The following is a 72089-nucleotide window of genomic DNA, read 5'->3' as shown; positions in this document are numbered from 1 at the left end:
CAGTCAAGATAGGGCTATTTCCCCTATCCCAAATAGTTTACTCACATCCCATTTCAGTCACTTCCTACCCTCTTCAGAAACTACTGTTCTGATTGTTTTAGCTCTAAAGTATTCTCACCTATCCCTCAATTCTTAAATTTATTTTTCAATGTGCTCTGTATCTGAGTTCATTTTTTGGATAAATATATATCTTTTTAAGATTCATTTTTATGTCATAGGCAGTTTAGTCTTTTTCTTTTCTTTTTTGTCCACACCATGGGGCATGTGGGATCTTAGTTCCCTGACCAGGGATCAAACATTTGTCCCCAGCACTGAGAGCACAGAGTCTTAACCACTGGACTGCAAGGGAAGGCCCCTCTTTTTCTACTTTAAATAAACTTCACTGACATAAAGTTATATATCATAAAATTTACCAATTTTAAGCATACTATTAGATGAATTTGGAAAATATGTATAGTTGTATAATTACTACAAACATAATCATGATAACTTATTTTGAAAATGCGGTGAAATAAAACTTAATCCAGTATAAGGCCAAATGTTCGTTTCCAAGGCAAACCATTCAATATCACAGTAATCCAAGTCTATGCCCCAACCAGTAACCCTGAAGAAGCTGAAGTTGAATGGTTCTATGAAGACTTACAAGACCTTTTAGAACTAACACCCAAAAAAGATGTCCTTTTCATTAAGGGGACTGGAATGCAAAAGTAGGAAGTCAAGAAACACCTGGAGTAAAAGGAAAATTTGGCCTTGGAATACGGAACGAAGCAGGGCAAAGACTAATAGAGTTTTGCCAAGAAAATGCACTGATCATAACAAACACCCTCTTCCAACAACACAAGAGAAGACTCTACACATGGACATCACCAGATGGTCAACACCAAAATCTGATTGATTATATTCTTTGCAGCCAAAGATGGAGAAGCTCTATACAGTCAGCAAAAACAAGACCAGGAGGTGACTGTGGCTCAGACCATGAACTCCTTATTGCCAAATTCAGACTGAAATTGAAGAACGTAGGGAAAACCACTAGACCATACAAGTATGACCTAAATCAAATCCCTTATGATTTTACAGTGGAAGTGAGAAGTAGATTTAAGGGCCTAGATCTGATAGATAGTGTCTGATGAACTATGGAATGAGGTTCATGACATTGTACAGGAGACAGGGATCAAGACCATTCCCGTGGAAAAGAAACGCAAAAAAGCAAAATGGCTGTCTGGGGAGGCCTTACAATTCACTGTGAAAAGAAGAGAAGTGAAAAGCAAAGGAGCAAAGGAAAGATATAAGCATATAAATGCAGAGTTCCAAAGAATAGCAAGAAGAGATAGGAAAGCCTTCTTCAGTGATCAATGCAAAGAAATAGAGGAAAACAACAGAATGGGAAAGACTAAAGATATCTTCAAGAAAATTAGAGATACCAAAGGAACATTTCATGCAAATATGGGCTCGATAAAGGACAGAAATGGTATGGACCTAACAGAAGCAGAAGATATTAATAAGAGGTGGCAAGAATACACAGAAGAACTATACAAAAAAGATCTTCATGACCCAGATAATCACGATGGTATAATCACTGACCTAGAGCCAGACATCCTGGAATGTGAAGTCAAGTGGGCCTTAGAAAGCATCACTAGGAACAAAGCTAGTGGAGGTGGTGGAATTCCAGTTGAGTTCTTTCAAATCCTGGAAGATGATGCTGTGAAAGTGCTGCACTCAATATGCCAGCAAATTTGGAAAATTCATCAGTGGCCACAGGACTGGAAAAGGTCAGTTTTCATTCCAATCCCAAAGAAAGGCAATGCTAAAGAATGCTCAAACTACCGCACAATTGCACTCATCTCACACGCTAGTAAAGTAATGCTCAAAATTCTCCAAGCCAGGCTTCAGCAATACGTGAACCGTGAACTTCCTGATGTTCAAGCTGGTTTTAGAAAAGGCAGAGGAACCAGAGATCAAATTGCCAACATCTGCTGGATCATGGAAAAAGCAAGAGAGTTCCAGAAAAACATGTATTTCTGCTTTATTGACTATGCCAAAGCCTTTGACTGTATGGATCACAATAAACTGTGGAGAATTCTAAAAGAGATGGGAATACCAGATCACCTGATCTGCCTTTTGAGAAATCTATATACAGGTCAGGAAGCAACAGTTAGAACTGGAGATGGAACAACAGAGTGGTTCCAAATAGGAAAAGGAGTCTGTCAAGGCTGTATATTGTCACCCTGTTTATTTAACTTATATGCAGAGTACATCATGAGAAACGCTGGACTGGAAGAAACACAAGCTGGAATCAAGATTGCCGGGAGAAATATCAATAACCTCAGATATGCAGATGACACCACCTTTATGGCAGAAAGTGAAGAGGAACTAAAAAGCCTCTTGATGATAGTGAAAGTGGAAAGTGAAAAAGTTGGCTTAAAGCTCAACATTCAGAAAGCGAAGATCATGGCATCTGGTCCCATCACTTCATGGGAAATAGATGGGGAAACAGTGTCAGACTTTATTTTTCTGGGCTCCAAAATCACTACAGATGGTGACTGCAGCCAGGAAATTAAAAGACACTTACTCCTTGGAAGGAAAGTTCTGACCAACCTAGATAGCATATTGAAAAGCAGAGACATTACTTTGCCAACAAAGGTTCGTCTAGTCAAGGCTATGGTTTTTCTTGTGGTCATGTACGGATGTGAAAGTTGGACTGTGAAGAAGGCTGAGCATTGAAGAATGCTTTTGAACTGTGGTGTTGGAGAAGACTCTTGAGAGTCCCTTGGACTGCAAGGAGATCCAACCAGTCCATTCTGAAGGAGATCAGCCCTGGGATTTCTTTGGAAGGAATGATGCTAAAGCTGAAACTCCAGTCCTTGGGCCACCTCATGCGAAGAGTTGACTCATTGGAAAAGACTGATGCTGGGAGGGATTGGGGGCAGGAGGAGAAGGGGACGACAGAGGATGAGATGGCTGGATGGCATCACTGACTCGATGGACGTGAGTCTGGGTGAACTCCGGGAGTTGGTGATGGACAGGGAGGCCTGGCATGCTGCAATTCATGGGATCACAAAGAGTCAGACACAACTGAGCTACTGAACTGAAGGCCAAATGATTCATGGAAACTGATAAAATATAGTGATTTTGTAAACTATAAACAAGAGTGAGCATTTTTCTATCATAAAGTAATTTGACTAAATTTAAATTTTATAATAAAAGTGTTCAAACAAAAAACAAGATGTGCCAATTGCTTGGGTTTTTAATTTTATTTTCTAATCTTTAATATGGGCATGACAAAGCAATGTTGGACAGTGAAGAAATATAAGGGAAAAAAATATACTGAGATCAATGATAATTTGGGGGGTTAGGAGGTATCTGCAATTACTGTAGCCAAACATTTATTTGAAAAGATACAGGAATGAAGAGTTTGAAAACAACAACAATAAAATTAGATCAAACTGTCAAAAGGATAATGGTATCAGAATCAGCACAGAAAGCCCAAATCGATTGAGAATAATTTCCTGTTTTTTGTTTTATGGTGTCTGTATTTAAAAGAATTTTACTCTGTTTAAGAAACCAATATGAACAGTTAAGGTATGATAGAGGGCCCATTAAAATACACATTTTTAAAAATTATTTCAAGTTGCTATAATAATATGGATTTTTTTCTCTTTTATATCAAATTTAAAAAACTTATTAAAAAGCAATTTGTCATAAATTCAAATCTAGGAAACTAGCATATATTCTCTGCAAGCTTGGCATACACTATTTTTTAGTCTTTGTGGGATACATGAGTGTCTGAAATACCATAGTCTTGACAATTTGTGGCAAGTCATGATCAGACACACTATTAATGTCTATTTTAGTGGCAACCGATATGTACAGTTATTGCTTGTATCATGGTGTATGAGAAAAAGGGTTTAAGACTACAGTGGATGAACAGAAACAGGGTACAACATTGCTGAGAAATACAGGAATAGATCTTGTGTTATAATTATGATGGGCTTTTTAAAAGATAATATGAATCAAGGCAAATTGGAAGTAGTGAAACAAGAGATGGCAAGAGTGAACATCGACAGTCTAGGAATCAGTGAACTAAGATGGACTGGAATAGGTGAATTTAACTCAGATGACTATCTACTACTGTGCACAGGAATCCATTAGAAGAAATGGAGTAGTCATCATAGTCAATGAAAGAGTCCGAAATGCAGTACTTGGATGCAATCTCAAAAACGACAGAATGATCTTTGTTCGTTTCCAAGGCAAACCATTCAATATCACGGTAATAATCCAAGTCTATGCCCACACCAGTAAAGCTGAAGAAGCTAAAGTTGAACGGTTCTATGAAGACCTACAAGACCTTCTAGAACTAACACCCCAAAAGATGTCCTTTTCCTTATAGCATACTGGAATGCAAAAGTAGGAAGTCAAGAAACACCTGGAGTAACAGGCAAATTTGGCCTTGGAGTACAGAATGAAGCAGGGCAAAGGCTAATAGAGTTCTGCAAAGAGAACACACTGGTCAGAGCAAACACCCTCTTCCAACAACACAAAAGAAGACTCTACATATCCATATCACCAGATGGTCAAACCGAAATCAGATTGAGTATATTTGCTGCCAAAGATGGAGAAGCTCTATACAGTCAAAAAAAAACAAGACTGGGAGCTGACTGTGGCTCAGATCATGAACTCCTTATTGCCAAATTCAGACTTAAATTGAAGAAAGGAAGGAAAACCACTAGTCCATTCAGGTATAACCTAGATCAAATACCTTATGACTGTACAGTGGAAGTTCAAAATAGATTTAAGGGACCAGATGTGATAGACATAGTGCCTGATGAACTATGGACGGAGGTTTGTGACATTGTACAAGAGACAAAAATCAAAACCATCCCCAAGAAAAAGAAATGCAAAAAAGCAAAATGGCTGTCTGAGGAGGCCTTACAAATAGCTGTGGAAGAAGAGAAGTGAAAAGCAAAGGAGAAAAGGAAAGATACCCATTTGAATGCAGAGTTCCAAAGAATAGTAAAAAGAGATAAGAAAGCCTTCCTTAGCAATCAATGTCAAGAAATAGAGGAAAACAACAGAATGAGAAAGAATAGAGAACTCTTCAAGAAAATTAGAGATACCAAGGGGATATTTCGTGCAAAGATGGGCTAAACAAAGGACAGAAGTAGTATGGACCTAACAGAAGCAGAAGATATTAAGAAGAGGTGGCAAGAATACACAGATGAACTATGCAAAAAAGATCTTCACTACCGAGATAATCATGATGGTGTGATCACTCACATTCACCTAGAGCTAGACATCCTGGAATGCAAAATCAAGTGGGCCTTAGGAAGCATCACTATGAACAAAGCTAGTGGAGGTGATGGAATTCCAGTTGAGCTATTTCAAATCCTGAACGATGATGCTGTGAAAGTGCTACACTCAATATGCCAGCATATTTGGAAAACTCAGCAGTGGCCACAGAACTGGAAAAGGTCAGTTTTCATTTCAATCCCAAAGAAAGGCAATGCCAGAGAATGCTCAAACTACTGCACAATTGTACTTATCTCACACACTAGTAAAATAATGCTAAAAGTTCTCCAAGCCAGGCTTCAGTAATACATGAACCATGAACTTCCAGATATTCAAGCTGGTTTTAGAAAAGGAAGAGGAACCAGAGATCAAATTGCAAACATCAGTGGATCATTGAAAAAGCAAGAAGTTCCAGAAAAACATGTATTTCTGCTTTATTTACTATGCCAAAGCCTTTGACTATGTGGATCACAATAAACTGTGGAAAATTCTGAAAGAGATGGGAATACCAGACCACCTGACCTGCCTCTTGAGAAATCTGTATGCAGATCAGGAAGCAACAGTTAGAACTGGACATGGAAGAACAGACTGGTTCCAAACAGGGAAAGAATTACATCAAGGCTGTATATTGTCACCCTGCTTATTTAACTTATATGCAGAGTACATCATGAAAAATGCTGGGCTGGAGGAAGCACAAGCTGGGATTAAAGTTGCCAAGAGAAATATTAATAACCTCAGATATACCGATGATACCACCCTTTTGGCAGAAAGTGAAGAAGAACCAAAGAGCCTCCTGATGAAAGTGAAACAGGAGAGTGAAAAAATTGACTTAAAGCTCAACATTCAGAAAACTTAAATCATGGCATCTGTTCTCATCACTTCATAGCAAATAGATGGGAAAACAGTGGAAACAGTGTCAGACTTTATTTTGGGGGGCTCCAAAATCACTGCAGATGGTGATTGCAGCCATGAAATTAAAAAATGCTTACTCCTTGGAAGGAAAGTTATGACTAACCCAGATAGCATATTGAAAATCAGAGACATTACTTTGCCAACAAAGGTCCGTCTAGTCAAGGCTATGGTTTTTCCAGTGGTCATGTATGAATGTGAGAGTTGGACTGTGAAGAAAGCTGAACGCCGAAGAATTGATGCTTTTGAACTGTGGTATTGGAGAATACTCTTGAGGGTCCTTTGGACTACAAGGAGATCCAACCAGTCCACCCTAAAGTAGATCAGTCCTGGGTGTTCATTGGATGGAGTGATGTTGAAGCTGAAACTCCAATACTTTGGCCACCTGATGTGAAGAGCTGACTCATTTGAAAAGACCCAGATGCTGGGAAAGATTGAGGGCATGAGGAGAAGGGGATGACAGAGGATGAGATGGTTGGACAGCATCACCAACTCAGTGGACATGTGTTTGAGTGGACTCCGGGAGTTGGTGATGGACAGGGAGGCCTGGCTTGCTGCGATTCATGGAGTCGCAAAGAGTCTGACACAGCTGAGTGAATGAACTGATAAGGGTTTTGTAAACAGCCTAAAAGTTTTAAAAATGTTATTTTGAAAAATGGCTATAAAAAGTGTTAAACCTATGTATCAGCAGATACTGAAGAGAGAGAAATAGTGAAAAAAAAAAAAAATCATAGTAAAAGCTCAGCCAGCTGATCCATTAGATAGGTTTTTATCAGAATTGCATGAGTAAGGGTTCTCTGCCTGACTGAAATCAGGTTAGTGATTCTTTGTTATCTACCCACAGGAAATAGTTTCAAGAAAACTACCGAGATGTTAAATTGCCACATTCTCCAAGTTATTAAACATTTTAATTATGATTGGATTTTTAATAAAGACAAAGACACATAAGGACAGAGGAAAAGAAGAGAAAGCAGAGTGGAAAGAAGGGAGAGAAAGAAACTTCTTTAGATATTTTGCCTAAAGGCCCTTGACATCAGCAAAACTCCACTTTTTAACTTACTGTTTCCAGACCCAATTGCACTATTTTTATAGCTTTATTTCTGAACTTATTTAGCAGAAAAGCAGAGGTGGCAGAGGATTCAGTTAGGAGAGTTACTCTCCAGGGCATATCTGCCAGTATTTTCTGTTCTCAATACATCTTATTTTAAGCTCTTGTAGCAGTAAGAATCGAAGCCCTATTCAGCAAAATGAAGGTTCTTTCAGTATGTTTCTCTGTCCCAGTGTTCACTTCAACACTGGAATATAATCACTTTTGCTTCAGTGACCCATACAGTGGTTACTGCAAAAAGCCTAACTTCTTCCTTCCTGATTTTCAGGTAAAAGAAATGATACCATGGGTGGAACTATAACTAAAAGATTTTTAGCATAATGTCAATTTTGGTCTTCCAGAACTTTGCCATAAAAAAGAGAGATCATAAAAAAGAAACTGTAGAAAAAATACACACACACACACACACACATATATATGTGTGTGTGTGTGTGTGTGTGTGAATACATAAATACACATACATATCTTTCATCTTATGGTTTTTAGTCTCCTCTGTTGGAGAAGTATAATTAAAAACAAAATCTTTGCCCAACCCAGATTATGTCCACCAATACAGTAATGAAAGAAAACATTTTTATTATTAAATTAACATCAAACTTGACTGGGATGTAGACAACAGGCAATCCACTAAAAGATGGCAAAGAAATAAATCCCACACTTTTATAGAGCCAAGTAGATACAACCCATTACATACATATTTTCAGGATGAGCAATAACTAATCCTCAAGAGGATTTCACAGTACCACTGATCACACACAGTTCATCCTAGTAATTGTAGTGACGCTCTATGTTAGCTCATTGTTGACTCAGAGGAGAAACTAACTTCTTATACTTCTCATGACAGAAGGTAGTTTTGCAGTTTGGCGCAATTTAGGCTCATACCTTCCCACCAAAACTGAAAGACTGGAGAGCTTTCTCCTTTGATGTTTATATTTCAAAGAGATTCCCAGGTCCCTGAGGAAGACATTCCTGGGCCTTAGAGCTAACAAAAGACCTAAATAGGTCTTTTTAGTTTTTGAAAGGATTTATATAGATTACAAAAGGAGAAAGTACTTACAATTATAAATTTGCCAAAGTAAATACGTTAAAGAAAAAAAAGAAGAGGTCTCTTTATTTTCAGCAAGGAAGATTAAGCCTCATAGTTTTCATTTTCTCTTTCCACCTTTTAGTTATTTCTAATGTATCATGTATTCAGCAAATGTGCACTAATCTATTATTCCCTAAAACTCTCATCAGGGTCACTATTGCAACTTATTTTGAGAAATACAGCAAATTATTTTGTTTAAAGAACAACATAGCAGAGGACCAATATCTCAGGCCAAAGTGATTTAAAGTAATTAAGTGAAATTAAGGATCAACTTATTTTTCACAACTCTATTTCAGAGATGGTGCAGGGTTTCAGATAAAACAAAGTTTAAGTCTCATAAAGTGTTTTATAAATATCACACTGTATGACACTATGACTAATCAAATATCAATGTAAACAGTTTTCATTTTGCCTAACAGAATTCATCCCTAATGCAATCTGAATGAATAGAAGCAGACTATACTAAAGTGTTTTCTAAAGCATAACATAAACAAGTAGTATTATAATTCCAAACTCATTAGAGTCTGTGTGTAAATTTAAGTATGAAATTCTCACTAAATTCTGAAACCATTAAAAGTTAAATTTTCTATTTTTGGAGAGACATTATCTGCTATAGTCTTCATTTCACAGTTATTTTAAGGTATTGTCACCATATGACCTAGTACTTTACCTGTACAATCCAATATTTTCTTTCAGATATTAAAGTATTTGAGTATTTTGGGGAAAAAATGTTAAATTTTCTGAAGTGAGAACATAAGAATAATTTCTGTAGAGCAGTAGTTCCTAATTTAGGACAATTCTCTTCTTTTCCTCCCCAGAATGATATTTGGCAATGCCTGGGGCTCTGTTGACTGTCACAACTGGAGGCGGGGATGCCAATGGCATCTAGTGGATAGAGGCGAGGGATGCTGTGAAATCCTACCATGCACAGGATAGCACCCCCCGATCACCACAACAAATAATTATCCAGTTCCAACATCAGTAGTGCTGAGGTTCAGAAAACCTGATATATTACAGCTAATTTTGTGATAGTAATTAGCACAATTCAACTTTTCCTTTACACTAAGATGTCTAACATGGTATTGATCTATAGATCCTAAGTCTTTGAAGTCTTTTTTTAAAATTTAAATTTATTTGTTTTAATTGGAGGCTAATTACTTTACAATATTTTATTGGTTCTGCCACACATCAACATGAATCTGGCACTGGCGCACAAGTGTTCCCCATCCTAAACTCCCCTCCCACCTACCTCCCTGTACCATCGCTCCGGGTCGTCCCAGTGCACCAGCCCCAAGCATCCTGTATCGAACCTGGACTGGCAATTCGTTTCTTATATGATATTATACATGTTTCAATGCCATTCTCCCAAATCATCCCCCTCCCCTCTCCTACAGAGTCCAAAAGACTGTTCTATACATCTGTGTCTCTTTTGCTGTCTCGCATACAGGGTTATCATTACCATCTTTCTAAATTCCATATATATGCGTTAGTATACTGTATTGGTGTTTTTCCCTCTGGCTTATTTCACTCTGTATAATAGGCTCCAGTTTCATCCACCTCATTAGCACTGATTCAAATGTATTCTTTTTAGTGACTAATACTCCATTGTATATATGTTCCACAGCTTTCTTATCCATTCATCTGCTGATGAACATCTAGGTTGCTTCCATGTCCTGGCTATTATAAACAGTGCTGCGATGAACATTGGGGTTCATGTATCTCTCTCAGTTCTGGTTTCCTTGGCGTGTATGCCCAGCAGTGGGATTGCTGGGTCATAAGGCAGTTCTATTTCCAGTTTTTTAAGGCATCTCCACACTGTTCTCCATAGTGGCTGTACTAGTTTGCATTCCCACCAACAGTGTAAGAGGGTTCCCTTTTCTCTACACCCTCTCCAGCATTTATTGCTTGTAGACTTTTGGATAGCAGCCATTCTGACTGGTGTGAAATGGTACCTCATTGTGGTTTTGATTTGCATTTCTCTGATAATGAGTGATGTTGAGCATCTTTTCATGTGTTTGTCAGCCATCTGTATGTCTTCTTTGGAGAAATGTCTGTTTAGTTCTTTGGCCCATTTTTTGATTGGGTTATTTATTTTTCTGGAATTGAGCTGCAGGAGTCGCTTGTATATTTTTGAGATTAGTTGTTTGTCAGTTGCTTCATTTGCTATTATTTTCTCCCATTCTGAAGGCTGTCTTTTCACCTTGCTTATAGTTTCCTTTGTTGTGCAGAAGCTTTTAATTTTAATTAGGTCCCATTTGTTTATTTTTGCTTTTATTTCCAATATTCTGGGAGGTGGGTCATCTGGACAGTTTAATGTGAAATGATTTACTACCACAAAAAATTAAAACATATCAACAAATTATAGGGGTTATCCCCGGTTTAGCAGACTAAATCTGACTTGTACATTACTTCATGTTTCTAACAACAGCAACAAAAAAAATGCACAAATTAAATCACATTAATAGCTCCTAGAACAGTTGGAAATACTAGAAAATGGCAAATCTTGGCTATAGGAAAATGATTTAAAGATGTAGAATTTTAAAACAATACAGTTTAAAAGATGTGACTGTGAAACTTTTCTTTGAGCACTTCCTGAAATATATTTACAAGAGAGTTGCTTTATTTTATACAGTGAAGAGTTATGTTATATGAAAACAGGCATTTCTTATTGACACATATTTTTCATTTCCTGTTTCTTACTATGGGAGAGACAACTGCCTTTAAAGGTCAATTAAGTATTCATTCCACTGACCCAAATTTATGTCAGAAATACAAAGTTTATTACCAATGACAGAATGAGATTCATACACTCTGATTATTATACAATAATAAAACAAAAGTTATATGTCCATGTTTTGAATGGTAAAGGTACAGAATTCTGATCATGATAATGATTTTGTAGTCATCTATGGAAGATATTTAAAATACTTGCCTACTTACATAACATTTTTCACTTCTGCTTGATACACAATTTTATCAAAGTAGGAAAGGCTATTCATAAAATTACTTCGTGCCCAGGGACCTGAAATTCCCTTAGCTGTGATTACATTGTTTCAAAATCCATTATTTCTCCAATACCATCTCTGAGAGAATTTTATTATGATTGTATTGTATCAAAAACTGTATCTTTTATTCACCAAATAATGGGATTTTTTTTGTTTTAACTTTCTTGGCACCAGATAGGAGGAGCATCTCCACTTTGATTATATTTGAGTAAAGTCTAAAAAGTCTACTTACAGATGAGTTTTCCTTTGTGTCATTTCCAGGAGTCATTGTTATTTGCAAACCACTTAAAGTCCTATTCTGAATAAATAAACACAAATTCTCATTATAAGGGAAACTTTCAATTCATAATGACGAAACAAAAATAAAAACCCTTGAGGTACAATTCAAACTTTTGTGCCTACTATACTCAGAATAAAATATCTGAAACAAAAAAAAGGGAAAATTAAGAAAATACAAAAGGAAAATGTTTAAGGGCTTCCCTAGCAACAGATTAGGGGGAAATTTCTTTTTAGTATTTCATAGCTAAAAGACACATTAAAAGAAAGTTTAGCTAACTCCCATGTTTTTATAAAACATAAATACAAAATAAAAAGCCAGTTTTTATTTTTTATAGTTTTGTCAAAATAAGAGCCAAATTTGAATTAAGGAAATTTGGAAATAATTTTAAATATCATTAAAATGATATATTCTTTCCTTCCTTCCTTTTCTGTCTCCTTTCAGTGCCTTATTTCTTTCACTAAATGAAAGGATTGATATATAAATGGTTTCTGTTCAATGACATATATATTTAAATATATATATAAATATATAAAGATTTATATTTCTTTATTACTAATTACTACAACCATAGGGACTTAAAAAATTGCATATTTGTTATCACAGGATTTCTATGGGACAGAAGTCTTGACATGACCCAAGTAGGTTCTCTATTTAAGGTATCTCACAAGGCTGTAATAAAGGTGTCAACTGGAGCTGCACCATCACTTTAAGACTCAAGTGGGGGAGGTTCCAATTCTAAACTCACTTATATGGTTATTAAAAATGTTGTTCTTCTCCTGGGCTACTAGACCAAGGACCTTAATTCCTTCTTGGCTTTTGTTCAGAGGCTAATCTTAGTTCCTTGTCATATAGGCATTCACATGGCTAGGTCACAGCATAGCTACTTGCTTCAACAAAGCCAGAAAAGGAGAGAATCTGGTAGAAATGACAGAAGTTACAATGTATAATTATGGAAGTGGCATTCCATCTGTGCTGTATTCTATTAGAAGCATGTCACAGGTTCTGCTCATATTCAAAAGGGAGGATTACAGAAGGACATGAATACAGGAGAATAAGGTGGCAATACCACATGGTAGCTAATATATATTGAAAATGTAAGGTTCCAGAAATTTCTGGTTGTCCCCAAATCTTCCTTTTCTCTGTAGTACTAAAAATGGTAAATCTTGCCTAGGACTGCAACTTGAAAATGAATGCTAGAGTTTTGGCTCCCTTACAACTAATTATAAGTGTCCACTGGAATAAGAGCAAGTTATATATACAATCTTAGAACTTTACGTATATTACCACTTGCAATTATCACACACTTCTAAAAGGGTGAGAGTCTCATTACTCTAATGTTTCAGATAAGACAAGTGAGGCATAAAAGTGAACCGTTTTGTCCAAATGCACACAGTAAGTTCTGGTTCCACAGTCTGAACACAAAGAGTATACATGTAGAACTTACAGTCTTACCATTATTAGTTTGCTTTTTTACCCTTTCACAATTTGTATTTGTTGTCCCTTTAAAAATATTTTCAACTCAGACCAAATTATTACAACAGCAAAAGAGAAACCATCAGCATATCACAGAAAATCTTCCACATATCCGTTTGATTTCATCAGTGGTGATTCCTAAATTGGTATCACTGGAAACTAACCATGGGCTAAGTACAGATGTTGTATACTTTTATTAATAAACTTTAAATCATACTTTATATCTGATGGATTTTTCAGAACAGTTCTCTATAGGAACAATATTATGTAAGATTCATGTTGATGTATGGCAAAACCGATACAATATTGTAAAGTAACTAGCCTCTAATTAAAATAAATAAATTAAAAATAATAATAATAAAAAAGAAAACAAACAAAAAAGGAAACTTATCATTATAAGGCTCATATGAATTAAAAATCTAGAGATGTTTGTGGTGAATGTCGATTGCATTTTATATTATTAATGAAAATAGGTTAGTTTGAACAAATGAAATGAATAAATTCACTTCCCTAAAATACCTAAATCTAGATATATATTTCTTTAGGTTCTCTAGCATGTTTAAGTAGTAGTTTGAAAGTGAAAGTAGTAGTTTACATGTTATCAAAAATAAATTTTCTTGCTCTCTGAATTAATTTCTATTATTTTTATTTCCAGCCAAGAGAGTAAACACACATGTACATACATGCACACTTGAGAACAAGTCGTGAAAAAGACAACATCAAGAGTTAACTTATTATAGCATTATGATGAATAATTCACAGTCGAGATTCAGACTTCATCCACCTGGCCCAGAGCCAGAACTCCTGAAGTTTATTGCACTGTCCCTACCTCTCCATCCACTGGTCAATTTTTATGGGAATTGAAACACATAAGCAGAGCTTCCTCTTGATAGACGTCAGATAGGAACATGCTCATCTGGCAACTCAAATTCTTTGTCACTCCTGCACGTCCATGATGACTGTGAAGGCACTGCAAGTGTTGATTTGGGGGTTAAAATATGTTTTAATTTTAGTGAACAGGCAAATTAACAAATATGGAATCTTTGAATGATGAGGAAAGGTATCAATCTGAGCTAATACCTGCAAATTATTTTCCCACTCTAGAGAGTAAGTGGAGAAGGAAATGGCAACCCACTCCAGTATTCTTGCCTAGAGAATCCTGTGGATGGAGGAGCCTGGTGGGCTGCTGTCCATAGGGTCACAGAGTCGGACATGACTGAAGCGATTTAGCATGCATGCATGCATTGGAGAGGGAAATGGCAGCCCACTCCAGTATTCTTGCATGGAGAATCACAGGGACAGAGGAGCCTGGTAGGCTGCCGTCTATGGGGTCGCACAGAGTTGGACATGACTGAAGTGACTTAGCAGCGGCAGTACTTGTAAGATCTCACTCTTCTTTCACTTGTACCAGTGACTCCATGTGGTAATGACTCTTAGAAAGAAAGATCTGTGGCTCCTTAGAAATCTTTATTTCTTCTGAGGAAGATAGAAAAATGGTGAGCATTTCACTCCAAATTTTTTTAAAAAATAATTTTTAAATTGTTTATAAAATAAATTTGTAAAGAGGAAAACATTGGGTGTGTTCTCAATGGCAAAAGCCAATAAGAAATCAATTATACATGCACATGTATAATTTTCTAGTTATCAGAGGTGATAAGAGACACAACTAAGTTCTGTTTATTATGACATAGGCTTTTTGATATATTTTAATATTACTCAATCTGCCAGCATTATTTCAAATAACCTCTATTTTCACTTCTGTTACAATTCTTAATCTTTATTTCTCTTCATTGTCATACTTCATTTCCTTAATTGTTTTGAGTATCCATCTAATAGATGTTCTTTGCTTCACTACTTCATGAGCTATGTACAAATTTGATAATAAAGTAAAATAATTCAAGACTTTATTATCTTTTTAACTCACTAGCTCTGAACTTAAACATTTATGTATAAAGCGTATTTCGTTTTCATCATGGGCATTTCTCTCAAATACAGCAGTAGTATATTTTATACATACTATATATTTAGATACTAGGTTTCCAGGTTTTCATTAGACTCATTTATTATTAGTTAAATGTTATTCTTTTACCTATATTATAAAAAAGACTCCATCTCCATCTACTGTCTGCCTTCACCTCCCCTAAACAAACACAGTAACAAAAAGTCCTAGAATTTATCTGGAACCTATAGAAATATAAAATAGTATTTATTTCCACACATTCGTATGGCATGAATACCGTACTAATAGAGATTGACTTTGTTTTCCCGCCAACTTTGAGCAAACCAGCACTTTCTCTTAGCCTGATATTTAATCTGTGCAGTTAAAGGAGCACTATTTGTGGTAGACATAATCCATGGTTATGGTGAGGCTCAGATAAGTTATTTTGAAGTTATTTTGAATTGTAAGACAAATATAAACTAACTATTCCATTAGATATTTTTATGAAGCTTTAGCTAAGAAAGGGCTTCTGTGTGGCTCAGCTGGTAAAGAATCCTCCTGCAATGCAGGAGACCTGGGTTTGATCTCTGGTTTGGGAAGATCCCCTGGAGAAGGGAAAAGCTACCCACTCCAGTATTCTGGCCTGGAGAATAGTCCATGTATAGTCCTGTATAGTCCATGGGGTCACAAAGAGTCAGACATGACTGAGTGACTTTCACTTTCACTTCACTTAGCTAAGAAATGAACAAAAATATAGTATATAATAGTTAAAACTTCGCTGGTGCACTGGGACGACCCAGAGGGATGGTATAGGGAGGGAGGAGGGAGGAGGGTTCAGGATGGGGAACACATGTATACCTGTGGCAGATTCATTTCGATATTTGGCAAAACCAATACAATATTGTAAAGTTTAAAATAAAATTAAATTAAAAAAAAAAAACTAAAAAAAAAAAGTAACTATGTTTAGTGACACTTTGCTTTTAAAATCCTGTATCAACACTATTACCCTCAAAAGAGAATGCCTTATATCATCATCCATCAAAATTCATAACACATAACAGGAATTACAAGCCATTTTTAAAAATGATTATTATACTTTGTGGAGTTTCACGTCAAAGGTTTGATATCAATAGAAGTAGTTGTGATAGGTAAAATAATTGGCCCTCCAAAGATGCCATGATCTAATCCTAGTAGCCTGTGAACATGTTACATCTCATGGCAAAAGGAGTTTTGTAAAATTAAAATTAAGGATATTGAGATGGGAGGATTATTCTGGATTATCACAATGAGCCTAACCTTATTACAGGGATCCTACAAACTGAAAGAGGAAGGTGAAATAGTGAATCTGAAAAATAATACAGAAGAAGTATATGAGGTGTGTCAGGGATTTGACCCACTCTTGCTGGCTTTAAGGATGGAGGAAGGAACAAGGGTCAGGCCCTCAGAAGACAGCAAGAAAACAGAGACTTCATTCTTTTTTTTTTTTTTAACTGGATTATAGTTGAATTACAATGTTGTGTTAGTTTCTGCTTATGGCAAAGTGAATCAGTTACACATAACCATGTTTAGATTCTTCACCCATATAGGTCACTACAGAATATTGAGTAGAGTTTCCTGTGCTATACAGTAAGTTCTTATTAGTTATCTATTTTATGTATGCTGCTGCTGCTGCTGCTGCTATGTCACTTCAGTTGTGTCCGACTCTGTGCGACCCCACAGACGGCAGCCCACCAGGCTCCCCTGTCCCTGGGATTCTCCAGGCAAGAACACTGGAGTGGGTTGCCATTTCCTTCTCCAATGCATGAAAGTGAAAAGTGAAAGGGAAGTCTCTCAGTCATGTTTGACTCTTAGCAACCCCATGAACTACAGTCTACCGGGCTCCTCCCTTTCTCCCTTGGTAACCATAAGTTTATTTTCCACTTCTTTGACTCTATTTCTGTTTCAAAAACAAGTTCCTTTGTACCATTTTTTTTTTTTTAGATTCTACATATAAGCAATATCTTGTATTCATCTTTCTCTGTCTGACTTCACTCAGTATGACAATCTCTAGGTGTATCCATGTTGCTGCAAATGGCATGGTTTTATGGCTGAGTAATATTCCATTGTATATATCTACCACATCTTTATCCATTCTTCCATCTGTGGCCATTTAGGTAGCTTCCATGTCTTGGCTATTGTAAACACTGCTACAATGAACATTGGGGTGCAAATATCTTTCCAAAGTATGGTTTCCTCCAGATATATGCCCAGGAATGGGATTGCTGGATCATATGTTGGCTCTATTTTTAGTTCATTAAGGAACCTCTACACTGTTCTCCATAGTGGCTATATCAATTTACACTCCCACCATGAGTGCATGAGGGTTCCCTTTGCTCCACACCCTCACCAGCATTTCTTATTTGTAGATTTTTTTGATGCTGGTCATTCTGACTAGTATGAGGTGATAATTCATTATAGTTTTGATTTGCATTTCTCTAATAATTAGCAACATGGAGCATCTTTTCTTGTGCCTGTCAGCCATTTTTAGATCTTCTTTGGATAAATGTCTATTTAGATCTGCCCATTCTTTGATAGGGTTCTTTTTTTATATTGAGCTACATGAACTATTTGTATAGTTTGGAGATTAATACCCTTGGTGGCTTCATTTGAAAATATTTTCTCCCATTCTGTGGATTGTCTTTTTGTTGTGTTTATGATTTACTTTGCTTCATTCTTACAACTGGAAGTAACTAAATTCTGCCAAAATCTGAGTGAGCAAGGACACCCATCCTCCCCTTACAACTCCAGAAAGAAATACTGCTCTGCCAGCACCTTAATTTTAGCCTGATGTGAGCTATGTTGGGTTTCTGACCTACAGAACCATAAGATAGTACATTCCTATTGCTGAAGCCACTAATTTTGCTGTAATTTGTTACAGCTTCAATTGGAAATTAATACAGTAATTGATGAGATAACAAGGAGAGTTTGTCAAGAGTTAACAGGGATTGTGGCATTGCTGATGAAGTTCAGCTTTACAAAGACAGCTTCACACTGACCTCTTCCCCTTCTCAAATCAAATGGTAATCTTTACAGATTTATTACATTATTTCAAGTATTCACTTCAAGCATATCCTCTGCCAATAAATCTCTAAAGAAAGAGTTCTTCAAATTTTCTATGCTTCCAGAGCATGCTATACATACTACTCTTATAACACTTGTGACTTTGCATTTTAAATTTGTGTTGACATGTCTGCTCTTCCATTAAAAAATTAATTTTGTTAGGGTCAAATTATTACCATTGTTCCCACTGATGTTTTCTTCTATACCTAGCATAGTGCTAGGTAGAAATTTCTATGTAGAGATAAATTTCTCAAAGTGTTTTTATCAAAGAAGTAAATGAAGGTAAATTCATCTTCCCAATCAAATTATTAGATTGCAACAAGAAAAATTGCTTATATATATGTTTTTAACCATGTTATTGTTTATAAAGCTTTTTCATATATATATATGCTTGTAGTTCATAAAGCTTTCTTATATATTTATATACATATACATATTTTAGTTTAAAATTTGTTCTCCTTTGTATACAAAAGTCCTACTACACAGAATTGCCGGTACTGTCCAGTTGTATTTTTGGATTTTTCCATTTATGATCATATTTTAATGAAATATATTGATAAGAACTTTTGAAGTAGCTGTCTTTTAGAATAGTGGCAATCCTTAGCCATAACACTGTGAGGCTAACAGTCACAGAAAAACATATTGCAAAGTATGACATTTAAATATTGAAGAAAATGGAAGACTATTGATATTAAATCTAACTTTAATAACTGCTTTTAATCATCTAAAGATTTTTGTTTTCTAGTCACAGTCACATAAAAATGGGAATAATTTACACTTAAAAGCTAGCCATTGATTTTCTAAATGTTTCTCTTTTGTAATAATGGATTGGATTCAAATATAATGGGCACTAGATCCTATCTTGTTTGTTTTATGCTTAACATAAGAACAGAGTTTGCTAGTTTAAATAAAGATTCAAACATCATTTCAGTTCAGTTCAGTCACTCAGTGACCCCATGGACTATAGCATGCCAGGCTTCCCTGTCCATCACCAACTCCCAGAGCTTGCTCAAACTCATGTCCTTCGAGTCAGTGATGCATTCAACCATTTCATCCTCTGTCATCCTTCTCCTGCCGTCAATCTTTCCCTGCATCAGGGTCTTTACCAAGGAGTCAGTTCTTTGCATCAGACGGCCAAAGTATTGGCCGCCTTAAGCTTCAGCATCAGCCCTTCCAATAAATATTCAGGATAGACTGGTTGGATGTTTGTGCAGTCCAAGGGACTCTCAAGAGTCTTCTCCAACACCACAGTTCAAAAACATCAATTCTTTGGCACTCAGATTTTGTTATAGTCCTCCCCTCCATACATGACTACTGGAAAAACCATAGCTTTGACCAGATGGACATTTGTCAGCAAAGTAATGTCTCTGCTTTTTAATATGCTGTATATGTTGGTCATTTAGAGTGTTCTAATTTAGGACCAACAAACTACCTAATTACTTAGATTTCAGAATTCCAAACCTCTCCAGTTTTAGAATTTACAAATGTAGAATGATTCATCTAAGTGTACTTCCTGTCTTCCACACTGGCAGGATAAGGGATGCCCTCTGGTTGTTTATGTATCAGTGTGAAATGTAATGACTTAATAGTAGCAATGATCTCAACTTTGTTATTTTTTATTTATTACTTTTTATACTAATTACAGTAGCCCAGGGTGTTGGCTGGTTTCCAAAATATGTTCCCAAATAAATTATGTCTATTTCTATTCATCTTGTTTGGTTTGATCCTGCAGCAAATCTGGTCTAGTTTTATTACTATATTTTAATTAACAAGTTGTTGCAGGAATAATTAGGTGTCAGTTTCAAGCTTAAACTTTTAAGATGTTATACTTATTTTCATCTTTGTACGCTTGGAAGTCCTGAGTAACCATAAACGAAGTCTTACTACCCTGGAGTCTCCATACTATGAGAAAGCCCAAACTATCCAAATGAAGATTTAGTGTAGAAATAAAGATTGAAATGCCCAGTCAGCCTTTAAATCTTCCAGCCTTCTCAACTGAGTCAGCTTGCTTGTGAGTGAAAAGCCTATTATGGATGCCCAGCACAATAGGGCTTTCAGATGATGCTTGTATCAGCCACCATCTGTCAGCAATCACATGTAAGATGCTAAGCAGGAACCACCCAGCTGAGCCAAATCTGCACATAAAATTATGAGAGGAAATAAAATTAGGTAAATACGAGGCAGTAAGTTGTGGATTCGTTTATCATATAATAGATAATAGAAAGGCCCATCATGGCAAAATTGCTTGACAATTTTCTTAAGTTTGTTATATTTTCACTCTTGTTTAATACTCTTCCTATACTTTCCTCACTCTCTTCACATGGTGCTGATCGTGTTGACTCATCTATTTTCCTATTGCTTATTTTTCTCTTCACTTGTGTTTCTTACCCTTTTTTGATTTCTCATAGCACCTTGGCTCTTCACTCATAATACTTGTCATGAAATTGTAATTAAAAATGTTTAAGGAGATTGTAAAGTTCTCTAAAGGCAGAAGTACCAAATCTCTCGTCTGTTTATTCTTAGCTCCAAATATAGGACCTAGAATAAGATAGGAACTTAACTCTGTTGAATAAACAATGCCTTTATCTAGAAGCTTCTAGGACTATTGTCTTAGTTGATATCAATACCATATATGTTTATAATGTATTTTAGGACAAAAGACAAATGAAATTGTTACTCAAATTTAAAAGTCATCAATTCATGAGACAGAAAATTGGAACAATAAGAGGATACATTAAAAAGATAAATGGATGTTAGTTTTATTTCAGTTCAAAGATCACATAAAATTGTGTAATGTTTAAAATGTTACCAGAAAAATATGAATTTTCCAAAATATGCATTCATTTTCTATATGTTAGACATTCTGCTAGAACATAAGGATATGAAGAATTTTATTACATATTCCTCATCCTTAAGGAGCTTACTACTTTGGAGCAATTTGTCACAAATATATAATTGCATGAAAATGAGATAGGAAATACAGAGAGAGGTGCACACACATTGCTTTGAGAACTTGAGGGGTGACTGCCTAATTCTTTCTGAGATAATTTGTAAACTAAAGATATGAAATAATAATTCAGAAGGATTTTAGAACATAATTAGGAATGGGGGCTTTCATGGTGGCTCAGATGACGAAGAATATGCCTGCAATGCAGGAGACACAGGTTCAGTCCCTGAGTTGGGAAGATCTCCTGGAGAAGGGAATGGCTACCCACTCCACTATTCTTGCCTGGCGAGTTCCATGGACAGAGGAGCCTGGAAGGCTACACTTTATGGGGTTACAAAGAGTCTGACCCAGCTGAGCAACTAACACACTTTCACTTCTAATTATTTAAACAAAAGAAGTTATTACAGGCAAAGAGCATTTCATATTAAATTATAAGAGACACAAAAGTCCATGGTATTTCCTCTTTTAGTGTTAATGTGGTTAATATGGTTTCCAGTTAATTTGGTAAGTGCTTTATACTCAAAAGTGATTGGAGAAAGTATGGAACTACACATTGAGACCAACTTCTAAAGGTCCTCATACAACATTACAATGAAGTTGGGTTTAATAACATATGCAATGGGAATGTATTAAAAGATTTTTAGCAGATTACTGATGTTATTAAATCTAAGCCTAAAAGGAAACTTTATTGTCAAATGGAGGATGACAACCTTATATTTGTTTATGAACTTCTTCATGTATTAATTTTAAAAGCATCTACAGACATCTATTCTATGTCAGGTAATCTTCTAGGTTCCCTGGAAATGGAGCAATAATGACATAGATCTTTCATCCTAGTGGGAAGACAGATGTGGACATGAGAAGAGTGGAAGAACAAAAGAACAACAACAACATATTAACCCATCTCTCAAAAAAAAAAAAAAAAAAAAGCTAACCATGAAAAATCTAGTCAAAAAAATATTGAAATTGAGAGTTCTGGGATAAAGTGTAGTCAAGCAAGTGAATTAGGGAGGACTGCTTTGAGAAGAAATATCTAAGGGAAGACCATAATTTGAAATGGCCAGCCCAGCAAACATCTAATTAGGAAGAGGCAGTTCTTTCATAACTCAGTTGGTAAAGAATCTGCCTGCAATGCAGAAGACCCCAGTGCGATTCCTGTGTTGGGAAGATCCCTTGGAGAAGGAAATGGGAACCCACTCAAGCATTCTTGCCTGCAGAATCCCATGGGCAGAGGAGCCTGGCAGGCTACAGTCCTTGGGGTTGCAAGAGTCAGACCCAACTTACCAACTCAACCAACCAACCAACAATTAATTCAGAAATCCCAGGACCAGATCATTTTGATCTACCTGAAAAATTAGTTAGGACACAATGTAGCTGGAATGTAGTGAAAAAGGCTGATAATGAGAAGAAAGGTCTATATGGTAGGTGGAAGACACATTACTTAGTGTAGGATAAAGTACAAAGGAAACAGATTTATATATAAATGTCATGTGAGAGGGTTTATATGTTTAAAAACAAAATTCTGCTCACTATGTAATATTTATGTGTGTAGAGATGGGGTGGAAAATGGAAGCACATGACCCAGGAAAGCCACTGAAAGATTCTAAAGATGTACAATGGAAGTGGCTCTGGAAGGACAGAGGATGAATACACAGAACCAATATTAATATTTTTTAAAAAGTCCAAGGAACTTATAGAGAGGACCCCAACTAGAAGTGTAATATTAAGTAATGGATAGGAAAGGTTGATTATTATGAAAGTATACAGAGGTAAGAAAAATAGGATACTGCATCTATCTGTGTATGTGTATTGGTATTCTACTTTGAAAAGTGTTTCATACAGCCTTTGCCTATGATATTTCAAAATTTGTTCATTTGGAGTTATAATTAAATAGGCAAAAATAAAAACCAGAAGATAATATTGTTGTGACTGTGCAAACCATGATATGCTGGAATGACTGAAGTGGTCTAAAATCAAACAAAATTAATTTTTTTCCTTAGTATTTCTATTATGTATTCACATAGTATTTCTGCTTATTCGGTGTATGTGTTTGTGCACTTGTATCTTTGTGTCTCTAAACCAGCTTGACAGTTTTTACCTTTTTGCAACTTTACCAGTTTTCATGTGAATTAGAGGCAGCCTGATTTTGCTTCCTTAATTACATAATTGGTATTTGGACATAATGTTGAGATAGACAACCTATTCAATCTCACATGCCACCTTTGTAAATATTATTGCATTTTATAAAATGATTCTTCTGCCCACGTTCCCCTTAGAATTTCATAATCTTTACAATTTAAGGAAGTTGGTTTAGACCTTATTTCTTAAGTCTTTGAAGAGTCATAATTACCCTAATTATCTGCTCCAGTGCAACGTTAAAATGTTTTAACACTCCACTTTATCTCCAGAGGAATGTACTTAGTTTCTAAGAAGTTACCATCTGTTTTTTATTGAATTCTCACCCTGTAGGTTAAAAATCTACTTGTGTGTTCAGTGCTATCAGCATCATCTGTCATGAACTTCCTATTTCAGGCACAAATACTCTGCAAATGACAGTAGGAGGTTAAAAACAAGAGCCACAGTGAAAAGAAAAACCTCTTGTCTCTTCTCTACCTAGGGACCAAAGAGACTCCTTTCACTCTTTTTTAAAACTCTTTTATTTTTCCCCTTTAAACATACTTTTAATAATATTAGACCAGTCCAAGAATTACCTTTATAACCTTCCTTAATTCCCTCTATTTATCTGTTGATGTACATGTTTTTACAAAGAATTATGAAAATAAAGCAATTTTAGAAAAGGAAAAGGAAAATAAATGGAATATAGAGGATGTATACTGGAAGAAACACAAGCTGGAATCAAGATTGCCGGGAGAAATATCAATAACCTCAGATAGGCAGATAACACCACCCTTATGGCAGAAAGTGAAGAGGAACTCAAAAGCCTCTTGATGAAAGTGAAAGTGGAGAGTGAAAAAGTTGGCTTAAAGCTCAACATTCAGAAAACGAAGATCATGGCATCCGGTCCCATCACTTCATGGGAAATAGATGGGGAAAGAGTGGAAACAGTGTCAGACTTTATTTTTCTGGGCTCCAAAATCACTGGAGATGGTGACTGCAGCCATGAAATTAAAAGACGCTTACTCCTTGGAAGGAAAGTTATGGCCAACCTGGATAGCATATTCAAAAGCAGAGACATTACTTTGCCAAAAAAGGTTTGTCTAGTTAAGGCTATGGTTTTTCCTGTGGTCATGTATGGATGTGAGAGTTGGACTGTGAAGAAGGCTGAGCGCCAAAGAATTGATGCTTTTGAACTGTGGTGTTGGAAAAGACTCTTGAGAGTCCCTTGGACTGCAAGGAGATCCAACCAGTCCATTCTGAAGGAGATCAGCCCTGGGATTTCTTTGGAAGGAATGATGCTAAAGCTGAAACTCCAGTCCTTGGGCCACCTCATGCGAAGAATTGATTCATTGGAAAAGACTCTGATGCTGGGAGGGATTTCGGGCAGGAGGAAAACGGGACGACATGAGATGGCTGGATGGCATCACTGACTTGATGGACGTGAGTCTGAGTGAACTCCGGGAGTTGGTGATGGACAGGGAGGCTGGGCATGCTGCGATTCATGGGGTCGCAAAGAGTCGGACACGACTGAGTGACTGATCTGATCTGATCTGATACCACAATTACATCATCTTTGTATTAATCTGAAACCATACAGAGGACATCTGAGTTTGGCTTAAAGTTGCACAGATAATATCAGCCAGAAGTACCAGTTTATGTCATTTATGTTCACTGTAAACTTTCAATCCTGATGACAACTACTGTCTATCAGTTGGATGGTTTAGATAAAGGAAAATTGGTTTTGAAAAAACTTTCAAAATAATGGCTTGTAAAAATTTGTTCCCTTATGTCAGAAACTTGTTTGAGAATCTAATGACGATTACATATTCTCTCTCCAGAGGGAGCAGTTATGTTCACTCAATATTTTATAATGGGTTTAGAAAATTAATAGGCTCCCTAAAATAGAATGCCATTTGACCTGTCATTCAAGTCTGCATTTTCATAGAAGTACAAAATTCGGAATAGGCATATAAAGTTTTTGAACTTGTAAGTTCAAGTATACTTAAACTGTATATTTAAACACTTAACCTGTCTTCTAAGTGGTAATTTTAAGCAAAATAATTGTATTCCTTCTTGCCAAAGCACAAAGGAAAACAAGTATTATCTTGTGTATAACCAATCAAGGGTAGTACCTACACAAAATGAATTTTCTTATGCATTACCAGAGTGTTTAACATAAAAAATTCTGATTTGAATTTCAGGAATCTAAATGCTACTAGATAGGTCAGAAATTGGAAATACACAAATCTTCTTAAACTGTTACTAAAGTTTTTAAAATATGAGTATCATAAAGTACAGTTCTTTTTGTGACTGGCTTCCTTTCCTTAGCTTAATGTCTCCCTGGTTCATCCATGTTGTAGCTTAGGATAAAATTTCCTTCTTTTTTTTTTTTTTTTTAAGCTGCATAATATTCTATTGTATGAGTATACCTGGATTGTATGGCAATTCTATGTTAATTCTCTATGGATTCTTCACACTATTTTCCATAATTTCTGGAACTTTTTATATTTCCATTAGCAGTGCAGAAGGGTTCCACATTTTTTGCATCCTCACCTACATTTATCATTTTCTGTTCTTTTGATAGTAGTCATCCTGGTGGGTGTGAGATGGTGTCTCAGTGTGGTTTTGATTTGACTTTCCCTAATGATTAGTGATGGTGAACATCCTTACATGTGTTTCAGTTCAGTTCAGTTCAGTTGCTCAGTCATGTCTGACTCTTTGCAACCCTATGGACTGCAGCACATCAGGCTTCCCTGTTCATTACCAACTCCCAGAGCTTTCTCAAACTCATGTCCATTGAGTAGGTGATGCCATCCAACTATCTCATCCTCTGTTGTCCCTTATCATATGTGGAAGTGTTTATTTGTAAGCTCTCTATCTTTTCTGTTTGTCTACATATCTGTCTTTATGGCAGTGCCAGGTTGATCTAACTAGTGTTATTTCATAGTATGTTATACAATCAGGGAGTAGAAGGCTTCCAACTTTGTTCTTGTGGCTCAGGATTGTAGCTAGGGGTCCCTAGAGATGCTATACAAATTTTAGGATATTTTGAATGTTTTTGCATGAAATGCCTTTCAAATTCTGATAGGAATTGTATTAAATCTAAGGATCACTTTGGGTATTATGAATATTTTAATAATATTCAGTCTTCCAATACATTAGTATAGGATATGTTTCTACTTATTTTGATTTCTTTTAGCAATGTTTTATAATTTTCAATATACAATCTTTTACCTTCTTGACTAAGTTTATTTCTAAGTATTTTATCTTTTTTAATCTTACTGTAAATGGGATTTTTTCCCATTTTTTTATTTCTCTCTTAGTTTCTCATTTGAATTGGATATTGTAAGTGTATAGGAATGCAACTGATTTCTGAGTGTTGATGATGTATCCTGCAACTTTACTGAATTCAGTTATTAGTTTTAAGATAGATTTTATGAAATACTTAGTGAAGTTGCTCAGTCGCGTCTGACTCTTTGTGACCCCATGGACTGTAGCCTACCAGGCTCCTCAATCCATGGGATTTTTCAGGCAAGAATACTGGAGTGGGTTGCCATTTCCTTCTCCAGGAGATCTTCCCGACCCAGGGATTGAACCCGGATCTCCTGCATTGTAGGCAGATGCTTTACCATCTGAGCCACCTAAATACTTAGGGTTTTCTATATATGTGAAGAGACAGCATGTATACATGCATTGAACTTTACCAGAGACTTTTATATTGTTACATGGTCTTGTGTTGCTATTTAACATTCTTTAATTCAATATGTAAAACTCATTTCAGTATTTCTCTTAGAGCAGGTATAGTGATGATGAACTTTTTCAGCTTTTATTCTTCTGGGAAAATCTTAATTTCTCTTTCAGTTTTGAAGAAATTTTGCCAGATATAATATTGTTTTGTTGGCTGTAACAGTTTTCCCCCCTTTCTTTTAGTACTTTTGATATATCTCTCCACTCCTTTCTATCATTTAAGACTTCTGCTAAGAAATCTGCTGATAATCTAATAGATGCTCCCTTACACATGACAAGTCATGTATTGCTTTCAAGATTTTTTCTTTATCTATGACCTATGACAGTTTGACTTTGATGTGTCTTTCTGTGAGTCTCTTCAGATTTATCCAAGTGGGAATTTTTTGAGCTTCTTTAATTTGTATGGCCATTTCTCCTTAGATTTTGGAAAACTTTAGCCATTATTTCTTTAAATAGTTTATCTGTTCCTTTCTCTCTTTCTTCTTTTCTTTTTTGGACTACCATAATGTATATGTTGTTCTGCTTGGTGGAGTCCCATAAAGACTGTATTCATTTTTCTTAGGCTGTATTCATCTTTTGTCATTCTTTTTTGATCCTATGTCTTGGTAATTTCAAAAGTTCTATTTTCAAATTGATTGATCTTTTTAACTGCCTGTCAATTCTACTGTTGAATCCTTCTAATGAATTTTCTATTCGGCTATCTTATTTTCAGTTTCAGAATTTCTGTTTGGTTCTTCTTCATAATTTCTATCTTTCTTGCTATTTTTTTCTTTATGCATTTTTTTCACCATGATTTCATTTAGGTGTCTATTTTAATGCACTGAGCAACCTTATGATAGTAATTTTGAATTATTTGTCTAAATTATTTGTTCAAATTCATATATTTCTATTTCTTAAAGTTCAGTTTCTGAAGATTTAATTAGTTGCTTTAAATGTGTTATGCTTGCCTGTTTTTTTGTTTTATTTATTTATTTTTTGGCATTTCTTGCTGTTATTGTGTTGAGATTTCAGCATCCCAGATCAGCCAACTCTCATAGACTTTATAGTCTGGTTTCATATAGAGAGAACTTTTGAACTTTGTATAGAGAAGCTAGAGGTCCTAGAGATCTCTCAATGCTTTTATGAGTATTTATCCTCTGGGTTTGTATGTGTTAATGTCCTGTTTGAAGAGGTTTGTTGGCTACCCCTCCTCTCATCCCACACCCCCTCCCCCCCACTCCCACCCCCACATACACACATACACACACATCTGTCTGCAGTACTGTGGCTTCTGTGGTACTGTAGTGAATCACAGTCTGGTGTTCTACCTTTTGTCTGTCTATAGTACTATGCACTTTGGTTCATGGTTGATATCTTTGTTCTTGGAGATCCTCTAAGTGTGCCTGAACCCTCCTGCAATATTTGAACAAAGACAAAACCAACACTGGTCCCTTAGGAAGTGCTCCTAAAAGTCAAGTGGACATACATTTTGCTCATTTTCCTCCCCAAGTATAAGATACGAGTTAAAGATTTCCTCCCAAATATATCACACTGTACTGTGCCAGTGAGGAAGGGCTTGGAAAGACAGAGTAGAGAGTGTCAGGAATTCACACTCACCTGGCATAAGGGCAAGAACTAGTTTCTGGATTTCTCACAGAGGCATTTTCTTGGTTTGTTGCTATTAAATTCATGTCTCCATGGGGGAAGGAGGATCTTGGGCTTCCTATTCCATCATCTTCCTGATATCATTCCTGTTGAAGTCCTACAATATGATAAGTTTGGACATATATATGTATACTTGTAAAATCATTACTACCATCAAAATATGAATATGTATATTACTCTCAAAATTTTCCATGTGCCCCTTGAAAATTCCATCTACCAGATTCTCTTTTTACCCTCCTCATATCCATCTAACTATTGATCTATGTTGTCACAATACAGTAATTTGCACTGTCTAAAATTTTATATAAAAAATTATAACTGGAACACCTTCTTTTTTCTGGTGGCTTTCATTTAGTATAATTATTCTGAGATTCACCATGTTGTTTAGATTCAACCACAAACTTTCATATTCATCAAACATTCTTTTCATTGCTTAGTTGTATTCCATTATACAGATATACAACAGCTTGTTTATCCATTGACCTGTTAATGAAAGTTTGATTTGTTCCTAATTTTTGGTTAATACAAATAATGCTGCTTTGAACATTCATTCATAAATATTTGTATGGATTATGCTTTCCATTCTTTTGGGTGATTACCTAGGAGTTTAAAAGTTAAATCATATAGTGGGTTATGTTTAAATTTTTAAGAAACTACTTTCTTAAGTGGTTCCATTTTACATCCCCACGAGTAGTGAATGGAAGGTATAGTCATTCCACATTTTTGCCTGTGCTTGATATAATTTTCATTTTATAATTCTAATAGATGTTTAATAAATCAAATTTTAGTCTAATGTGCATATTCCTATTGATTAGTGATGGCACCTTTTCATGTGCCTGTTTTCCAGTCCTATATATTCTTTGAAGTATCTATTAAAAATTTTTGCCAATTTTATATTGGAAAAATTTTATTCTTTTAATGTTTGTGTTTTGAGTGCTGTTTATATATCCCTGACACATGTCTTTTATCAGATATATGTTTTTGCAAATATTTTCACCCAGTGTGTGGTTTGCCTTTTCATTCTCTGAACAGTTATCTTTAGAAGACATGAAATTTTTAATTTTGATGACATCAAACTTATCCATTTTTACTTTATATATTATGCTTTTGGTTGTAAGAATTCTTTGTGAAACCCAAGCCACAAAAGTTTATACTACATTTTCTTTGAAGTTTTTTTAGTTTACTCATTATTGTACAGTCTCTAAGTCATGTCCGACTCTTTGTGACCCCATGGACTACAGCATGCCAAGCTTCCCTGACTTCTCTATCTCTTGGAGTTTCAGTTCAGTTCAGTTGCTCAGTAGTGTCGACTCTTTGCAACCCTATGGTCTGCAGCACGCCAGACTTCCCTGTCCATCACCAGCTCCCGGAGCTTGCTGAAACTAATAGCGATAGGGTTGGCAATGCTATCCGACCGTCTCATCCTCTGTCGTCCCCTTCTCCTTCTGCCTTCAATCTTTCTCAACATCAGGGGCTTTTCAAATGAGTCAGTTATTCGCATCAAGTGGCCAAAGTATTGGAGCTTCAGCTTTAGCCCCTCCAATGAATATTCAGAACTGATTTCCTTTAGGATGGACTGGTTGGATCTCCTACAGTCCAAGGACTCTCAAGAGTCCTCTCCAACACCACAGTTCAAAAGCAAATTTCTGACCTTGTTAGAATGGTTCTGGTTCTTTGGCAAGATAGACTAAGTGCCCTCTATCTACCCTGTCTCTCTCACTGAATATAAACTTAGCAGAATTCAGGAGCAGTTATAGGAGGACTCTGAGAAGTCAGTATTTGAAGAGGTTTGGGAAAGAAGGCAAAAATTTGACATAAAGCCAAACCTGCAGAGAATCTCCCAATTACCCCTGCCCCTAACCCGTATTGCCAAGCCTAGAGTCAGTGGTAGGCATCCAGACACCCAGATATGTACTCTAGGTGAGAAGAGAAAGGACTTCAAGAAAATCCTCACCTTGTCATCTCAGAATCAGAAAAGAGGACTCCTAAAGGTCAGCCAGTGAGAGTCGGGGGAATAGCCTGAGGTTTATACTTTTCTCCTGCTTTAACTCTCTGGTAGTGTCATAGTAGCACAAGTGCCAATGGTAATAATGACCGCAGTGACAACTCGGTGAGTGCTTAATAGTCTGAGACAGGGGAATCCTTTCTCCTCACCAGTACCAAGAACACAGGCAAATTTTCATTGCTTTTTTTCTCTCTCCATCTTCCTACTATTAAGCTCTAGTATCAGACACAGTCATAGGAAACATATGGTACAATATAGCACCTAAAGCCCCAGATTTCTGGATAGAAAACCATATAGAAAAGGAGGCTCCAAGGAGCTGGATAATCTTAGCGAATTGCAAAGAGAAAGGAGCTCAATAGTGCAATGTCATAAAGTGATGTGTAAAATTCTAGGCTCACTTCTGAGCTGTCTATGTATAAATCTCACAGTGAGTAACATATTTTGGACTGAAGAATAGACTAGACTAAGAGTCAGTATTTTTTTTTTTTTTTTGTAAATGGTCAATTATAAATAATTTGGGCTTTCTAGAACATAGGGGCTCTGTTGTAACTAGTCACTTATGCCATTATAGCAGAGAGGAGCCATAGACAATAAGTAAATAAATGGACATGGCTTGTACCAACAAGTTAAAGTTCAGTGATCTGGTTTGGCACCATCAGCCATTTTTTTATGCCAAACTCTGACCTGCCTTTTGAGAAACTTATATGCAGGTCAGGAAGCAACAGTTAGAACTGGACATGGAACAATAGACGGATTCCAAATAGGAAAAGGAGTACATCAAGGCTGTATATTGTCACCCTGCTTATTTAACTTATATGCAGAGTACATCATGAGAAATGCTGGGCTGGAGGAAGCACAGGCTGGAATCAAAATTGCTGGGAGAAATATCAATAACCTCAGATATGCAGATGGCACCATCCTTATGGCAGAAAGTGAAGAAGAACTAAAGTGAAGGAGGAGAGTGAAAAAGTTGGCTTAAAGCTCAACATTCAGAAAACGAAGATCATGGCATCTGGTCCCATCACTTAATGGGAAATAGATGGGGAAGCAGTGGAAACAGTGTCAGACTTTTATTTTGGGGGGCCAAAATCACTGCAGATGGTGATTGCATCCATGAAATTAAAAGACACTTGCTCCTTGGAAGGAAAGTTATGATCAACCTAGACAGCATATTCAAAAGCAGAGACATTACTTTGGCAACAAAGGTCTGTCTAGTCAAGGCCATGGTTTTTCTAGTACTCATGTATGGATGTGAGAGTTGGACTATAAAGAAAGCTGAGCTCCAAAGAACTGATGCTTTTGAACTGTGGTGTTGGAGAGGACTCTTGAGAGTCCCTAGGACTGCAAGGAGATCCAACCAGTCCATCCCAAAGGAGATCAGTCTTGGGTGTTCACTTGAAGGACTGATGTTGAAGCTGAAACACCAATACTTTGGCCACCTGATGCGAAGAGCTGACTCATTTGAAAAGACCCTGCTCCTGGGAAAGATTGAGGGCAGGAGGAGAAGGGGATGACAGAGGATGAGATGATTGGATGGCATCACTGACTCGGTGGACATGGATTTGGGTGAACTCCGCGAGTTGGTGATGGACAGGGAGGCCTGGTGTACTGTGGTTCATGGGGTCACAAAGAGTTGGACACAACTGAGCAACTGATTGAACCGAGCTGAGCTAAATGACTGTCTAGGTCCAGTCTAAATGTGGCAGTACATTAATCTAATATAGCTGTAGAAAAATAGACCACTTTACTCTTTATCTTTCCTCTATATTTCTAAATAAGATTTAACCTAGACCAAATTACATACTCAGTATTACTGAATGAATTAACCATCCCATCACTCAAGTAGTAATAATAAATCTATTTGTACTATATTTCTAGAGTTCCTCTAGTCATATAAATTGTCAAAGATCTAGTACTTCTTGGGTTCTTTTCAAAACATCTTGTTGAATCTTTATTATTCTTTCTAACCAATGTAGAGACAATGAAGTCATTCAGTTTTCTTGCTTAAATATCATCCATAAAGATATGAAAACCTATGATTCTTTGCTGGAGTTTCCTAGAGATTATATGAAGAGAATAAATATTTTTCTAATGGAGAAAGTAATGAAAATGATACCATTTCATAGTCGCTGATAACAAGCTTTCAGAGAGTCTCATACAGGTATCAGGTTTTGTCTTCTCTGTTTTAATTTTATTTTTGTAGACAAAATCTCACTTGTTTACTCAAGAGAATAAAGACCAAAGTAAACTTGATTCAGGGTTAAAAGCCAATTTGTACTTTATGATCTCTGCCTTGGGAGTTCACTGTTTCCTTTGAGGTTATAGTGAGTACCAGTATCCAGTCCTTGAACTTGGAGGCAAAAATACCTTTAACACTCTAAAGACAGGTTCTTTATGTAAATAGGTAGTACCTGGAACATCTAACTTACTGTTTAAACTAATTTTTTAAAATAATTTTTTGCTGTTTAATTTTTTAAAACTTTCAATCTTAAATGCCATCTCAGTGAGAAACAATGTAACTAAGGAATAAACTATTTTTTATAGGATATCCTAATTTGCAATAGAAAAACTCCCAAATATCTATGTTAATGATGCTTTAGCGAAAATACTGATAGTAGTCAAAATTTGCGGTTACTTGAACTGGTTAAACACTAAAAATTATGAGGAATGTAGAGAAGTAATGTTGTTATGTTAACAACAACCCTAAATTTCAAACATTTAGGTATGAAATATTTGTATGATCAGTGATCTAATATGCATTTTAATTATCTTCCACATTATGTCTTTATAACCAAACTTGGTGTCTTTATGGGCTTCCCTTGTGGCTCAGCTGGTCTTTATAATCAAAAGTACTCATGTTCAGTACCAAGAATAACCAGAGGAATGGATCTCAACAGATTATGAACTAGCGATGCCTCTCCTAAGATTTCCATAGAATCACTTAAGAGAAGTACTAGTTATGAAAACACTGAAAATTAGAATAGTAATTAGTCTGCATTGCCCAGAAATAAGAATTATATTTGCAATTTTGAATAACTCCCTAGAGGAAACTTTATAGTCAATCTGCTAGCCAGAGAGTCTGCAACAAAATCTGGTAGAAACAAGATTTTAAAAAGGTGCTGTGAGAGGTTTACTACTTCCCTTGATTTGCAAAAGGTCAGTCACACAGTAGGTAAGCAATGAAAGTTAATACAATTGGTTATCACTGGTACCCAAGCGCCAAATGTAGAAGAGCAGTATAGCTCTCTGTGTGAGAAGAACGTCCTGTAGCTTTGTTCAGAAGGTTTCCTGAAGGCCAGAAGTCTCTTTCCCTAATAACTTTGGCACACTGCAACACCTATAAATATATGCAAATAAATGGAATGGATTTTGTACCTTGTATCAAGCAAAATCAATAATTTATTTGAAGGAAAAATAAAAACACCCATTTCTAATTTTAATATGATTCTAAATGTTTGCAAAGACAAGCATTTAATAATATGTAGGAGATATTTTGATTGTGAATTTTATTTCTCCCCTGCCCCACTCTTCTCATTCTGGTAGAGCCTGCATGTTGTTCAGTTGTTTATCCTCCATCTGCCACAATTGCTGCTATGTCCAGGCCCCAGAGCAGTCTAGAAACAGGCTAGACTGTACATTGTAATCACCTGGGTACTTTTTAAAATTGATAATGCCTCGGCCCTAGCATCAGAGATTCTAATTTAATTATTTTGAGCCAGGTCACATGAATTTGTAGCAGAGAATTCCCATGTCAGTCTAAAATGCAGACATAATTGATAATCAATGCATTAGACAGAATTATCATAGAATGTTATTTCTTCATCAGAAATTACCTTTGGTAGCAACACGTGAGTCATTTCTGGTTAAGGAGATATGAGAATAAACTCTGATAAAGAGTCTCCTGAAAAGGCTTTCTTATTTCTAAAGAAGGGAAGTTGCAGGAGAGAAAGGGACTTCTGAGAAACGCATTCTTACTTGTTTTAAAAAAGAAATTGTCATAATAAAAAGTTCCCTTGGAACTCCTAAACAATCTTGTCTAAGCAGTAAGCTATTGATAAAGAAATGAACACATATAAGAGGTGGTGGTAGTTCCTCAGTTGTGTCCGACTCTTTGAGGCCCCGCCAGGACCCAGGACTACAGCCCGCCAGGCTCCTTTGTCCGTGGAATTCTCCAGAGAGACATGGACAGTATAAGAAAGACCATATCAAAAAGCAAATTATGGTGATATGAAGAAATGGAAGGAGTTTGGGTTCTTAAAGATTGTTAAGTCATGAAATGACTCAACTCTATCATTACTATATTTTAGACTTCTTATGAGAGGTGCAGTCATTTTGGCAAAAAAAGGCATGAAACAAAATTAGTGATCACGAACTTCATATAGACATGGGTTTGAAACCCTAGCCTTTAAGAAGCTGTGTAACCCTGAGTGATTTATTTTACCTTCAGTTTTTTCATTCATGAAACCATTTTACCACCTACTATAATGTGGATAAAGTGTTATCCACAGTGCTGAAAAATAACACATGTTCAGTAAATACTGGCTTCAGTTCAGATCAGTTCAGTTTCTCAGTCGTGTCTGACTCTTTGGGACCCCATGAATCGCAGCACACCAGGCCTCCCTGTCCATCACCAACTCCCGGAGTTCACTCAGACTCACGTCCATTGAGACAGTGATGCCATCCAGCTGTCTTATCCTCTGTCATCCCCTTCTCATCCTGCCCTCAATCCCCCCCAGCATCAGAGTCTTTTCCAATGAGTCAACTCTTCGCATGAGGTGGCCAAAGTACTGGAGTTTCAGCTTCAGCATCATTACCTCCAAAGAACACCCAGGGCTGATCTCCTTCAGAATGGACTGGTTGAATCTCCTTGCAGTCCAAGGGACTCTCAAGAGTCTTCTCCAACACCACGGTTCAAAAGCATCAATTCTTCGGCACTCAGCCTTCTTCACAGTCCAACTCTCACATCCATACATGACCACAGGAAAAACCATAACCTTGACTAGACGGACCTTGTTGGCAAAGTAATGTCTCTGCTTTTGAATATGCTATCTAGGTTGGTCATAACTTTCCTTCTAAGGAGTAAGCGTCTTTTAATTTCATGGCTGCAGTCACCATCTGCAGTGATTCTGGAGCCCAAAAAAATGAAGTCTGACACTGTTTCCACTGTTTCCCCATCTATTTCCCATGAAGTGGTGGGACCGGATGCCATGATCTTCATTTTCTGAATGTTGAGCTTTAAGCCAACTTTTTCACTCTCCTCTTTCACCTTCATCAAGAGGCTTTTTAGTTCCTCTTCACTTTCTGCCATAAGGGTGGTGTCATCTGCATATCTGAGGTTATTGATATTTCTCCCGGCAATCTTGATTCCAGCTTTTGGAACCAATCTGTTGTTCCATGTCCGGTTCTAACTGTTGCTTCCTGACCTGCATACAGATTTCTCAAGAGTCAGGTCAGGTGGTCTGGTATTCCCATCTCTTTCAGAATTTTCCAATTTATTGTGATCCACACAGTCAAAGGCTTTGGCATAGTCAATAAAGCAGAAATAGTTGCTTTTCTGGAACTCTCTTGCTTTTTCCATGATGCAGCGGATGTTGGCAATTTGATCTCTGGTTCCTCTGCCTTTTCTAAAACCAGCTTGAACATCAGGAAGTTCACGATTCACATATTGCTGAAACCTGGCTTGGAGAATTTTGAGCATTTCTTTACTATCATGTGAGATGAGTGAAATTGTGTGGTAGTTTGAGCATTCTTTAGCATTTCCTTTCTTTGGGATTGGAATGAAAACTGACCTTTTCCAGTCCTATGGCCACTGCTGAGTTTTCCAAATTTGCTGGCATATTGAGTGCAACACTTTCACAGCATCATCTTTCAGGATCGGTAATAGCTCAGCTGGAATTCCATCACCTCCACTAGCTTTGTTCGTAGTGATGCTTTCTAAGGCCCACTTGACTTCACATTCCAGGATGTCTGGCTCTAGGTCAGTGATCATACCATGGTGATTATCTGGGTCATGAAGATCTTTTTTGTACAGTTCTGTGTATTCTTGCCACCTCTTCTTAATATCTTCTGCTTCTGTTAGGTCCATACCATTTCTGTCCTTTATCAAGCCCATCTTTGCATGAAATGTCCCCTTGGTAACTCTAATTTTCTTGAAGAGATCTATAGTCTTTCCCATTCTGTTGTTTTCCTCTATTTCTTTGCATTGATCGCTGAGGAAGGCTTTAAATAAAATAAAAGGTAAAACTAATATCAAAAGAATAAATGCCAAAATAATTGTAAATGACAAAATCATCATTCCAGAAACTCGGAGAAGAAAGCAAACATTTCATGCTGTCATGATCCTTGAAGCTTCTTTTGGAGGGAATTGAGTTGAGGTTTGAAATCAATGTTCTAGTGTACTAGTTTAGGTTTATGGGTGAATAATTATTATGCTCAGAGCTGTTAAACTCCTTTTCCTTTTTTCCAAGACTATATAAAGTAGTAGAACTTGGATTTCAATCAATACTGTGAGATCCGAAAGTACTTGGTCTTTTAACCACTGCAGTGTAATCATTCCTAAACCAACCACTAGAATGAAGCATTGTGAAAGATGAGTACTTTCACAAATAGGACTAAAGAGAAATGTTGGTGCCATTTACAGATGATTTCTTAAAGACTGCAGACTGGGCTTGCTACAGAAAGATTTGAAGTAGTCTCAGAAGGACAGATAAAATTTAAATAGGAAAGGTGAATGTTGAAGGAACTTGTGGCCTCAGCAATGTGTATTTTAAATTTTAAATGAAGCAGAAGGTATACAAAGTGAAAGGAAGACAATGAGTTGGAAATGTTCTCTGAGGCAGAATTCTACAGAGTTTAAAAGACGAAGAGGTTTGTACTTTAGCTAGTAAATTATAGATAATTGTGAAAAGCTTTGGAATAGGAGAAGGCAAGAAGAAAGTGGTACTCTTGAAGACTTATTTAAAATGTTGCTTCATGATCTAGAAATAAAAATAAAACAAGATAGTTTGATAATTAAAACTTTAACAATGGTTAATGTATAAACAGGGAGGCCTGGCATGCTGCGATTCAAGAGGTCGGATAGAGTCAGACACAACTGAGGGACTGAACTGAACTGAACTGAAAGTACAAACATAAGAACTTGAAACAAGGACCCTAAGAGAAGAAGAATATAAAAGACCATAACTAAAAAGAGTCCGTCAAATTTTGTAATTGATGGGCCAAGGATTGGAGGTCAGGGATAACCAACAAAGAAAAAACTACCAATACATGATAATAAATGACATAAGCAAGTGAAGAGATAATTATTAATGATTTCATTGAAAGAAATATTTCGAGATGAGAAAAGTTTATTTAGCTTGATATATATTTGAATTTTATAATGATATAGAAAATAATTTAAAAGCTATTTTATTTATTCAACAAATATTTTCTAAGTTTTAACAATGTACACTAGTCTAGTTGCTGGAGTCATGGTGGTGAATGAGATAGATTTTTTTGTTCTTTTGTTCCTGCCTCAGTTACCCTCTTCAATATGTTTGGGAGCAAAGATACACAATAAAATGGTGTTAATTAGCAAAATGAAATGCTTCAAAGAGATAAGCAGGATGATATGATAATCACTAGAGACTATGAGAATTTTGTTATTTAGGACAATCAGGAAAAAAATCTTTTCAAGGAGATGACTCCAGAACTGATTCATGAGGATGAGAAGAAATCATATATTTAAATAGCCTGAGAAAGAGCAGTGTAGTCCAAGATGGTTGCAGGCATTAAGGCCCAAATCTGGATACAAGGACAACGTAGCTCGGGCTTAAAAGAGAAAGTACTAGTCACTCAGTAGTGTCCTACTCTTTGTAATCCCATTGACTATAGTCCACCAGGCTCTTTTGTCCATAGAATTCTCCAGGCAAGAATACTAGAGTGGGTGGCCATTCCCTTCTCCAGGGGATCTTACCGTCCCAGGGATGGAACCCTGGTCTCCTTCATTGCAAGTGGATTCTTTATTGCTGAGCCAACAGGGAAGCCCAGCTGGGACCTAACAAAGACCAAATTGTATAAAGCCATGGGGATCAGCTAAAGTGTCTGGGAGTAATAGATCGCCAGTACAGGTTTGGTGCATGAGACAGGGTGCTCAGGGCTGGTACACTGGGATGATCCTGAGGGATGGGATGGGGAGGGAGGTGGGAGGGGGGTTCAGGATGTGGAACACACGTATACCCATGGCTGATACACGTCAATGAAGGCAAAACCACTATAATACTGTAAAGTAATTAACCTCCAACTAAAATAAATAAATTAAAAAAAAAAGTGTTAGTTGCTCAATTATGTCTGACTCTTTGTAACTAAATGGACTGTAGCCCACCAGGCTCCTCTGTTCATGGAATTCTCCAAGCAAGAATACTGGAGTGGGTAGCCATTCCCTTCTCCAGGAATCTTCCCGACACAAGGATGAACCTTGTCTCTTGCACTGTAAGCAGATTCTTCACCATCTGGGCTATCAGGGAAGCCCCTGGGTATTGATGTTGCAGGGAAAAGCCGATACGGATTCCATGTTGGAGCTGTTTCTTTGACTCCCTTTTCATTGTTTTTATTGTTATATTGTTGTTTAGTCATCCAGTCATGTCCAACTTTTTGTGACCCCAAGGACTGCAGCACGCCAGGCCTTCCTGTCCCTCACCATCTCCTGAAGTTTACCCAAGTTCATGTCCATTGCATTGGTGATGCCATTCAGCCATTTCATCTTCTGACACCCTCTTCTCCTTCTGTCCTCAATCTTTCCCAGCATCAGAGACTTTTCCAATGAGTCAGCTGTTCACATCAGATAACCAAAATGCTGGAGTTTCAGCTTCAGCATCACTCCTTCCAATAAGTATTCCAGGTTGATTTCCCTTAGGATTGATTGATTTGATCTCCTTGCTGTCCAAGAGACTCAGAGTATTCTTCAGCACCACAGTTTGAAGGCATCAGTTTTTCAGTGCTCCTCCTTCTTTACGGTCCAGCTCTCACAACTGAACATGATCACTGAAAAGAGCATAGCCTTGATTATACAGACCTTTGTTGGCAGAGTAATGTCTCTGCTTTTCAACACACTGTCTAAGTGTGTCATCTTTCCTGGCAAGAAGCAAACATCTTCTGATTTTGTGGCTGCAGTCACCATCCACAGTGATTTTAGACTCCCAAAAGAGGAAATGTCACTACTTCCACCTTTCCCCCTCTATTTGCCATGAATTAATGGAGCCAGATGCCATGATCTTAAGTTTTTGGTTTTTTTTTTTTTTTAATATTTAGTTTTAAGCCAGCTCTTTCACTCTCCTCTACCCTTATCAAGAGGCTCTTTAGTTCCTCTTCACTTTCTACATTAGAGTGGTATCATCTGCATATTTGAGGCTATTGATGTTTCTCCTGCCTATCTTGATATCAGCTTGTAACTCATCCAGCCTGGCATTTCTCATGACCTTCTCAGCATATAGATTAAACTAACAGGGTGACAGCAGACAGCCCTGTCATACTCCTTTCTCAATCTTGAACCAGTCAGTTGTTCCATACAGGATTCTGATTGTTGCACCTTGATCTGCATACAGGTTTCTCAGGAAGTAGGTAAGATGGTCTGGTATTCCTATCTCTTTAAGGGCTTTCCACAGTTTATTATGACCCACACATAGGCTTTCACATAGTCAATGAAACAGAGGTAGATGTCTTTCCTGGAATCCCCCAGCTTTCTCTATAATCCAGTGAATGTTGGCAATTTCACCTCTGGTTCCTCTTCTGTTTCTAAATCCAGCTTGGACATCTGGAAGTTCTTGGATTGCATAATGCTGAAGCCTAGCAGGATTTTAAGCATGACCTTACTAATATGGGATATATGTGGGAGATGAGTGCAATTGTCTGATGGTTAGCACATTCTTTAGTACTATCCTTCTTGGGAACTGGGATGAGGACTGACATTTCCAGTCCTGTGGCCACTTCTGGGTCTTGCCAGATTTTCTGGCATACTGAATGTAACACTTTGAGGGTACCATCCTTTAGGGTTTTGAATAGTTCTACTGGAATTCCATTGCATTCACTAGCTTTATTAACAGTAGAGCTTCCTAAGGTCCACTTGACTTCACTCTCCAGAATGTCTGGCTCTGGGTAGCTAACCACATCATCGTAGCAGGCCAGTTCATTTGGATCTTTTTTTGTATGGTTCTTCTATGTATTCTTTTCATCTCTTCTTGATCTCTTCAGCATCTGCTAGTTCTCTACCATTTATGTCCTTTGTGGTGCCTATCTTTGGGCAAAATGTTCCCTTGATATCTCCAATTTTCCTGAACAGATCTTTAGTCTTTACCCTTCTGTTGTTTTCTTCTAATTTTATACACTGTTCATTGAAGAAGGCCTTCCTGCCTTTCTGTGCTGTTCTTTATTGTTATAATCATACATGCTGGCCTGCCTGAGAGAATCCTGTCCATCTGCCTGACCTTGTACACCTGTAGCTGGCAGGAAGTAAGAAATTAAAACATCCCCTGCCTGAGGCTTTCCATATTAGGAGATATTTGCAAGATTAATGGTCTTTTTACTTCATTTCCTTACCTCCTCCCATCTCTTTTCTACAAAAGACCTAGCATCCAGACCTCAACTGGATGGTTACTTTGAGACATTAGTCCACTGTCTTCTCAGTCAGAGGGCTCTCCAAAGTTGTACTCATTGCATCAACACCTCATCTCTGATTCACTGGTAAGCAGTGTGTGCTTGTACTTGATAACATTAAGTTCAGCATAGTCAGTGAAGAGATACAAGTACTGTAGTGGAATGTTATAACCTTATCATAGATGATGTTCTCTTCTGTGTAGAAAGAGAGTGGAAGTAGGAAGTCTGGTAGGGAGGATGTTAAATTTAGAACAGAGATATGATGATGGCTTGGACAGGTTGTTGACAGTTGAGAAAACAACTGTCATTTTTCAGAGAAAAATGAAAGTATTTGAAATCTACTGTAAGGGTAGAAATGCATAGGATAAACTAATGGTGTCAACTATGAGAGATGAGAGAATTTGATTTAAAGATGTCTACTTTTTAATGTATGTTTCCTTGCATGACCAGTTGGATACTGATACCATTTACTGAGATAACATTTGGAAGGAATAGCTTTACACATTATATGTATGTGTGCATATGTATGAAATACAATAAGCTGATCGTTTTAAGCATTATTCAATAGGAAAATAATTGTCAACTCTATGAAATAATCTAAAAAGTTTGTAGAATCATAAATATGTCAGTTATGTGCAGGCATTAATGTAAGACATTTTGTTGAGATATTAATGCAAATCATTTTGGGTTTTAAGTAATTGTGGTGATTATTGACTTGCTTTGTAATTTAGAGAAAGACAAGTAAAATAGAAAGGGAATTTAAATTGAAACTTAGAGTTATTCTGTGGGAGTCACTCACCTCCAGTTCTAAAGAGAAGCCTGGAGTAGCAGAGTATATGTCACACCAGGTGTCTATTAGCTCTCTCAGCACTTCCACTTCACAAAAAGTAGCAAAACCAGGAAATGTCATTCCAAAAAATCTGGAGACAAAACTGACTTTTCTGAAATTCAACATGAGCTGCTCAAATAAATTTTCTAGAAATTAAAACCACTTACTTTATACCACCAAGAATTAAACTGTTCTATTAGATTTCATTGTTCATATAACTATAATATATATATATATATATATATATAAAATTAAAATTATTTGTATTTTTCCTTTTGCTGTATATTGGGTGGAAAGGCATTAACCTAGAGAGTATCACAGGCTATCAACACAAGACATATACTTTCAGATGCACATGTTTGAAAAGTTAATAATTTTACGTGAGCAGCATGATGAATCTTTTCCTGGTAACAGTATTTATTTTTCTCTTATACGTCACATGGGAGAAGGACATGGCAACCCACTCCAGTACTCTTGCCTGGAAAATCCCATGGATGGAGGATCCTGGTAGCCTACAGTGCATGGGGTTGTGAAGAGTCAGACATGACTGAGCGGCTTCACTTTCACTTTTCTTTTTCATGCATTGGAGCAGGAAATATCAACCCACTCCAGTATTCTTGCCTGGAGAATCCCAGGGACAGAGGAGCCTGGTGGACACACATAGAAAACTGGAGTTACTTTACATCAAATGATACTCAGCAGTTCTTAAGTATTGTCAAGTATGAGCCAAATGTACATCAGGGACTAGTTTTATTAAAGACAACTACTCTGTAAGTGATTATATCTCTTATGAAGGGCAAGAATTTTGGTTGCACAGTGAAAACACTTATTTCTAAATCATGTTTTAATGGATTATTATAAAAGCAAATCAACTAATAAAATTTTTCCCCTTTTTTTCCAGTCCAAAAATCTGTTCGATTTTGAGTGACTCAAAGGATCAATCATATTTCCTAGGGGCACTGAAATTTCTTTACAATAAAAATGAAAACCAGTCATGTTTTTCTTAATTTAGTCATTTTCCCCCCTCACTTTTTAGATTGTTGTACTGAAAATAGACACATTTTAGTACAGCAGTAATAATTTTACTTCATATAAACCATATGCCAAAGGATTATTAAACTGAGAGCATGGGCATGCATATGACTGAATTTTATTTACATCAGCCTTCTCCAATCTCCTCTCATTTGAAAAGAATGCCATTTTAACTTCTCTTGATCCTCCATTGTATTCTCTTATTAAAAAGATGGTAAGAACCAACACCAAGGAAGCCAGTAGGGCTAGTGGTGGGGGGAGTTGTGGCAATCACATTCATAAAATTTATCAAGCAAGAAAGTGGAACTAATGCATAATGCAAGCTTTATATCTTGCTAGATTGTGTGTAGATTCTAAAAAAGAATGATGTCATAGTGGGGTTCAGTGAATATATCTGAGATCATGGCACTTATTTCTCAAGTACTAACTCAGATTCTATTATGTATTTTTATACAAAAGAAGGATAAGAAACAGGAGGTATCTATCTATTACACTGCAAGTTATTTAATCTTACTTAAACTTCATCACAACTCTAGAGATTCTTAGGATTTTTTTGGTAATTTTACTAATCAAAATCATGATGGCACTGTGCCAGTATCTGGCACATTATTGGAGACATAAAACACAGTGGCAGTAACTTAGTCTCTGTCTTGTTTCAAGGCCATGGTTAGTGTTCTAAAATTTATTCTTTCTGATGTTCAGTAGTTTTAGCTGGTTGCCCTTTCTATACATCTGAATCTTCTTTCCTAGGAAATTGTCTAGAAATGTATGCTCCCCACAGTGGGAGACACTCCCTTCAACTAAAGCTGTGGAGATTGACTTCTGCAAATCTCCCTCACTGTTATTTGCTTGTTTTGGCCTGCTCAGTTCCAGTTGTTTGTCAACACAGCAAATGAATATTATTAAACAATTGAACTTTATTCTTTACTGGTTAGACTTAAGAGATTAATGCCTGGTAGCTCAATCAGGAAAAACATCTGCCTGCAGTGCAGTAGGCCTGGGTTTGATCTCTGGGTTGGGAAGATCCCTTGGAGAAGAAAATGGCAATCCACTCCAGTATTCTTACCTGGAAAATCTCATGGACAGAAGAGCCTGACAGGCTACAGTCCATGGGGTCACAAGAGTCAGACATAACATAGTAACTAAACCACCACAAGAGATTAATACAGTAGAGTAAGCATAAGTCTTAGGAGAGATGGTACCTGAATATATAATAGCAAGAAACGTGGGACATGTAAATAGAAGAAAAACAAAGATGTCTGTCTGTAGTTCCATGTAAGATTACAGTGTTAGTGGGAAAGGATTTTTTACTCTTGACTCTGGTTATAAGATGCTCTTTATTAAACATGACATCCTCTATTTTACCTTTTATATGACAGCCAGAGAGGGTCAGTATCTTTGCTGGGAGAAAAATAACTGTTATAAAGTCTGTAACATAAATTTGCTCACAAGATTTATTGTATATTTTACAACTCTCTATTTTAACTGAAAAGCTTTCAATATTATTATGACCCATAAAATTGAACAAATCTAAATTCTAAATTTTATTGAGAAAACAAATCAGAAACTATTTCTCAAAAGCATTAAAACTACTTTAATGATTTAATGAAAAATACCCCAGGCAAGATAATACATGCAGACAGCATAAGTATGACATATGCTATTGAATGAACTCTCAGCATTTCTAATTATTGTTTGTCCACATGAATGTCCTTTGCATTTGAGTGATTATTAAAGACTGACTTCATTTGGGGGATATGAAAACAAAGCACACACTTCTGTGAGACATACAAACTTCTATAAAGCATTTTAAAACTGAAACAATACAATATGAACTCAATGACTAGTGATTAAATAAAGTTCATCAGAAGAGGGCTTTTATTGCCCATAACCTTTAAGATATAATCTTGACTTTGAAACAATGAATAACTGTCTTGACATTTCCTTTAATCTAGATTGGAGTGGATCACTGCCACACATTGCTTTGATACCAATTGCACAAAATTATTAGGTGAATCAGTATCCATTTAAGAGAGTACTTTATCTATGGTATATGCAGTGATACTAAAGCTTTACTATTTTAAAATATGGGATACATAGTCTAAAATATTGCTTTCCTTAATTCAGGGCTTGGTAACCCACTCCAGTATTCTTACCTGGAGAATTCCAAGGACAGAGGAGCCTGGCAGGCTGCAGTCCATGGGGTAACAAAGTCAGACATGACTGAGCGACTAACACTTTCACTTCTACATTTTCCTTAATCCAGGTTTCTTGAACATGCATTTCTTTTTTTAAACCGAGGCCTTTTCAAGTGCTATTTCTTCACTCTTAGAATTTCTTTTCTCTAGTTTTCTTGCCTATTCTTCTGGCCTCCTCCTTCAAGCCTCAGCAGAAATAGTACTTGAAAGAAGTCTTGGCACAAGGAGACATCTAAAGTAGTTCCTTCCTCTCCCTTCACACAGTTCTTTCACATGGAGCTTTTAATTGCATTTGTACTAATTTGCTAAGATTTTGTGTGCTATAGCTTGAAACGGTTTTCACCATTATACTCTTACGTTCCATCCATCTGCCATTTTTTTTTTCATCATGAACACCATTCTTAGCATTTAGTGTATACTCAGTATAAGAATGATGTAACTGATGATTATCTAATTGTCTGTTTATGTCTGCACATACACAAATCCAAATGGCAGAACCACAATCAGAATATAAATGCGTCCATCAGTTCACTGTTTCTCCTATAAGAAGAAAAGCAACAAAGACAAATTATCTCCTCAAGGGGCAGTGTATAGAAGTATTTTTCAAATTGTGTCTAACCAACAGAAACTAGACAGTAAGCATTTAATATTTAATGGTATTTTGTGACATCCAGCCTTCTATACCTTTTAGCATTATGAAAATTAGGGTGTTCTATTATAGCAAAACCCTGGATAAAGGAACCAGATGGAAGCATGATACCTTCATAACCAAAGCCATTTTCCCAGCAGTGCAAATCACTGCTTCACTTAATCATGTTATGACAAAATCCATTATAATGATGGATAGACCCATGGACATTGTTAATATTGAAACAAAATATAAAGAAACTAGTTGTTTAAAGTTTGTAATGTAGATTTTCTTTAGTATAATTGTGGGTAATAGGATAAGAAAAGTAGAATTTATATGAAGAGAAAGATTTTGTTTAAGACAACTGTAGATTACAATGATGATTAATGAGCATGACTATTTTAATGAAAAAACAAATTACTAGGAAAATGATTAATAGTAAAGTATTATGATAATTAAAATTCAGCCCTGACATTGATAGACTATATATGGGCTTCCTTGCATAAGCAACTGAGAAATTATTTGTGTGTAGTAGAAGGTGAAGGTAAAGGTCTTGTAGGTGTATTTTTGCTTGGGAATGCAATTGATTTGGTTGATTTGTTATTTTGTTTAGTATATTCATTGTGATCATATAAAGAAACATTATATAAAATATATAATATTTTATATAGAATTTTCAATGAACTCTGGAGACTTCAATTAAACTCATGTATTAGAAATTCCATTGGAAAATAAAATATTTAGATTTATTTCTGATTTTCAGCAAGAACATTAATAAAATTAACTGTGAAACTATTTGTGAGGGTATATTAAAAACAAAAAAATGTCTTTCCTAATGGAAGTATAGCTTGAAGTACAGAATGCCATATTTTATATTTTAGCACATTGCCTGGCACCTAATGAGAACTAGTTATAAGAGTAAGTAGTGAATTCACAAACACCCTACTACCATCAGATGCTTTTATGGAAATGAAGACCATTCCTATACATTGTCATGTGCGCATTTGTGTTCAGTTGCGTCCAGCTCTTTTCAACCCCATGGACTATGCAGCCTGCCAGGCTTCTCTGTCCATAGAATTTTCCAGGCAAGAATACAGGAGTGGGTTGCCATTTCCTACTCCATGGGATCTTCCCAAGCCAGAGATCAAACTTGTGGGTCTTGCATCTCTGTCATTGGCAGGAGAGTTCTTTACCATTGTATCACTTGGGAAGCCCGATACATTGTCATTAAATTGATTATTTTGTGGTTTATTCTTTATTTTTTTCTCTACTTTCTCTATTTATTGAGTGACGAGTACTATATGCCAGTTATTTGTCTAAACAGTGGTAATAGTAGCACTAAGGTTTTCAAATAGACATCTAAAAATACAGTAAAGAAATGACTTTTGAGCTATGTTTTAAAAATGAAAGAGTTTACTCAGAATACAAAGGGTGAGTGAGGGAGTTCAAATGACACAAAGGTGAGAACAATATCTGAATTTTGGGATACCTGAAAAATAGAGTCACAGTAGCAAGAGATGAGATTGATAATATAAAACTGGTTAGGTTGTCAGAATGCTTATACATAGTGTTAAGGCAATCAGGCTTTATTAACATTTAACATGGAATTTAAATGGGTTTCTCAATTAGAGCAGTGGAAAAAAAAATTTTTTTTTTCCATTCTAAGAACTCTAATACTGGTGATTGATCAACTGGCATGAGGCATCTTCTCTTTGGATTACTACCCACCTATTCCTAATATTTATTCAAACACTTTTCATAAAAATATGAGATTTTTTCCCCTTCTCTTGCCCTTCTCTTTTATCAGACTGGCAAAAATTTGCAATTACCAATAACAGTTAAATTACACAACTAAATCTTGGCTCTGAGAAAAAAAATTGAATATCTATATAGGAAATGCATATTAAAAGTGGTTATGGACTTGAGACTCAACCAAAATATTTTTAAATATCATTTTATTTACAAAGAATATCTATTTCCCCACAAATGAGCTCATTCATTTACTACAAGAGATTTTGCTCCTTCATAATGGCTATACATTATTTCCTGAACTCAAGAATGTCTCTTAAAATAAAGATATAAAAGAGTGCCTAGCATGAGACCATGCCCTTGTGTGTGTGTGTGCCTAGTTGCTCAGTCGTGTCTGACTCTTTGTGACCCCATAGACTGTAGCCTGCCGGGCTCCTCAGTCCATGGGATTACTCCAGGCAAGAATCCTGGAGTGGTTGCCATTTCCTTCTCTAAGAAATCTTTCTGACCTGGGATCAAACCCACATCTCCTGTGTCTCCTGAACTACAGGTGGTAAAATGTCATAAGCCAAGTTTTAGATTAACTTTGATTGTGGTTTATTAGTCTGTAATACAAATTCTTTCAAAGTCTCTGTTCTTATACAACTTTTAAACTTTTTTTCTGAGCTCTGAGCTTCATACATCATATTTCCTCAGACTGAAATGTTCCCTAACCCTCATTTTCATGACTAACTATCTTTAATAATCAGTCCGTTAATCTCCCTCTCTAGTGAAAAAGTTATTTTAAGCACGATCCAGTTATATTGCATCCCTCTGTACTGCAATTTATTTATAGGTCTGTTTCAACTGTTTCTTTGAATAAAATTGGGTCTTATGCATTTCTGTATCACCAGTAGTATAGAGGACAGAAATATATATATATATATATATATATATTGCGGTTAAACCAGAGACAAAATGCCAACTCCAGTTAGCTTGTGGAAAAAATATTGCATTGTATTCTCCCTCATGACTAGGAAATTCAGGTGATTAGCACCATTCACCTCTTGTCTTTGGCTTAATGTACATTTTATTCATGTGGTGAGAGAGACACCTGCAACATCTCATCCCTTCCAGGAAGATTCAGGCTTATAGGAGTGCCTCAGTTTTGTGAGGGACATGTCTCACTGCATGTGTAACAATCTCAGAAAAAGAGATTGGCCTCAATTACATGTCCCAACCTGGACCATTCACTTTACCCAAGGGAGAATTATTTTGAATGTCCACCTTATGTAAAATGCCTGATTGTGTGTGTGTGTGTGTGTGTGTGTGGTAGTGGGTCTTCATTTTCATCCCCATTAGAATCACATGAATTCAGGTAGTGAAGGGGGATAGTTCTAGAAATGATGATACTGAGGTCAGATAGAAAATAATATATGTTCATTATGTAAGTAGTCTTTTGAGTCAGATTGCTTTAGTCTAAATCCTACCTTTAGTGTTTAACAGCTATCATGTAAGCAATGTTTACTTAAGCACATTCTGCCTCAGTTTTCATTCTATAAAATGGATGAAGAATAGTACCTAGAAATAGTACTTCCCTTCAGGTGACAAGAATAAGGAATATTTTGGATAATGCAGCTAAAATAATCAGCATAATGGTTCATAACTAATAATTACTCAAAAATATGCTATTGTGACAATAATGCAATTCTTAAGCTTTTCATAGTCTGGTCCTTTCATTCTTGAATATTTTGTGATGGGGCATTAATGTATGAGAGGTTTCAAATAGTGATCCATAGGCTTCTGACTCAACACTCTGTAGGGACACCTAGGAAAGGGAGGAATAAAACGGAGAACTGCATCTCATCTGAAATCGTAGCTCAAATTTTCTGTTTTACATTTTGTGCCTCCAAGAAAGATTTTATTTGGAAACAGAATTCCACCGCTAACATAGATTTTGTAACCTCCTGCTGCTCTAAGATATCATCTTTATGGGTCTAGGTAAATCAGAAATGGCACACCTAAAATAAAAAGATACTGCAAGTGTGTTGTGCTTGTTACAAGAAGGCTGAACAAAGAGTACAGGTGAGCAATGTCATATATCGTATTGCTCCAGGGAAGCAATTTATAGTCTCCACTCTACTGAGCATATTTCAGGAATGTCACTTTTATAGACAGAAGACAACATTGTTACATTATAATGCTATTAACCATATCAAATATCATATATTTAAAGAACTAAGGGTGCATATCTTCCTTTTCCCTCTAAAAGCATCTTATTATTTATTTTACAAGTGTAATCAGAACACTGACAGGCAATATAGCAATTTATGAACTGTGGACAAGAAACGAAAGTATAAAAGCACAAGCGTATTAGGATTCTAGCTATGCTTATGTCTTTATCTCAGTCAGAGCAGGAGGGATTTTAAGACATCTATGACATTATTTTCAAAAGATCATTTTTAAATATTTCAAAATGAGAATTTAATAATAGGTGTGTAGAACACAAGTATGGTTTTAGAAAAAAAAACAACCTTTGATACTTTCCTAAACACTTCCATGAATATAATTTCTAATATCTATCGCTTTTTTGTGCTTCTCAATTGCCAATTTTGAAAGAAAAAATCTACTTTTTCAATCATTTTCTAGAAAAAAAACAGGTATGAACTTTATCAGACAAACAAATCCAGGGCATATTAAAGTAGGATCGACTCATACACAGAAATTTTTTTCACTAAGCATACACTACAGTACCATATGTTCTACAGTTGTTGGAATCCACAGATGCAGACAACCAACTACAAAGTTAAGGTAGATTTTTGACTATATAAAGGGCCTACATCCCTAACTCTTACGTTGTGGAAGGGTCAACAAAAATAGTTCAGTTTTGCAAAAGGAAAAAAATAGCATCTTACAGTATCAAATATTACTATGAATAATGTGAATATTTTCATGAAACTTAAAAACACAGTTATTTACTTATTTTGAATATGGATATCTGAATAGTTGTATCTCCACTGAGTTTCAGGAGAAATATTAGTAACCTCAGAATGCAGATGACACCACCCTTATGGCAGAAAGTGAAAAAGAACTAAAGAGCCTCTTGATGAAAGTGAAAGTCAAGAGTGAAAAACACTGGCTTAAAAGTCAACATTCAAAAAATTAAAGATCATGGCTTCTGGTCCCATCACTTCATGGGAAATAGATGGGGAAACAATGGAAACTGTGAAATACTTTATTTTCTTGGGCTCCAGATCACTGCAGATGGTGACGGCAGCCATGAAATTAAAAGCCGCTTACTCCTTGGAAGAAAAGTTATGACCAACCTAGACAGCATGTTAAAAAGCAGAGACATTACTTTGCCAACAAAGCTCCGTCTAGCCAAGGCTATGGATTTTCCAGTAGTCATGTATGGATGTGAGAGTTAGACTGTGAAGAAGGCTGAGCGCCGAAAAATTGATGCTTCTGAAGTGTGGTGTTGGAGAAGCCTCTTGAGAGTCCCTTGGACTGCAAGGAAATCCAACCAGTCCATTCTGAAGGAGATCAGCCCTGGAATTTCTTTGGAAGGAATGATGCTGAAGCTGAAACTCTAACACTTTGGCCACTTGATGAGAACAACTGACTCATTTGAAAAGATCCTGATGCTGGGAGGGATTGGGGGCAGGAGGAGAAGGGGACGACAGAGGATGAGATGCCTGGATGGCATCACCGACTCGATGGACGTGAGTCTGAGTGAACTCCGGGAGTTGGTGATGGACAGGGAGGAGCCTGGCGTGCTGTGATTCATGGAGTCGCAAAGAGTCGGACACGACTGAGTAACTGAACTGAACTGAACTGAACTGAATGTTCATACTATATTGAGTGCTCAGTCCTTCAGTTGTGTCCCACTCTGAAACCCTGTGGGACTATATCCTGCCAGGCTCCTCTGTCCATGGGATTTTTCAGGCAAGAATACTGGAGAGGGTAGCCAATGTCCTCCTCCAGGAGATCTTCCCTACTAAGGGATCAAACCTGCACCTCCTGTGTCTCCTGCATTGCAGGTGAATTCTTACCCATTGAGCCATCAGGGAAGGCCCTTTTAGTATATTACTAAAGGTCAATTATATAGTAAACTATGAAGTGAAGTGAAGTGAAAGTCAGTCAGTTGTGTCCGACTCTTTGCGATCCCATGGATTATACAGTCCATGCAGTTCTCGAGGCCAGAATACTGGAGTGGGAAGCCTTTCCCTTCTCCAAGGGATCTTCCCAACCCAGGGATTGAATCCAGGTTTCCCCAATTGCAGGCAGATTTATTAGCAGCTGAGCCACAAGGGAAGCCCATAGTAAACTATGGGTCTAGTTAAAAATGAAACTGGTCAATAATAATGCAAGGTATTTAGATTCTTTTGACTTAAAGTAAATCATACTGTTAAAGATAAAAACCAGTCTGAATCACAAGTTTAACATAGTTTTTAGAACAACAACAACAAAAAAACTTACAGAGATAAAAGTGTTACTGTTATAAAATAAAGATTAAGATATACTAAGATATATATTTCAGGTAGAAAAAAATGGCAATGTAGGTGAAAATCATAGTAGACATTAGATATTCTTATCTGACAGATTTTAAGTAGGAAGGAAAAATATATCATTACCAGAAAAAAAAAAAAAAGGATTATGTGTCACACTTGGGAATTCACTAAGCTGTGTACTGAATTGAACACATTTTAAACAATATTAAAGGGAATATATTTTTATAAAATATTTTCCATAAATATTTGGTTAAAAGACTGATAATAGACCAATTTAAAGAGTTTTGCCAAAACATGCATTCTGTACAGTATGGTATATTATGGAGTATGTGAAGTGAAGTGAAAGTCATTCAGTCATGTCCGACTCTTTGCAGCCCCATGGACTATACAGTCCATGGAATTCTCCAAACCAGAATACTGGAGTGGGTAGCCTTTCCCTTCTCCAGGGAATCTTCCCAACCCAGGGATAAAATCCAGGTCTCCTGCATTGCAGGCGGATTCTTTAACACTGAGCCACCAGGGAGGTATTTTGCTTAGCTTTTTGTTGTTGTTCAGTAGCTCAGTTGTGTTCGACTCTTTGTGACCCCATGGACTGCAGCATGCCAGGCTTCCCTGTCCTTCACCATCTCCCTGAGCTTGCTCAAACTCATGTCCCTTGAATCAGAGATGCCATCCCACCTTCGCATACTCTGTCATCCCCTTCTCCTCCTGTCTTCAATCTTTCCCAGCATCAGGGTGTTTTCTAATGAGTCAGCTCTTTGCATCAGGTGGCCAAAGTATTGGAGCTCCAGTTTCATCATCAGTCCTACTAATGAACATTCAGGACTTATCTCCTTTAGGATGGACTAGTTGGATCTCCTTGCAACCCAAGGGACTCTCAAGAGTCTTCTCCAACACCACAGTTCAAAAACATCAATGCTTTTCATGCTCAGTCTTCTTTATGGTATAACTATCACATACATACATGACTATTGGAAAAACCATAGCTTTGACTATACAGACATTTGTTGCCAAAGTAATGTCTCTGCTTTTGAATACCCTGTCTAGGTTTGTCATAGCCTTTCTTCCTAGGAGCAAGCATCTTTTAATTTCATGGCTACAGTCACTGTCCAGATGCTTTTGAAGCCCGAGAAAATAAAGTCTGTCAGTGTTCCCATTGTTTCCCCATCTATTTGCCATGAAGTGATGGGACCAGATGCCTAGATCTTCATTTTTTGAATATTGAGTTTGAAGCCAGCTTTTTTCACTCTCTTCTTTCTGCTTCATCAAGAGTCTCTTTGGTTCCTCTTAACTTTCTGCCATAATGGTGGTGTCACCTGCATGTTTGATGTTATTGATATTTCTCCCAGCAGTCTTGATTCCAGCTTGTGCTTCATCCAGCCCACCATTTCACATAATGTACTCTGCATATAAGTTAAATAAGCAGGGTGATTATATACAGCCTTGATGTACTCCTTTTCCAGCTTAGAACCAGTCCATTGTTCCATGTCTGGTTCTAACTGTTGCTTCTTGACCTGCGTACAGATTTCTCAGGAGGCAGGTAAGGTGGTCTTGTATTCCCATCTCTTTAAAAATGTTCCACAGTTTGTTGTGGTCCACACAGTCAAAGGATTTAGTGTAGTCAATGAAGCAGAAGTAGCTGTTTTTCTGGAATTCTCTTGCTTTTTCTATGATCCAATGGATGTTGGCAATTTAATCTCAGGTTCCTCTGCCTTCACTAAATCCAGCTTGTACATCTGGAAGTTCTCAGTTCAAGTACTGTTGAAGCCTGGCTTGGAGAATTTTGAGCATTACTTTGCTAACACATGAAATGTGTGCAATTGTGCAGTAGTTTGAACATTCTTTGGCATCCCCTTCTCTGGGATTGGAATGAAACTGATCTTTTCTCCATCCTGTAGTTACTGCTGATTTTTCCATATTTGCTGGCATATTAAGTGCAGCACTTTAAGAGCATTATCTTTTAGGACTTGAAATAACTCAGCTGGAATCCCATCTCCTCCACTAGATCTTTTCATAGTGATGCCTCCAAAGGCCCACTTAACTTCACACTACGCAGAGTCTGGTTCTAGGTGTGTGATGACACCACTGTGGTTATCTGGTCATTAAGATTTATTTATTTATTTTTTTGTATAGTTCTTCTGTTCTTGCCACTTCTTCTTAATATATTCTGCTTCTGTAGGCCCATACCATTTCTGTCCTTTATTGTGTCCATCTTTGCATGAAATGTTCCCTTGGTATCTCTAATTTTCTTGACGAGATTTCTGTAGTCTTTCCCTTTCTATTGTTTCTCTCTATTTCTTTGCATTGTTCACTTAGGAAGGCTTTCTACTCTTTCCTTGCTATTCTTTGGAACTCTGCATTCAGATGGATATATCTTTCCTTTTATCCTTTGCCTTTTGTTTCTTTTCTTTTCTATGCTATTTGTAAGACCTCTTCTGATAATCATTTTGCCTTTTTGCATTTCTTTTTCTTGGGGATGGTTTTGATCACTGCCTCCTGTATAATGTCATGAACCTCTCCCCAAAGTTCTTCAGGCCATCTGTCTATCAGATCTAATGTCTTAAATCTATTTGTCACTTTCACTGTATAATCATAAGAGATTTCATTTAGGTCATTCCTGACTGGCCTAGTGGTTTTCCCTTCTTTCTTCAATTTAAGTCTGAATTTTGCAATAAGGCATTCATGATCTTAGTCACAGTCAGTATCCAGTCTTGTATTTACTGACTGTATAGAGCTTCTTCATCTTCAACTGCAAAAAATATAATCAATCTGATTTTGTATTAACCACCTGATGATGCCCATGTGTAGCATTGTCTCTTCTGTTATTGGAAGAGGGTATTTGCTATGACCAATGCATCTCTTAGGAAAACTCTGTTAGCCTTTTCCCTGCTTCATTTTGTACGTCAAGGCCAAACTTGCCTGTTACTCCAGGTATCTCTTGACTTCCTACTTTTGAATCCCAGTCCCCTATGATGAAAAGGACATCATTTTTTGTGTTAGTTCTAGAAGGTCTTATAGTTTTTCATGGAACCATGGATTGTAGCCTTCCAGGCTCCTCTGTCCATGGAATTCTCCAGGCAAGAATACTGGAGTGGGTTGCCATTTCCTTCTACAGGGGATCTTCCCAACCCAGGAACTGAACCTGAGTCTCCTACATTTGCAAGAAGATTCTTTACTAGTTGAGCCAACAGGGAAGTCCTGAGTCATATAGATGCATGTTCATTTTCCTGATACAATCACTTACTGTGCAACTTGAAGAAAGTCACTTAAACATTCCAGATCACTTCATAGAGGGGTAATTACTTCACTTCATAAAGGGAAAAGGGAAGTCGCTCAGTCGTGTCCGACTCTTCATAATCCATGGACTGCAGCCCACCAGGCTCCTCCATCCATGGGATTCTCCAGGCAAGAGTACTGGAGTGGGATGCCATCACCTCCGATGAATGAGTCTAACTATTTGTAAAAATGTGACTGATGAAAACAGTGCAATCACTAGGTTATCACACTGTGTGAGTTCAGTTGTCAAGAGGGAGCAACTCAAAGGACATCACACAATCTATAAACTAGCTGGAAGGAGCCATCCAGACTTTGCCCTGCCAAACACTTTCTGGGTAATGATTAGCTGGTGGGGGCCAGATCCTCATTAGAAAGCCCTAGCCAGACAGTGACATGACTCAAACCATCAATACAGTCACGTATCATGCCAAACCTGATTCTGATCAGTGCTTCTGCACACCGTATATCATCTATGAGGACTTGTCTAATCACTTCATAAAGGGGGTAAATAATTATGACTATTTCACAGGCTGTTTTCAGCATTAAAGATACAAAGCATAGCACAATTCACATATAGTAAATTCACATTGATTAAATAACAAGTAGTAACTATTAATACTACGGGGTCTCTATGCAAGGAAGAAAGGAATGTGAACTTAGGGAAGAAATCAGAAGTAAGAACCTAATTAACTCCAAATCAGGAAGCTTGAGAGGTGGCTCCAACAAGAGCTCTCTGTGAACATTTGGGTAGATAATTTTAACCTCTTTGCATCTCATTTGTAGAATGAAGGAAAAATACAGTGTGTGGATAATGGTTTCAAAGTGTCCTTTCATTTCAGACATTTGGTGATTTTCATAATTGTGCCCTTTGCTAGCCCTAACTACAGCCTGGGAACAACTTTCCTCACAGTAAATTTCAAAGCCTAAGAAGTAGCTTTCTCTGGAAGGTATTTTAATCTTAAAAGAGTTGAGGCCTGGGTGACAGGATAGAGACCAAGAAGGTTTTACAGACTCTAGATTGTTAAATATCACATTTGTAAGTGTGAAAAAAAATCCAGATCATTATGGTTACATTTACTTCTTAATCCTTTTGTTAGCTGACTTCAAAACAGGCTTTTATAAAAGGAAAAACTCATTTTAGAAACAGTTAGTTCTCCCTGGATCAGATAAGGCAATAGTTTCTCACTCAGTCTAATTGGCGGAAGTAGTTACGATAAAGCAAAAAGAGAAGAAGAAGAAGAAAACCCTTCCTGGAGGTTTCTACTGCCTTAAAATTACAGCACACTCTCATTAAGCAGTAATGGAAATGGAAATTACTTGCTCTTGTAGCCCTGATTGTATTCCTGTCAGATCATTTGCATACTATTCAGTGATTGGATTACTTGTGAGGCTGAGAGGTCTCAGAATGCATTTCTGTGAGTTTTCATCTAATTGCACTGCTGTGACTATGAGGAGAAGTCATTTCCTGAGCTTAATAATATGACCCTCATGGAAGCATACAAGTCTTCTTTAGATTTCAGATGAATGTAATAAGTGTAAACTCTCCTGATGTTGGCCCAAAGCTGCATAATTTTAAAAAGCTTCAAATATACTTACCATGGTATGTCATGGAATGTTAATAACTTTTTAACAGTTCCAAATGTGATGAGCCAATACTTACTTTTACAGTAATGGCTGGTATGGAATGAAAAAAATGTAAATCAAAAATAGCAAACCAGTTTCTGGTTACTACAGCTCAGGGCTTTTTTCCTTTTTTCTTCTCCACTTTCTTTTCTAGTCACTTTTTTTTAATTATTTGAGCATATGTAATTCTTTCCCAGTATAAGTCCCTATGAAAGTAAAGAGAGTGTTTTATTTGTCTATCCCTTCCAGGAATAACATCTAATAAGGCACTTTGAACATATCAGGCATTAAAAATTAATATATATTTCTAAGAATCAATTTCTATCATCTGTCTTCATATATATGTACATATATGTGTATATGTACGTATACACATATACACAAACACCCCTACAAACAGAGGAGTGAGTTTAAAAAAAAAAAAAAAAACAGTAAAAACACATAGAAATTAATTCCTACAAAGTCCCTTCCTAGTCAAGGTTTCTTAGCAGTTGTGAAAAAAGATGTATACTTTTCACTTCATTAGATATTTTTTCTCCCTAATGAAGAAATATGGAAGCCACACAAAAGTATTGGGCATAAACCGGATATTTAAAATACAAAAAGACATTGCTGTATCAATATTTCAGTTGTATCTGTCAGTATTATTTTCAATAGCACATCTGAGGACTACGCTCACTGATAGACCCAAACCTAAAAACCACTGAAATTCATAAAGTGAACAGGGATATTGATTTCTAAATGAAGCACTGATATCATGTGGTTGTTCCTCAAAAGTGTTCAGCATTGGGAAAATATATGAACTTTAGAGAAGGAAAGATGTTTATTTTTAAAATGTTCTAAGCAATTTCCCTTGCTTTGGCTTATTTATGCCATTTTCTTTTTTTTTCTTTTCTCGCTTGCTCTCTCTCTCTCTTTTTTTAACCAATTCAATCTTTCACTTTTAGTGTTTTTTTTTTTTTTTTTTTTTTTTAAGGGAATTTTGAAACTTAGAACTGGATCATTTGGAATCATAACTATATTAGAAACATACATGACCTCTTACCTGTCAGCTTAAGACTGATATTTTATTGTGAGCCATCATCAGAGATCAGCCTCTTGAGAGACAGTACCATATTCATACATGGGTCTGAACTCTTAGGATGTAGGACATTGCCAAGTACAAGATAAGAAATCAATAAAAATGTCCTAATACATTTATTAGATAACTAAAATAAAGACGTTATCATAAAATGAGAATATGTAAATGTTAGGTAGGTAGAATAGGGAAAAGGAGTCCAAAATGGCGGTGGCTAAAAGATAAGGAAGGTCCGAGGACCAGAGTGAAGACTTCAGGCAGAACAAACAGAACAAACAGCACTCCTGGCTAAGCCCAAATTGCATAGGGCAGGCCCAGGTGGAGGAAAAAACATATAAAAGGAGGACCAAAGCGCTTTCTCTCGGACTCTCTCTCCTGCGTTCGTATGTGCGCTCTCTCTCTCTTTCTCTCTCTCTCTCTCACTCTCTCTCTCTCTCCTACTATCTTCTAAATAAAATAGAGCTGTAACACTGATTTGCTTAACAGCTGTAGCACGGTTTGTCCAAGACCTAAGAGCTGTGATGCGCCGAGGGCTTTAATGTCCGTCGCTCCAAATCTTTGCTGTGACGAGACAAAGAACCGAGGAACATACACTCGTGTGACATAAAGACACTCATAAAAATATATACTTAACATTATGGTGGCTCAGACAGTAAAGCATCTGTCCATGATGCAGGAGACCCAGGTTTGATCCCTGGGTTGGCAAGATCCCCTGGAGAAGGAAATGGCAGCCCACTCCAGTACTCTTGCCTGGAGAATCCCATGGATGGAGGAGCCTGGTAGGCTACAGTCTATGGGGTTGCAAAGAGTCAGACATGACTGAGCAACTTCACTCACTAAGAACAGATAGTTACTGTGAAAGAAACTTTAAAAATTCAGCACATAATGAAATAGAATGAACCTTCAATCTCATTCTCAAAACCTGATTTAAAAATATATTCTCAGGATAATTTAAAATAAATTGTTTAACCTCTGATCCTCAATGTCCTAAACATTAAAAGCCAATACATACATATGTTATGGAGTTCTTATAAAAATTAAAAGAGACACATTCTATGAAATTCTGGACAATTGGGCTATTGTTATTTTTCATCATTCCTTTTCCATTGTTTTTATGTTATCTAAAAAAGTGCTTACTAGAAAAAAATGAAGTCAAGGATTTTAAATATTCATAGAATTAAAAATTCAAGTCCACTTCCATCCAAACATTATCGTCCTGATGCGGAGGAATGACAATCAACTGTTTGGTTTTTACAATTTTATCTCCTGACAAAGCATTCATATAGAAACCTAAAAATGGATTAGTAGTTCTATTAGAGTGAAAGCTTGGCTGCTATAATAAAGAAGTCCTAACATACACTGTGGGAGAAGGCAATGGCACCCCACTCCAGTACTCTTGCCTGGAAAATCCCATGGATGGAGGAGCCTGGTAGGCTGCAATCCATGAGGTCGCTAAGAGTCGGATACGACTGAGTGACTTCACTTTCACTTTTCACTTTCATGCATTGGAGAAGGAAATGGCAACCCACTCCAGTGTTCTTGCCTGGAGAATCCCAGGGACGGTGGGGCCTGGTGGGCTGCCGTCTATGGGGTCGCACAGAGTCAGACACGACTGAAGTGACTTAGCAGCAGCAGCAGCAGCAGCAACATACACTGTGCAGAAGGCAATGGCACCCCACTCCAGAACTCTTGCCTGGAGAATCCCGTGGCCGGAGGAGCCTGGTGGGCTGCAGTCCATTCGGTCACTGAGAGTGGGACATGACTGAGTGACTTCACTTTCACTTTTCACTTTCATGCATTGGAGGAGGAAATGGCAACCCACTCCAGTGTTCTTGCCTGGAGAATCCCAGGGATGGAGGAGCCTGGTGGGCTACTGTCTATGGGGTCATGCAGAGTCAGACACGACTGAAGTGACTTAGCAGCAGCAGCAGCAACATACACTGTGGTCCAAAGCACGTGGGCACATCTGATATATTAACTCTTTCTCAAATCCAGGTTCCCTCTACCATGTTGCTGTGTCATTCCCTACACGTTGTCAGTACCTTTACGGTTAAAGCTTTCGCAGCTCCACATCATAGTACCTGCAAAACACTAAGTGCAAAATATTTTTTATACATTAACTGATTTAATTTAATTATTATTTATTTATTTTTTCTTATTTGGTAACATTTATTCATGGTTTAATGATTTTCCTTATCTGTTTTCTATCTTTTTTTTTTCAATTTTAATTTAAAAAAATTATACATGTGTTCCCCATCCTGAACCCTCCTCCCTCCTTCCTCCCCATACCATCCCTCTGGGTCGTCCCAGTGCACCAGCCCCAAGCATCCAGCATCGTGCATTGAACCTGGACTGGCATCTCGTTTCATACATGACATTTCACATGTTCTCTTAGATATAATTGTTATCCTCATCTTTCAGAAAAGGCAACTAGAATAGAAACAGGTTAAAGTAGCTTGCCTAAGCATATATAGCTAATAATTGGTAGAAGTTAGTGTATCCATCTTACTGAAACTAAATTTATATTGAGTATATTTTTTCTGTGACTATAAGCAACAACTCTTTCTAATAGACACATTTCTAAAGGTAGAACAGCTTAAAGAAAATAAATACAGCTTTTAATCCTGGCTGAATCTGGTATTTTCCAAATAGCCTCTTCCAAATTATACTCTAACAGGTCATGAGAATGGCAGTTCCCTAGGATCCTCACCCACACTGAGCTTCATCACTCTTAATATAACATAATAAACAGCATATTACCTAATTATTGTTCTATATTGAACCACTCTAATTACCTCTAGAGTTCAAGATTTTTATATCCATTGTGTATTTTCATTTTTTTTTTTTTTTTGTCTATGACTTCCTCCCCCTTTAGTCATTTATGGAATTACTTTTCTTAAGAAAACTAGGATAAGGTGTTGCACACAATTTTGTGCCTGCCCCAGGATTAACTGTTGCACTAAAACAACAAACAAAACCAAAATCACAAATTTCTAAGGCTCTATCTGTACACAGAGCAAAAGCAAAAGATAATGAGCACATCTTTAAAGAAAAGAAGTTACAATAGTTAGAAATTAATTTAGGCCAACAATTTCTCCTTGCAACCATGATTTTTGAAATATTTTGGAAATATTTTTCCAATGGATTACTTATTTATAAATTTTCTTTATGGCATCATACAGAAATTCATAATTTCTTTAACATATTTAAGCTTGACATTTTATGTTCATTAACTTAAGAACTTTATTATTTTCTAAGGTAAACTTCTGCCATTTTCTTATGCATTTTATAATTTCACAGTTTCATTAGTGTTTAATATTTTGTCTTGTTCTTTATCCAAGTTTATAGAGTCTTATATCTCTTCTAGTTTTGTTGTTGTTCAGTCACTAAAGTGTGTCTGATTCTATGCGGCCCCATGGAATGCAGTATGCAAGGCTCTGTTTGTCACTATCTCCCAGAATTTGCTCAAACTCATGTCCATTGAGTCAGTGATGCTATCCAACCATCTCATCCTCTGTTTTCACCTTCTCCTCCCTCCTTCAATCTTTCCCAGTATCAGGGTCTGTTTCAGTGAGTTGGCTCTTTGCATCAGGTGGCCAAAGTATTGGAGCTTCAGCTTCAACATCAGTCCTTCCAGTGAATACTCAGGGTTGATTTTCTTTAAGATTGACTGGTTTGATCTCCTTGCAATCTAAGGGACTCTTCAGCATCTTCTCCAGCACCATAATTCAAAATCATCAGTTCTTCGGTGCTCAGCCTTCTTTATGGTCCACCTCTCACATCTGTACATGACTACTGGAAAATCATAGCGTTGACCATACAGACTTTTGTCAGCAAAGACAGCTTTAAAAAAGTTTAGTAATAGCTTTTTTATAATTAAAACTTTGAATCAATCTGTAATCTGATTTATTTCTCCATTTTTTCTATGTAGTTTTTCAAATCTCTGTGCTATTATTTTGTATTTTTTTTCCTTGTTTCATTGCCAACTCTCATAATGAACATTTAGTTTATTCCTTTTTCTTTTCTTTTCATTGGAATATAGTTGATTTACAATGTTGTGTTAGTTTCCAGTGTACAGCAGTGAGTCAGTTATACATATACATATATTCATTCTTTTTTAGATTCTATTCCCATATAGGTCATTATAGAGTTGTTGAATAGAGTTCCCTGTGCTATATAGTAGGTTCTTGTTGATTATCTATTTTATATAGTAGTGTTTATATGTAAATCCCAACATCCTAATTTATACCTCCCCCATCCTTTTCCCCTTGGCAACCGTTTGTTTTCTACATCTGTGAGTCTATATCTGTTTTGTAATTAAGTTCATTTATATTGGAGAAGGCAATGGCACCCCACTCCAGTACTCTTGCTTGGAAATTCCCATGGACGGAGGAGCCTGGTGGGCTGCAGTCCATGGGATCGCTAAGAGTCGGACACGACTGAGCGACTTCACTTTCACTTTCATACCTTTTAAGATTCCACGTACAAGTGATATCATTGATATATATCTTTCTCTGTCTGACTTACTTCACTCAGTATGACAGTCTCTGGATCCATCCATGAGATTGGTATTAATATTATTTCATTCTTCATTGTGTCTGAATAATATATAGATTTTTTTGTTTTAATATCTAATATGCCAAGTACTTTCTCTTTTCAAAAAGTCTTGTTATTTTGCACACTAAATCTTACAAACAATCTTTAGTTAATTTGTTTAGTTTGTAACAAAACGAAGTTTTCTCTCTTTACATAAAAACTAAATGCTTAGGTTTTACATTGATATGCTTACAACAGTTTTTATGTAAATTTAGAGTGTAAGTACCTATGATTTCATTGCAACAGCTTAGTAGAAAGAAAAGTTTTGTTTTTATCTAGTGTGTATTTCCACTACACAAATTATCACCTTTAAAAAATTGAGATAAGACTTCCATTTGTTTTAAAGCTGCAAAAATGTATAATTATAAAAACCCTTCTACAGCTGAACATTTAGAGGACGCATTTCAAGGCCCACAGGATGGGGACGAAGCAGGTGATGCCAGGCCAAGTGATCATTGACTGTCCCTCCTTGTCCCTGTTGCCTAGCCTAGGACCACTGTGAAAGCTCTCCTAAAAGGGATGAGTGGACCTACACTGGGGCTGGGCAGACACAGGAGGAACAGAGATTCTGAAGGTGGTTGGACTCTCCTGGCCGTCAAGGGCATGAGTGACCATCCAGGACCATATCCTTAGGTTTGAGGGAGAGACTTCAAGGACCCAGCTCTGGTTGAGGGTTTGTGGTCACCCCTGTGCTGCATGTCATTTGAAATAAGGGTTCTGGAAGCTTCCTGCAAAGCAGTTAACCTGGAAGGCAGAGAGGATCTCTCCTGAGCAGCCGTGGCAGAAAGGACCTTTCAACTGTGGCTGTACCTGGGCCATGGCCCCATCACCTAGCCTTACACCAAAGTACCAGTGTTTAATTTAGTCTTCCTTACATGCTTTTTATTTTTTAATTTAATTTAATTTTATTTTTTAACTTTACAATATTGTATTGGTTTTGCCATATATCAAAATGAATCTGCCACAGGTATACATGTGTTCCCCATGCTGAACCCTCCTCCCTCCTCCCTCCCCATACCATCCCTCTGGGTCGTCCCAGTGTACCAGCCCCAAACATCCAGTATCGTGCATCGAACCTGGACTGGTGACTCGTTTCATATATGCTTTTTAAAAAAGCTTTACTGAGGTATTCGCAATTATAAAATTAACTCACTTAAATTATACAGTTCAGTGGCTTTTGTATATTCATAACTATTAAATTTTAGAGTACCGCCCCGCCCCCTCGAAAAGAAAACCACAAGCACTCTTCTCTTCTCCTACTCAATTTACTCTCAGTTCTGGATAATTACTAATCCATGTTTTGTCTTTGTAGATTTGCATATTTTGGAATTTCACATGAATATTCCTTATTTTTTTTTGTTTTAGTTATAGTAATATATGTATGCTGACTAGTGACTATAAACTGAAAAATTCTATAAACTTGTAACATTAAATGGTATAATTTAAAGAAACCTATATTTGAATCTTTATAAAATAATAATTTTCACTTATCAAAAAATATATTTTTACCCAATTTAAAAGATATTAAAAGACAAAGCTACCAAGTAAGGCATATTACACAATATTTAATGGTGTGAAGTAGAAGTGAAGTCACTCAGTCGTGTCTGACTCTTTGCAACACCATGGACTGTAGCCTACCAAGCTCCTCCGCCCATGAGATTTTCCAGGCAAGAATACTGGGGTGGGTTGCCATTGCCTTCTCCAGGAGATCTTCTCAACCCAGGAATTGAACCCATGTCTCCCTCATTATAGGCAGACACTTTACCATCTGAACCACCAGGGAAGTCCCATTTAATTTAATGCTATGGTTAATACTATGGTTATTTCCATCAACTCCTAAATATTCCTGGGGTATGCCTTTTTATTAGCCTGTGTGTGCTAGTATATACAGAATAGTTTTAAGGTTAGGCAAAAGAAAATGTAATTACAAAGATAAATCTTCCCCCAAAGTATTCAACAAATCCTCTACCCACACATGTTTTGATTATCCTAAAAGTCCTTGCATCAATTAAAACCATAATTTTTAAGCCTATTCCCTATTACTCTACCAGTGAAGCCAGAGCCTATTTATTTTACAGTGTTAAGTGAATTTTCCCTCTGAAGCAGTCAGGGGAGATGTCTCAATGAGGAAAATATATATTGTACTACAAGTTGTACTTTGTAGATCTAGAGCAAAGTTCCTTACTCAGCCACATTTTAACTTGTGTTCTTTCTAAATTTCCTAGGATATATAAGGTATGTATATATAGAAAATCCTTCATTATCTATCAATGAAGTCACTATTAGCATTTGGGCTTTTTAGTATGCAATTCTATCCTGTGCACTGATGAAGCATCCCTGGTTTCAAGGTACTAAATGTCAGTTGACTTCTTTATCTCACTTTTAACAACCCAAAATATAGTTTCACCCATTTCCAAATTTTTCATAGGGAGCAATACCCCTTATTGTCCTACATTAGTTGAGAATCAGTGCAAGAGTAAAAATTCAGTAACATTATTACCGATCACTTCTTCAGTACAGGTGCCTTTATTGTATGCACTGAACAAATAATTAGTGGGGCTGGACTTCTTACTACTCAGTTTTTCCCCCACTGTTTGCCTTTGCTTGTGTTTCTGGTCACTGAAAATTTCTGAGGATTTTTCTGTGATGTCCTCCCTGCCTACCTCATAACTCTGGCTAAAGTGTAACTTTGGCAGTACCTAAAAATCAACATCTCAGGATCCATTTGCACAGTTTCCATACAGTTGCCTCCTTCTATTGGATATTGACATGTTCTTTTTTTTTTCTGGATGGCTAAAAGCTTTACCCTATCAAAAGGCAGTTGTTTGAACTGCAATTAGGAGAGCCCGCTACTTATTCAGTGCAAAAGTGATTAAGGAACTCTGGTAGTTCTATCACCTAGACACTTCCTTGTTTTGTCAGTCTAGTTGTAAGTGAAATAGAATGAATGAATGGCAGATTAAAACTGAAATTTGCAAAACTGTCTAAGAACTGTCAGTTCCCATAGTCAAAAGCTTTGCTCTTAGCTCTTATGGTCACTAGGTGAACTCTTAAAGGAATTTATACCCTGTAGCCATATGTGTTCATCATTAGGTAGCCTGTACATCTCAGATCACACTCCAGTCCTTGATTCTTCTCTTTTACAAGTTGATCCATTACTGTAAAGATTTAATATAGTATATCCAGAATTGTAAATCATAGATAAAGATAGCTTTTCAGATAAATAAACCACAGAAACTTCTGAAAGAGCTTCAGTCCAGAGACCTAGTTCATAGAAATGATACTAATGTTAAGACAGATTTTGACCCTTCTTAGAAAGGACCATAGCAAGCATTATTATATACTACCAAAGCAGTTAAGTAATAAGGCATAGATTTTTGCAATCCAGGTTTCCAAAGCCAGACAATACACAGTCTGAACATATTTTCTATTGGAGGATCTAGAAGTTTTCTCAGGATTCTCCAGTGACAGATAAAATCATAAAGGAAAGTTTTTTCAAGAAATACATATCAAGCAGTACACTTCCTGAATTGGACAGCATCCACTCAAGATTCCCAGACAAAGACCCACAAATGTCATGAGTCACTGAATGTCACGTGATTCTGTCTTCTCCTTTCACTTCTCTCTGTTTTTTTCAGTTGTATTTACTGAGGCATAATTAGTAAAACTGCTTTTAGAATAGAGTCCTAAGCATTTTGACAAACTGGAGCATTTTCACAACTACTCCCATAGTTGAAATATGTAAGAGTTTCATCACCACACAGAATTCTCTCATGCCCTTTATAGTTAGGGGATTCCCTGGTGGCTCAGATAGTAAAGAGTCTGCCTGCAATGTGGAAGACCTAAGTTTGATCCCTGGGTCGAGAAGATCCCCTAGAGGAGGAAAAGGCAACCCACTTCAATATTCTTGCCTGGAAAATCCCACGGAGAGAGGAGCCTGGCGGGTTATAGTCAGTCCATAGAGTTGCGAAGAATTGGACATGACTGAGCAACTTCACTTTCTTTCACTTTGTAGTTAAACCCTCCCTTCTACATAACCTTTGTAAGTTGCTGATCTGTTCTCTGTCCTTACAGTTTCGCTTTTCCAGAAAGTCATATAATTGGAAGCATGCAGAATGCGATTTTTTGAGTCTAACATCTTTCACTTAGCATAATTGATCTGAGTCTTATCAGTTTACTCTTCTTAATTTTTCAGCAGTATTTTATTGTATGAATTTAACATCACTTATATATCTTTTAACCAGAAGAATAATATTTTTCTGGTTTTGGGCAATTATGAATGTAGCTGTTAGGAATACTTGCCTATGTGTTTTATTAAAACAGAGTTTTAATTTCACTTGGAAAAATTCATAGCAGTGGGGTTAATGTATTGTTTGGTTATGGTAGGTGGAACATTATGACACTGTCAAAAGAGTTCTGCAAAGTTGCTGTGTTATTTTGCATGATGTTTGGGTGTTACAAACATTGGCTTCATTTCAGTGCAGTTGCTAAGTCATGTCCAACTCTGTGCAACCCCGTGGACTGCAGCATGCCAGGCTTCCCTGTCCTTTACCAACAACTGAACCTTGCTCAGGCTCATGTCCATTGAGTTGGTGATTCCATCCGACTATATTATCTTCTGTCACCCCCTACTCCTCCTGCCTTCAGTCTTTCCCAGCATCGGAGTCTTTTCTAATGAGTCTACCCTTTGTATCAGGTCGCCAAATTATTGGCTTCAGCATCAGTCCTTCCAGTGAATATTCAGGACTGATTTCCTTTAGGATTGACTGGTTTTATCTCCTTGTAGTCCCAGGCACTCTCAGGAGTATTCTCCAATACCACAGCTCAAAAGCATTGATTCTTTGGTGCTCAGCTATGGTCCAACTCTCACATCCATACATGACTACTGGAAAACCCATAGCCTTGACTAGATGGACCTTTGTTGGCAAAGTAATGTCTCTGCTTTTTAACATGCTGTCTAGGTTGGTCATAGTTTTTCTTTCAAGGAGCAAGCATCTTTTAATTTCATGTCTGCAGTCACCATCTGCAGTGATTTATAAAGTCTGTTATTGTCTCCATTGTTTTTCCATCTATTTTCCATGAAGTGATGGTACTGGATGCCAGGATCTTCATTTTTGAGTGTTGAGTTTTAAGTCTGTTGAGTTTTTCACTCTCCTCTTCCACTTTCATCAGGAGACTCTTCAGTTCCTCTTCACTTTGTGTCCTAAGGGTGGTGTCATCTGCATATCTGAAGTTGTTGATATTTCCCCTGCAATCTTGATTCCAACTTGTTTTATCCAGCCCAGCATTTCACATAATGGACTCCATATATAAATTAAATAACCAAGGTTAAAGTATACAACTGTGAAGTGCTCCTTTCCCAGTTAGGAACCAGTCTGTTGTTACATGTCTGGTTCTAACTGTTGCTTCCTGACCTGCATACAAATTTCTCAGGAGGCAGGTAAGGTGGTCTGGTACTCCCTTCTCTTTAAGAATATTCCACAATTTATTGTAATCCACACAAAGGCTTTAGTATAGTCAATGAAGCAGAAGTAGATGTTTTTCTGGAATACTCTTGCTTTTTCTATGATCCAGAAGATACTGGCAATTTGATCTCTGGTTTTTCTGCCCTTGCTAAATCCAGCTTCAACATCTGGAAGTTCTTGGTTGACATATTGTTGTATCCTAGCTTGGAGAATTTTGAGCATTACTTTGCAAGCGTGTGAGATAAGTGCAATTGTGTGGTAGCTTGAACATTCTTTGGCATTGCCTTTCTTTGTGAATGGAATGAAAACTGACCTTTTTAAGTTTTGTGGTCACTGCTTAGTTTTCCAAATTTGTTGGTGTAATGAGTGCAGCACTTTAACAGCATCACCTTTTAGGATTTGAAATAGCTCAAATGGAATTCCATCACCTCCACTAGATTTGTTCATGATGATGCTTCCTAAGGCCCACTTGACTTTGCATTCCAGGATATCTGGCTCTAGGTGAGTTATCGCACCATCATGATTATCTGGGTATGGAGATCTTTTTTGAATACCTCTTCTGTGTATTCTTGCCACCTCTTCTTAATATCTTCTGCCTCTGTTAGGTCCATAATATTTCTGTCCTTAATTGTTCCCATCTTTGCATAAAAATTTCCCCTGGTATCTCTAATTTTCTTGAAGAGATCTCTAGTCTTTCCCATTCTATTTTTTCCCATATTTCTTTGCATTAATCACTGAGGAAGACTTTCTTATCTCTTCTTGCTATTCTTTGGAACTCTGCATTCAAATGGGTACATTTTTCCTTTTCTCCTTTGCCTTTCACTTCTTTTCTTTACTCAACTATTTATAAGGCTTCCTTGGAAAACCATTTTGCCTTTTTGCATTTCTTTTTCTTGGAGATGGTTTTGATCACTTCCTCCTGTACAGTGTCATAAACCTCCATCTATAGTTCTTCAGGCACTCTGTCTATCAGACCTAATCCATTGAATCTATTTGTAACTTCCACTCTATAATCGTAAGGGATTTGACTTAGGTCATACCTGAATGTTCTAGTGGTTTTCCCTACTTTTTTCAATTTAAGTCTGAATTTTGTAATAAGCAGTTCATGATCTGAGCCACAGTCAGCTCCTGGTCTTGTTTTTGCTGACTGTATAGAGCTTCTCCATCTTTGGCTGCAAAGTAGATAATCATTCTGATTTTGGTATTGACCATTTGGTGATGTCCATGTGTAGAATCTTCTCTTGTGTTGTTGGAAGAGGGCGTTTGCTATGACCAGTGTGTTCCTTTGGCAAAACTCTGTTAGCCTTTGACCTGCTTCATTTTGTAGTCCAAGGCCAAATTTTCCTGTTACTCTAGGTATCTCTTGACTCCCCAGTTTGACTCCTGGGTTGGGAAGATCTGCTGGAGAAGGGAAAAAGTTACCCAGTCCAGTATTCTGGCTTGGAGAACTCCATGGACTGTATAGTTCATGGGGTAAAGAGTCAGACAGGACTGAGTGACTTTCACCAAATAAGTTAAGTAGTATGTAAATAGGTTTGCTTCTTACTCTACTAAGCCATTACTATTTGGGAGAGAGTAAGTATTTTGAGTCTGTTGAGTAAGAAGTTGAACAAGATTGCCTTAGTCCCACTACCAGTTTTAAATTCCTCTAGAATTACCTCCTCCCTAGGATAGATCTCACTTGCTGAAGGAATTTTCTCCATGTTTCTGCTATCTTCAGCTTTAAGTCTAACCTATTTACCCTTTCTCCAGATAGTCTCTCCATATTCTTACCTCTTTTTCAGCTGGAAACTGTTCTCTGCATATTGCTCACTGCTTGCTTGTCTGTACCTGTGGGGAAGAGGGTAGGAGTGCTCTTTTGTCTTATTTCTTATTGGCTCTACTTCACTGTGTCTCAGGAATGGGACTTTCTCAGTGATAACTGCACCTTGCCCATTTTAAGAGACCTCTAATAACTCTGGAATAGGATTGTGAACCCAGAACCATTTTCTGTCTCTTCTCTATGGGGTGGAAATTTTTCTTTTGCTTTCCCATGGTTCAGTTGGTCTTCACCTGTGTTCTGGGGGTGACAGGGTTGGAGACCCTTTCTTCAGTAGCACCATGCTTTCATTCCTTCAGGGAGAAGTATCTGAGTAAGGGTTTGAACCATTTTCCTATTAGTGGCCACTTCTTTACTCCAAGCCTGCTTCACCTGCAAAGGCTTATAGGCTTTTTCTGGTCTCTCATTTTGGGCCAAACTTTCTTATAAGCTCCAGCTGAAGATCCAAGACTCTGATGCTGGGAAGTATTGGGGGCAGGAAGAGAAGGGGACGACAGAGGATGAGATGGCTGGATGGCATCACTGACTCGATGGACGTGAGTCTGGGTGAACTCCAGGAGTTGGCGATGGACAGGAGGCCTGGCATGCTGTGATTCATGGGGTTGCCAAGAGTCGGACAGGACTGAGCGACTGAACTGAACTGAAGATCCATAGATAAAAGGCTCTGCTTATATTTGAATTTGCCTGTGTTTGGAGCTCTTAGACTTCTATGCTTTAATTCAGTCTTTAGTAATTCATTAAACATGTTATCCAAACGTGCCTTACTATCTTGTAAGTCTTCCTCCCATGTTCTGCCCCTAGTGAGCCAGCGCTTGCATCCTGTCTCTCTTTGGTGGCACATGCATTTTCTCAGATGTCAGTCTAGTTGTTTGCCTTGCAACTTCAACTCTGATGGGTTCAAAGAAATGTATTCTTCTGTAGATTATCCATTTTCTTCTTGTTGTTAAATTGAGTTTGGCATTCTTCCAGCATCTTAAGTGGAAGCCAGATGTCATTTCTTCTCTTTTTATAGCTGTTTCTTCAATTTATATTTGTTTGAAAATTTAGATTCTTAACTATCAAGAATGAAATCTACAAAACTTTCCATTTTAATTCTATATCTTTGGTTTCTTTTTTTAAAATTACTTTTTATTGGAGTATAGTTGATTTATAGTGTTGTTAGTTTCTGCTGTACAGCAAAGTGAATCAGTTATACATATACATATATCCATCTTTTTTTATTTCTTTTGTCATATAGGTCATTATATAGTATTTAGTAGAGTTCCTTGTGCTTTAAGTAGGTCCCTATTAGTCATCTACTTATATATAGTGTTCTTGATTGGATAATTCTGTGGATGAGGAGCCTGTCAGGCCACACACAGTCCATGGGGTCGCAAGAGTCAGATATGACTAAATGATGATGACAACTGAAATATAGTAGTGTGTTTATCAGAGAAGGCTATGACACACCACTCCAGTACTCTTGCCTGGAAAGTCCCCTGGATGGAGGAGCCTGGTAGGCTGCAGTCCATGGGGTCGCTCAGAGTCGGACACGACTGAACAACAGTACTTTCACTTTTCACCTTCATGCATTGGAGAAGGAAATAGCAACCCACTCCAGTGTTCTTGCCTGGAGAATCCCAGGAACAGGGGAGCCTGGTGGGCTGCCGTCTATGGGGTAGCACAGAGTCGGACATGACCGAAGCAACTTAGCAGCAGCAGTGTGTTTATGTCAATCCCAGTCTCCCAATTTATCCCTTCTCACCCTTTCCCCCTTGGTAACCATAAATTTGTTTTCTGCAATTGTGTGTAGTTCCCAAGTGCTAATCCCTAGTATACATATTTTGAAATATCTTGAAATATAAAAGGAAGGACTGAAGATGTGAGAAAACCTGGAGACCTGATTACTGTGCCATTTTTCAGGTATTCATGGTCAGAGAATTCAGGTGAGGTGGGGTTGGGGAATAGCATTTGTTCTCCTATTTAGGACTTGGGAGAATAGGTGAATTGCTAAGGGCAGAATTTCTGGGCCTATTAATAATTCTTTACTA

Source organism: Bos taurus, chromosome 14 (assembly GCF_002263795.3).
Source record: "Bos taurus isolate L1 Dominette 01449 registration number 42190680 breed Hereford chromosome 14, ARS-UCD2.0, whole genome shotgun sequence".
NCBI classification, from domain to species: domain Eukaryota; kingdom Metazoa; phylum Chordata; class Mammalia; order Artiodactyla; family Bovidae; genus Bos; species Bos taurus.
The sequence above is the reverse complement of the archived record's forward strand: the minus strand, read 5'-3'. Positions refer to the sequence as shown.